A 61,557-nucleotide genomic window follows, 5' to 3' on the forward strand; every position below is an offset into this window, starting at 1 on the left:
CGTGCTTCCTTAATGTCTGATGACATATGGTCATATTATGATTTATTACAGTAAATATATTACACATTGGTCTTTTAAAGGGACTGCTTGTAAGAATCAGAAATGCTTGTTAACAGCGACACCTGTGGCCGTTAAGTCAACTAAAGTCAGCGTCGGGCTCATGCTTGTGCTCGCTCTAAATAGACATGAACGAGCATCGCTCAAAACAGTGAGGCGACATTCGTCAGCTAAAAGCACAATATCACTCTATATTTCAGCTGCTTGGCAGTAATGTTAGCTGACCAGACGAAGGTCTCTCCATGAATCAATGCTGATCCTAGTGTTGGCTTTTCCTGCTTCAGCCTCCCGACCGCGGCCGGAGGGAACAGGGGAGACACCGGAGTTTTGGTCGGAGACGATAACGTTTCTCGCTGCGGAGCCCCGTCACTTCACAAGACACGGGAAACCTCTGTTGGTCTGGAGGAGCTGCAGCATTTATTTCTGCACAAACGTCCACTAGATATTCTCAGAGCTAAACTAACTCTTCTGCAGTGTGTAGTGTGCCGCGCATACACGTGTGGAGCAAAATAGTGAGAACGAGCGCGGTGTGTGAGTGAAGGCAAGCAGGCAGGCAGAGGAGCAGAGTACAGCAGAGTACAGCAGAGACTCCGGCCATGGAGATCAAAGCTGCGGTCTACGACCGCGTCCTCCGACCGCGGCCAACACTGTTTTGCAAGACGGGCTTCACTAGATATAACTTTGCGGTTTTGGTGCTTCAGTGTAGTTTGTATTGGAGTCTTGTCTGAACAGCGTAGCCACACGCGAGCGCGCATTGGACACCAACCCGGATTGATTTATAAGTGTAAGAAGTTGGAAAAAGTCCCTTTAATGTAAATAATTGTAAAGTTTTACTGAAGTTTTAGTGACTATTCAAAGATTTCTTAGTTTGAGTTGCGCTGGCAGCAGACTTTGACCCCAGTCTTTCTAGAATCCTGGCTACATCCCTCTACCTACCTGGTTAAATTTCGTGACTATTTCACAAACTGTTGTGCGAGTGGGCTGGACCTTCAGACCCCTCTGTTGTGCTTCAGCGCCAACATCAACCCTGCCCCTGGAGTTGGTAATCCAGCTTTGCACAATTATCAAATCACTTTTAACAGACTTTATTGATCCAGAGGGAAATTTAGGCAAATAATTAGATGTACTCTATCCTGCTCAAAGTATCTCCAACGGGCTGATCAATGTGCTATGATGACATTTCTAGGCTTCCTTTGTAATTTCTCTCCTTCTTTCTCCTGCCTTTAATCATCCATCTCTTCCAAACCTTTCCGTGCTTTTAACATTTCTTCTTTCTCCAGACAACTATTCATATAAACAGAAACACAACATAATGAAACAGGTACAAACCGACACAGACAGGTTTGATATCAAACTTTTATTTTGTTACAGAGACACCACTGGAAAACAGAAACTTAAGGATGTCTGTCATTATCCGTACACTGTCACTGTTGTACATGTTCACAGAGTCATTTTAAATGTAACAGTTCAGTCATCCACACTGCAGTTAGCCCCCCTACAAGGTCCAGCTATAGCCCAAATATGACGGCACACTAAACTAATCCTAGTCCCAATGCAAGGCAATACTTCAGTGGGTTTTTGAAAGCATGCCTCAGTCCAACAGTTCACATCTGTCCAGAGAAGGGAAAAAAAAAAAGAAGCGGACTGTTGGTTGATGTGAAGCGTAGTGTTACAGTCACAGAATGTATGAGACGACTTTATTTCAGTAGCTATCTTTACATGTACACATTTATTTAGATACAGACTTGCATCCGAGTTCAGGTCTGGACTTGGTGTCCTGTTAAAGAACAGAGTGCAACCTTTGACATTAACTTACATGGTAATTAAAATTAGCTGTCTAATATGAAATATAACTAAGGAGATATCATGTAAAACAACACTGAAATTAAAGGACCAGTGTGTAGCATTTCAGGGGATCTATTAGCAGAAATGGTATATAATAGTCATAACTAGTATAATCACCTGAAACTGAGAATTGTTGTGTTTTTGTTAGTTTAGAATGAGCCCTTCATATCTACATATGGAGCTGGTTCTCTTCACGGAGTCCGCCCTGTTGCACCACCATGTTTCTACACAAATCCTACACACTGTACCTTTAAGAATGCCAAAAATAATTTTAGGGATTTTTTTGACTAGCCAGCTCATGCATGCTATGAAACCCTTTCTCCTACAAAATTACTTTCACAACTAAACTGCATTCTCAATTATGTTTCGAGTGACACGTATTTTCTCCATTAAAGAGATAGTTTGGGTGTTTTGGTGGGGGGGTGTATGAGGTACTTATCAATAGTAGGTGTATTACCTACAGTAGATGACGGTCAGCGTGCCCCCAGCTAGGAGAAACAAACAGGTGCACCGACACAGGAGCAAAGCAATACAGTGCTGTGGACGGGAACGGCAGAATAATGTATTTTAGCCACCTAAAAGGAAGGCTCACCTATATTTAGAAAATGTTCACTGCTTTATCTCGCCAACAGACAGTCCTTTCCTTGTCCTTTGCGACGAAGAATTGAACTGAAAGTGAAACTTATCTACGCTCTCTCCAAAGCCAACAGGCTCAGATGCCAAAAACTGATACGTATAAATACGTTTTCACTTTCGGAAAATATTCTAAATATAGCGTACACTTAAACGGATAATGTTTTTTTTTAGGTGAGCCTTTCTTTTTAGGTGGCACGTCCCCGTCCACAGCACTGTACTACTTTGCTCTGGCGTCGGTGCTCCTGTCTGTTTCTCCAAACTGGGGGCATGCCGACCATCATCTACTGTAAGTAATATACCTTTAAGTACCTCATACAACCCCACTTCAAATAACCCGAACTATCACTTTAAGGTCGCAGTTTAAACACGTGGTTAACTTTGTAAATTGAAACAAAACAAAAATGCAACAAAACTACTTGGTTAGGTTTAGTCAAATTTAAAATAAGTATGTTTGTTACGTTATTTAAGTTATGGACATAAATAAAAAATAAGTCAACATTGACTTTTAGTTTCACGCGGGACAAGAACGGCGGTCTGGGTGAAAGTCTTGTGTTTGTTTGACCCATCCACCACCCTGACCTCCTCCCTGCGCGGACTTCTGTAGACTTTGATTAAAAACGTATCTGTGATACGTCAAAAACAAATGCAATCCGAAAGAAAATATGTTTCCCTCGAAACATAATTGACAATGCAGTTTTGTTGTATGGGAACGCCATTTTTAGGAGACTAGGCCGAACTGTGAAGACAAATCCCTGGTTTTAGTTGGTTGGCAATTTTGACTGTATAAACACTCCCCATTTAGATTTAGTTTGTGGCATGATGCCACCTTTGTCGGAGTTACTCTAATAGGATATGTTGTATATGAGCCAGCCATCAATGCAATGCATGTACTGTACAACGGAATTAAATATACAGAATAGTGTGATACACGTAAACATAGCCACTGAGAGTGACCATGCAGATATTGAATTCCATTAATACTCACTGAATACCAAGTTGGGACATCATCTCTGTCTCCATCAAATGACTGATCCTCTCTGCTTTTTTGCCCTTAAGGTTTTGGGAATTCTGATGTTTACAAGTATCTCTCATTTACCGGTCATGCTGATAGCTGCAGAGAACACTATCATTCACACAACTGGTGATTATCATTGACTCATTTCTGGTTCTTACTGCAAGCAAAGCAGATCAAAGCTATAACTGCAGTTGGTGCAGATGTCAGTGTTTCATACAGCTATCAGCATAATGTGTGCGTGTGTGCAAAATTACACCTAAAACTGCAGTTCCAAGGTATTCATATGACAGCAGCTTTATTACAACCATTTTCTATTAACATGTTAGAAGTCTTGTAGTGTACCAAACAGATGCGAGGCCTGGGTTCAACCCATTGAAACCTAGAAATGGGGTTTAAAATGTAATAATTACAGTAACATTTCTGTCTTCTAGCCAACTAGACATTACATACAAATCAGAGGGCTATCGACGGAACACAACAGGTGTGTGTTCAGGCTGTGGTGGATTGGCTCCAGGCCTGGCTGAAAATGTCTTTTAGTCTATGCTAAACATTAGCATTTCACTCCGAGCTAACAACCCAACCATCAGGCCGGGTCACACACAGGATATACTGATGAGTATAAAGATACAAATGTCTATGTACAGCAATAGAAACAGCAAACCGTTACTCTGGTTGATCATTAGAAACAGCTAGTGAGCTCATGTCAACTGATTATAAATCTGAAAATCTGAAAAAAGAAAACAACAACAACAAACCTAAACCTACACCAAGAATCAGTTCTGTATAATATTCCATAACAACTCATTTTGGAACATATTGGATTTACATGACATAATATGTAACAGCATCGTCTTACATTCCGTAACATGGTAACAGTCCTGCTGGACAGTTTTCTAGGACAGTCAACTGTCGTGACCATATTAAAGAAATAGTGCAACATTGTGGGAAATACGCTAATCTCTGTTCTTTCCGAGAGAACGGTTCAAGTGTGTAACTCTGTGTACACTTGTCCCCAAAGTCCAATTCGTTTGATTAGTGTGAAATCTCCGTTCGTCGATCCGTACCCGAGTCCGCTTGAAAAGGTGGTCTCGGACAAGGATCATGCGTACTCGGGCAGGGTTTGCATCAGGTGTAAAAGCCGACCGTACCGAAACACGGAAGTGGACTGCTGGTTATCTCGAGCAACATTAGCTGTCAGCGAATAGTTCGGCACCGATCTCCTCCGAAATCTGTATACATAAAACAGTTTGGTATCTATGTCTGTTTGTGCGTGCAGCATGCGCCGATCTCATCCTCTGAACTGCACGGCCGTGGGTGTTAAAGCAGGAAGGCAGGCGAGAGGTTCCTTAAAATATAAACGATAGTAGGCGATGAGATTGGGCGATGTTTGCTATTTTATTTAGCTAATTTAATGGTCTGCCTCCAAAGAACGAGAGCCGCTCAGCTGTTTCTCAGTGAGAGAGAGACAGCGGGGAAACAGCGTGTAGAGTCGGCATATTTTCACAGCAAACTCTGTGAAATAAGAGTTTATTTAGACCGAACCAGAGTTGGTGATTTTTGGTGATTTTTATTTTTTTTCTGTCGAGTTTGAATTAAGTGTTTTACAATACTCCGCTGCTAGAACAGCTGATCTCAACATAAACAAATACACGTGGATGATGACGCAAGTGTACTCGGGCACAGTACGGATCAATTGTACCTAATGTGAAAACGCCCTAAGTGTATTTCCCCAAATGCGGAACTATCCCAATAAACATCTTTTTTTATTAATATACTGTGTCATTAACTACCATTGAGCAAGCAATCAGTCTGCTAACAACCACTTCGTAGTACCGCAGTCCTTTTTGTCTGATGAGAACAACCAAAGTGCTTTCTGTTGTATCAGTGGGTTGTAAGAGCATGCTGATCTGACCTGTCTGCTGTGAGGCAACAGCGGTGAGTCACAGGAAGTCATAGAACATGAAACTGAATTCCAGCAGCTGGTTTTACTGAAATGCAAAAGAGTCAGTTATATTTCACTGCTTTCAGGATCCTCAAGCGACAGTTGCAGAACAAAATACAGATTTCCAACATCGGTGATCGTATATAAGAGTTCCTTCTTGGCTGGCTACAGGACTAACTGTAAGGTATACGGACCATGCACTCGTGTGAGTGCAGATGGTTGCCATGGCAATTAGCAACAAATCTGACGAGCAGATATAAAAAAATCTCTTTCACATACACTAATCAAAAATATCTGTATATATATATATATATATATCATGTCAATAGAGAGTCAATGAAAGAAAAAGACAAAAAATAACTGATTATTATAAATATGACATAATTATTAAGTAGTTGTCTGTGGATAATTCACATTCATTTTTTTTTTTATAACAAACTTTCTCCAGCTGGTTGAATCTATGAACATATGTGTTGTAACCAGGAGGCCATTCATTGTGTAACAATAGGTAGTATGAAGGCTAGCTATGTAGCTGCTAGAATAACAAACAACATCCAAACCCTTCGTATGCAAGTGTGCTAACAAACTGCTACTCACATTTTAACTAGTAGTCTATTACCAGCAGCCTACCGTCCCCAAACTAAAGGCTCACTTCAACATCAGCTAGTTGAACCTGTTAATCATATGATCATTTCATATAATAGTATCAAGGGATATACATAGAAATTTGATTGTTGAGGCTGCTAAACAAGTTTTGCTGGAGGTGTTCCAGGGTTTAAAAAGATGAAGTTAATAATGCAGGTAGCTAACCACATTGTGAGATGTCTAAAAAAAAAAATCATCAATATTTCATAGAATATTTACTTACGTAATAGCAAATCATACACTACAACTAGAATTACTTGCAAATTAAAAAAAACAGCCCATTACTACAGTCAAAAGCCAAAGTAATGGGACGGTGCACAGAGAGTGGTTTCCGGTTCGGCCCTATACTTTTGTGGCAGTAATGATTAGGCCCGGTGACAATCTTCCAGTAAAATGTTAATTCTTGGGCTCACCGTGACAATGTAATCACTGTACTTGAAACTTGGCACAATTTCCATTTTGGTGTCCACAAATCTGCGTGGACACTCAGATTACAATGTACCACCTCCTCCTACTCTAACCACGTTTTAGCACAGCAGCAGGCCTTCTGGGGTTGGGACTTCAATTCGGTTCTCAAAACAAGTTTTGCTTCACATTATCTTCATTCAAATCACATGTTAGAAAAATTATTTAAAATGTACAAATGAAGAAGCTGCAACTAAGTAACAATGTCACTTCTTATTGGAAAAAAAGACATCAGAATACTATAATTATACTGCGAGATTATTCAGCCAAAACTATTGATTGTACGCCTTCCTTAATAAACTATAATCCAAACACACATCAGTATTCCAAAATCTATTTCTCATTTCCACTACACCTTATATCTTACGAGGCTCAGCACATGTCCCTCTCAAATGTGTCTTTCCCATCTAAACATATCTCTTAGTTGCTCTTGCTAAAATCACATAAAACTTTACTCAAATGTACAATTTTGAAACTAAAATATTCACTTTCAAATATTTGTACTGAGTACGGGTAGCATATCTAACTGAAATTATAATCCACTGACATGCCTTTTACATCAAATTAAGATAATCTTGCATTTTGATTACAAACCATGTTCCACAACACCTATCATATCAAAATATACTTCTCTGTCGTCCAAGACCAATACAAAGGGAGAACACATCTACGTCAGTGATTATATCTTTTTTACAGGGACTGTTTCACTGTATCACAGTATCCATATTCAACAGTCTCACTGGAAGTCATGAAATGATTATGCTGGAAACGAATAGGCCTCATTCACGAAATTTGTATGCAAAAATAATGAACTTTAATGGGAGTATTCTATTCATTACATTCCTCTGGATTGTGTTGCAATAATAGCACAACTGTATCCTGCCATGTTTGTCATGAGAAAATATTTGCAAAAGGTTTAGGCAGGTAAAGCGGCTTTGGTTGCTAAGGGGTGGACAATTAAAACTGTTAAATAAAGACTTTCTGTATGTGAAACTTGACTGAAAATATCTTGGCGAGTGAAGCCAGGTTCTTGGGGCTGAAAGCAAATACACCTGCCTCCTGTCCATGGCAGTTTTAACCTTCGTATTCCTGTGATAAACTAGTTGTGCTTCCTTTAAACATCTGCTGCAGTTAGGGCTAAAACAATTTGAGGAAAATATTTAATGGCAATCTGATCAAAATTGCAATTTAAATTGCTGGCATGATCATGAATTTATCTTGTTCCTGCATGGACCAGATATGATGCAGGAGTGTTCCCAGGGTACTTCAACTTCTCAGTAACACCCAGTTTTCTAGAAAAATTTACCAATTTAGCTCATAATTAGTTAGATATGACATTGTCCACTTATGGTACTGACAAAGATATGATGACTCTTAATGATACTGCTGAGAGCTGTGAACTTAATCTGCTTGCGCTAACGTTAATGTTAGCTTTACAGACTAACAGGACAAGCTACAAATCTGGGGGGTCCCAACTCAGAGCTTTTAAGGTGACAACTTAGAGAGAGCCTAAGTCCCGCCCCTTCTGGTGGACCACCATGGGACCATTTCGGAAAAAAATATAAACGCTAGTTAACGGAGAGAGACAAATATTTCTTTGATCCCATTTGAATTGCGCCATAAATCACACATAATGATAATTTTCATTAATTATAATGATAATGTCAATTTAAAACATAATTTTGCAAGTCAAGAAAGTCTCAGTTTGTTGTAAAACTGTTGAAGTATCAGACTGTGAAAATACGTAATTAGAAAGACGACACACCCAAAAGTCGTGGTAGTGACGTCTCTCTCTCTGAAGCTGCGATGTCTGTGTGTTTCCTACTGGGATGAACTCACACCAGCAATGGGTCTGATCCTTCTTTCTCTTCCCGGCTGATAAAAAGACCATGAGTCGCTGGATAAAACCAAGCCTACAGGAAGCGCACGGGTCGTCAATCCCAACTTTTTGAGTGGCCAAACGGCGGTACTGCAACTTCCTTGTCCGTCACGTGATGCCATTGGGCCCAAAAAGACTTTTTCCCATAGACTTATATTGGGAAAGAGACGTCTGTAACTCAGTGGATAATTTATTTTGAGGTGAATCAACTTCCCAGTACGAACACCTAAATAGCCCTTATTAAAAAAATTAAGTTTTTAAAGTTGTAAAACAAACTAATAGCTGAATCCAGAGTTATTTCCCTTCCTCCGTTCATGTGAATGAGACCCAGACCGAGGCTGGAGCGCAAGCCGTGACGACGGCGTGACGTTGGGACCCCGTGACCGAGTCATGTGCGCATGTTCCATGTGCCTAAGATCCGGGTACTTTTCCAGGCGGAAGTTGAGCCATTTAGGCTTCATGCGCCGCTGAGCAACTTTCATAGGAATGAACAGGGCCCCGCCTCCAACGCTGGATCCAGTTCTCTTAATACATCCATGGATAAAACACATCAGGTCAGATAATGTTTCACCTGTGCGTGGAACATAGCTAAGTTAGCTGGCTAGCTAATGTTGGTGACGTAGTATATTGTATGAGACGAGAGATGTAGTTCACTGAGCGGTTTCACACAAAACTAAATGATACTACGACAAACTGAGACTTTCATGACTTGCAAAATTAAGTTTTAAATTGACAAACGATTTCTCTCTTTCCGTTGACTAGTGTACATATTTTTTCCGAAATAAGGTCCCATGGTGGTCCACCGGAAGGGGCTTCACCTCTCTGTAGTAGTGTAAGTTATAAGATGTGCTTAAAAGTTTAACAGGAAGAGTCCTACTGAACTACCGTTCAATATCCACCATTTAAACTTGACCACTAACAAGCTCGCTGCTAGCTCCCTGTCTGAAAATGCAATATGCAGCAACAGTCACACTGCAGTCGGTCTTTCCAACATCGAAATGATACAGAACGGTGTTTCTTTCGCTTTCTCCGAGCGTAAACATTGCAGACACTGGCCTGCAGAGAGCACATTAGCCAGAAAACACCCTTGAATTTCATTTTGTACTTGTTACTACTGCAGGAAGTATTAGTATATTTCATTTAATAGAACTTGTTGAATTGTTGAAAATCTTTCCTATAGACTAATAAATCTCAGCTCCCGCTGCAATCTTGGATAAAATTTGTGGCCCTGCCCTTTGCCACATACTGTACATACATAAACCTACACATAAAAAACACAGCTGGAGGTCCTTGAATAAGTGATTGTGCTATGATTTTGACAAGTATCTATTACTATGTGACAAAAAAATATGAAAGTAAAGCCTACATTTTAATTACTTGAAAATATCCACTTCCATCTATATTTAAAAATATTGTCTCCAGTACTCAATACATATCTGTTTACAGCCTTCTTTACAAACAATGTCAGGTCCAGATTCACTAAGACTGTATAAAAGGCCATTTCCACACCACTTTGCTTCCTAAGAGTGGACAGTTACTGTGCCCAAACTCTTTATTAAGCTCCTTCAACTGTAAGAAGAATCCACAATCGATCACCTCTGTTGTTAAACCTATTAAAAAATTGTACCTTCTTTTTTCAAAGATTATATATTTATTTTATTTTAAATTTGGCAAAACTAAGCAACATCTGTATTTCATGAAATCCTAATCATGCTGCTTTGTGAAATCAGCAAATAAGGAATTCATTCCAGTGTTTACAGGTAATATAATGATGTGTCTCGTACCCTCTACGACTTTATCAGCCCGGCCGCCAGGAAAAAAACGTTGGCATTGTACATCTCTGCAAACCATAGATACGCCGAATGTTGCTGTTTTTCCATCCAGTCAGAGCGAGTGACGTAGTGCGAGCTAAGCGCAGAGCAAGTCATGTAATATATCGAGCGACCGTTATTGGAAGTTGCGTTGTATAATAATGTTATTGAACTTTGCCTTTAAGCTTGTTACGTAACGTTGTACGTAAGAAAGTCCGCTAGTCTGGGCGGTTGTTATTTATCTACGCTAGTTACGTTGTTACGATTGTTACGTTGTGCGTTTCTGCAAGCGTGATACGAGGCTGGTACGAAAAATATTTCTGGAACGTATTTTTGGTTCAGAAACGTTGACATTCAACGTATCCCATGGTTTGCGGAAATGTACAATTTAGAATTTTCTGGCGACTGGGTTGCTTTTATACCACTCCAAATGTTCACACCAGCTACTGCCTGTTCTCTTCAAACTTCCAGCTAAAATGAATAACGACAGCAACAAAACCAAAAAACATCAAACTAGATCACAGATTACCATGAGAATGGACATGGACACTTTCTTGAATCCTTTTCATCAAACATAATCAGTTTCTCTTGTTGACCAATCAGGGCACTTGGCTTGCAAACTCTGCATATTATTTAACTGTGTCCATTCTTTATTGTTAGCTAGAAAAAGAAACATTTAAAGGAGCTGAAGAGTCACATTCAACCATATACACTTGATATATCAGCTTGTTTAACTAAAATACTTCCGATAATAAATGTTTAAATATTAGAATATAAGTCCTCTCCACTCAGCTATTCGATTAAAAACATATTAGCAGCAACATCGTCATCTCCAGCTCACATCATCGCCTAAATCTTCGTCATGGCCCCCGTACCTACAAATGCAATAATCAAAGAGACATCTGACCAGAAGTGGGAGCTTAGAGAAATATATAAATATGTACACAGCTATAAATATCCACTGTGTTCTGTCATCTGTTTGACAATGTATCAAGCTGCAGTAATTGTGCTTTCTTAAATTCTACATGATCCAAACTTGTGGATCTTTATGGTCCCAGGCAGATTTCCATCAAAACACTGACTGCTGAGAGTCATTCCAGTCCTGTACTAGCACAGCCTATCTATGTGACTAGCCCACAGCCACATGACTTTTCTTTTGATGGCACTTGGGCACTAAGTTGAACAAAGAATGTAAATACTGGGCTAAGAAAATGATGAGTAATGTCCAATGTCCAAATGGTGTGTTGTTTCTGGTCATCAATAAACAGTAAATCAAAACAAAAAATTGTTTTTCTCCAACATTTGTGAAGTAGAAATGTCAGAATATTTTCTTCTTCATGAATTCAACCACACATGCAAAATACCAAAGAAAAATTATGTGAAATATCATGACTGAGAAATAGGGCCACCGTTAAGGGGGGGAAAAGTGAGAGAATTATTATATTGTTATTTCAGCAAAAAGTTTCAACAGTTGAAGAAAGTTGTAGTTTTACAATAAAAGAAGTCACAATATTATGAAAATAAAGTTGTAATTTTTCTGATAAAAAATGTAATGTTTCCAGAATAAAATTGTAAAATTCTTTTAATATCTTTATATTAATATTCTTCACCAAGGGTTGTTGAGGATAACTTTCAAAAGTCTGCACCGTTTTATCAGAGATCTGAGGCATCTTAGGTGTCAAATCCTCTGCTTGGAAAAAATAGCAACTATATTGATAGCCAGGCAATGCTAAAACAAGAAAACACACAAATATATATATATATACATATATGTATGTATATATATATATATATTTGTATATATATATATACATATATATGACATTTTGTTGTTCTCCAAATATGACAACATTTATAGTATTTCTTGAAATACAGACTTTTTTCAACAATATTACTCATTTCTTGTGATGTTATGACATTTTCTCATACAATTAACACTATTCTTGTATTATTATGACTTTTATTTTTAAATTCAGATTTATAAGTATAACTGGAATTCTTTCTTTTAAAATTGCACTTAATTCTAGTAAATTAGAATATGTTTCTTAAAATTACCATTTTTGTAAGATTTTACTGTATCATAAATTCTGGTAAAATTACACTTTATTCATGTACCATTATGACCTTTTTTGTAACTGTAATGCCTTTTTTATTTCTGCTTTTATCCTTGTAATATTGTACTTTCTAGTAAAATTACACTATATTATTTAATTATTGCTTTGTTTTCTCAAAAATACAAACATTTGTTGTATGATGATGACTGTATTCATGTGGTATTGTACTTTCTTTATAAATTCAATTTTTTGTTAAAACATTTTAGTATCGTAATATTTTGCCATTTCTTTTGTAAAATCATCAGATAATATTACCTTTTTCACATATAACTACAACTTTATCTTTTAACATTGCAACTTTTTTTTTTTCAAAAATATTTTGATTTTATGCTAGATATATTAGATTTATTTTTTCCCAATAGTTGCCCTAAACATGATGAGCTCATAAAATGAACCAAAGAAAAAAATGCTTAACTTCCCTCAGTCTTTGGACTTGTGTGCGGTCGAAGTTTGTTCAGATGACTCACATGCTGCATGTGCTAGTGTACAGTACAGCTACTACACAGTCAATAATTCAGATACTGCACATCATTAAAACACAGCATGTAAAAAATAGAGCGCTCGTTTAACTATATTTAAACACAAGGTATGTCCCATGATATTGTTCTTATCCAACACAAACACAATACCACCATGAACTAAGAGATACTGTTATTGCCCAAAAGGGACTCCTTGTAGCCCAGACACAATTAAGACTGTGGGTTTAATTTCCACTGTGGCCACCCACATTCATATGTACAAACACAGCACAGTTATGGGCTTTGAATGCAAATTTCCATCTAATGGCATGTGGTTACATTGTAAAGTTTATATATCGATATTGTTACCTGTGTTCGATAAAACGATGAGAGCTGAGAATATATACTGTATGTATAAATGTTGATGATAAGAATGTTATCCCACTGACAGCTGACCTAGCAGTCAGAGGAAAGGGGGTCAGAGTCATTAGGCTGAATCCATCCTCGCTTGCAGGGAGCTGTGGGACGGACCGAGGAGGCTGGAGTCTCTCCTTCTGACTGAGTCAAAGGGTCTGCAGTTTATTTAGCCCATTATTCTTGTGCCTTTGAAGCCAGTGCACCCAATTTATTACATTTACAAAAACGGACTGGTGTATCCAGATGAAAAAAAAACACACAAGGAAAAATGTTGAATCAAACTCGCCCCTCTTATTTTGGGCCCTGACTATAGTCCTTTCTTATTGGCCAGTTGGAGATCGTGGGCAGGGCTAATTGTGTAGGAGTCTCTATGGCTTTAGACCCCGAGAGGATTGTGAACCTCTTGCTAATAGGTTTTAATAAGCTTACAGTACGTCTCCTAGTAAGACATAACATTTATTCAGTTGGGTTCTAAACCAACTGGGGTGCTGGTGGGACACAATTGGCCATTTATTGTGCCTTAATTGGCCAGGGGAGAGGTGGGTGGGACTAACACGTTTTTGGCCACCCCCTTTTGGCTGAACCTGGGTGGTGGACAGATTTAACCAAATTTCCTTTCATTTTTGGCTCAATCTAAAGTTCTGAATGGCCCATGCAGCATCTCCATTGAAATGTTGTACTGGTCAATTGGGACACATTTAATCACAGGTATAGATGGATGAATCTACCTCTGAACGTCTCATTCTTTATAGGCCAACCCCAGAGTAGGAGGCGGGGTGTGAGTCAGGAGGGGGCGGGGTAAGGTAGGGGGAGGGGTTGGGCTGGGACGGCTAAACATCCCCTGCAACTGCCTGTTGGGGTGGTTAGGGTGGATAGGGTTCTCTTGAAAACTTCGAAGGTTTTCGTGGAAACGGCTGCTGCTTTCGTTGTCGATGCGGTTACCGTCATCACAAAGGCGGTGGTTATTGTGGAGGTCTGGGGTGGGCCCTCGATCGGGCATGTGGGCTGTGTTGGAGCCACTCTTCCTCCTCAGGGTGGACTCACGGCTGGACGAGGCAGCCGACTGGGAGTCTGAACCACCGTCGCTGCTGGCAGCCGTTACCTCCACTGGGGTGACCCGGATGGTGGTGATGGCCTGAGGGTGGGGGTGGAAGGGAGGAGCAAAGGTGGCAGCGGGGGGGAATGGCATGTTGGAGTTGGTGGAGTTGGGGTTGAAGTTGGCAGAGTTGGGGATGAAGTTGGTAGAGTTGGGGTTAAAGTTGGCGGAGTTGGGGTTGAAGTTGGTAGAGTTGGGGTTGAAGTTGATAGTGTTGGGGTTAAAGTTGACAGAGTTGGGGTTGAAGTTGGCAGAGTTGGGGTTGAAGTTGGCAGAGTTGGGGTTGAAGTTGGCAGAGTTGGGGTTAAAGTTAGCAGAGTTGGGGTTAAAGTTGGCAGAGTTGGGGTTGAAGTTAAAGTGGGCGTTATTAAAGTTGGGATTGTTGGGGTTAAAATTAGGGTGCTGGAAGTTGTTGGGGTTATTGGGGTGTAAGGGATGTAAAGGGTGTACAACATGTGGATGGTTTGTGTACACACCTCCTCCTCCTGGTCCTCCTCCCACTACATCTCCTCCCCCCTCGCTCTCCGATTCGGTTCCTGTTACGCTCCTCCGCCCATCCACCGACCCTCCATCCCTCAGCGAATCACAGCTGTCTGTGTGTCTGTTCAGGTCGTTAAGGGGGAAAGGCGACTGTCGGAGAGAAGCTCGTGGATCCGGTGGTTTCCATCGCCAGGAGCCACTTCCGTCGGTGCTCGGAGGTTTCACCACAGGTTTGTTTGATCTGGACTCTGGGTGGGCTTCAACACGGACTATACTGCCACTTCTTTCCAAACCTCCTCCTAACAGAACAAGACAAATGATCAATAATTATCTTCTACTGCTAACAATAATCCTCTTGAATGTTTAAATCCATTAATCTAAAGGCACAGCGCTCATACTGATGTGACTGCCACTACGCAGCAGAGTCCAATGATCCTTGGAGTCCTTAACTCCGCCCACAGAAAGCTTTCCTTTGTTCTGTCTCTTTTCTCCTCCTCTCACCTTCAGAATAGGACCTGCAGAAGCAACTTCTGAGCTCTAACTTATGACTTGCTCAACAGCTATAGCCTACAAGAACTTCTTCTAAGGCAGAAGACGCAAGTGCCTACCTTTTTAAGATTCCTGATTAGCTCAGTTTGCACCACTAACTCAGAGTAAAGTTTAGCGCCAGGGACTACAATGAAGTCTGCCAGCTAACTTAATAGGCAACAGGAACAAAGCAAGTTAGCGACAAGCTGCTAACTCTGCAGAAACAAAGGACCGGAGGGACCAGTTTCCCTCCAATCTGCACAATTGGATTTGAACACAGCAAGGACTGCATCTTTTTTTATACTCTATTAGCAGTACAGACCTCCTCCTCCCACTGCTCCAGTGGTGGAGGCCGGTGGTGATGGGTCCTGGTCCGTCAGGGCTCGGTACCGAATGCTGCCACCATCCTCCGACCGTGGAGAGTGAAGCAGACCTTGCTGTTTGGATAAGGCTATCACCTGGAATAAGAGGATGACAGTGAAATGTGAGCTATTCAAAGTTTGACTGGCTGCTGGGATAGTATACTCATCACCAACTAACCTGCTCTTCTTGTAGGTGGAGTGCTACTGCTACAACTGGGAACATTTTAACAAAAGGGATATGACTGCAGCTGTCCGCAAAACATACAGCCTGCATCATGTGAATTAAATGTTCGCTTTGTCAGAATTTATTCGGCAAAGGCGTTTCCATATCCCATTTAGTGCATCAACTCTTTTTCGACAACGGCAAAAACTACTGTGTTGGAAAAATACAAACATGTGCACATTCCTAAGGTCATGACAGGTGACACTCATTGCCCTTAAGGCCTATTTCTGTTTCGGTGTCGGTCACCTAGTCAACGAACTTGTAGAGCCTATTTGAGGACAAGTAACCCTAAAAAGGACAGAAGTGTCAGTCAGATAGACAATGTGAGATATACGACTATGAGCCTGCACGCAAGGGTATAAATGTCACGAAATGGAACAGCCTTGAACATTATGTTGATGGTTGTTTGCCCACTTGCAAGTGTTTATTAAACCTTTAAAAGACTTTCTCTTGATTTTCGAGTCCTTCTTTACAGAAATACTACCTCAAGCGAGAGTAAAAACTTTTTTTGTGCAATTGATTAGGTTTTATCTAATTTTTGCCGTTTCCATACAGCTTTTCTGATGGAATACTTCAAAATGCGCATAAAAATATTTGAATGGAAATATGGCTATTGACTCTATGAGGTCAAGGATATAGGTGACATCTTGAGATACTTCAACTCTCTTTGTTTCTTGCACCACTGCATTTGGCAATAAGAAAAAACAGCCACTCTTGTTGACAGAAAATAATGAGTATTACAATCTAAGGTCAGAGCATTAACATCACTACATCACCAGTCCATCTTTTCATTTATTTAGCCATGTAATCCAAAATGGATTCTTGCGCATAAATGAAGAATGGAATTTTCTTGTTCTTACCAGAGATTGAAATTATATTTAAACCAACTAAAGTTGCCAATTCAATGAAATTCCATCTGCTGAAGACTGTGAGTTGTGATTAAAAGCTCAGCAAAAAGCCAATGCACCTTTAGTAATGATTAGTTTGCCGAACAACTATTTTCTTTAGCTACCTTAATTTGTACTAATTTAACTAATTTGTGAATCAAGTGAAGGAGTTCAAGTACCTCGGGGTCTTGTTCGCGAGTGAGCAGAGCGGGGGTGGTATTGCATTCGCTTTACCTCACCGTTGTGACCAAAAGAGAGCTGAGCCGGAAGGCAAAGCTCTCGATGTACCGGTCAATCTTCGTTCCTACTCTCACCTATGGTCATGAGGGCTGGGTGATGACCGAAAGAACTAGATCGCCGGTACAAGCGGCAGAAATGGGTTTTCTCAGGAGGGTGGCTGGCGTCTCGGAGTAGAGCCGCTACTCCTTTGCGTTGAAAGGAGCCAGCTGAGGTGGTTCGGGCATCTAGTGAGGATGCCCCTGGACGCCTCCCTATAGAGGTGTTCCAGGCACGACCAGCTGGGAGGAGGCCACGGGGAAGACCCAGGACTAGGTGGAGAGATTATATCTCCACACTGGCCTAGGAACGCCTCGGGATCCCCCAGTCAGAGCTGGTTAATGTGGCCCGGGAAAGGGAAGTTGATGTGTTACGTTGAAATTAAACTTCCGAAACACCAGCTCATCCAGTCATGCAAAACTAGATGGAACTCGGTGTGCAACATGTTCGGAAGACATATTGAACAACGGTGGGCAGTTACAGCTGTTGTGTCCGACCGATCGGTAACAAAGCTGCAAGAAGCCAGAACCCTCGAGATCCTGGATGAATGCCGGCAGATAATGGAGGAGATTGCGCCTTTGTTGAAGACTTTAAAATGTGCGACCATCGCCGTTTCCGCAGAAAATGACGTGTCAGTTTCCAACATTTAGCCCATCGCCTTCAGCCTCCTAAACAAACACCTGATGAGAGCTGAGGATGACAGCCGAAGACTGACAGAGTTGAAGGTGGAGGTTCGGCAGTAGAGCGACCGCATGGGGGAAGATTATTTAATTTTAGTTAATTAATATAAGCGTAAGTGTATTTTTTAAATAGCCTTGTCTACTATAGGAAGGAACTCCTAAAATATTCAAAAATATAATATAATATATTAATGTTTGAATGCTGCGCAGCTTTTTATTTTCTTTTTTTGCATGCCTATTCATTGTGTTTAAACCCGGTATTTCTGCACAGTTGCAGACAAAGATTAGGCTACACTAATAGTAGTAGTATTATACTAATTGTAGAATTACATTCCAGTAGTGGAGCGTAGGATTGTTTCAGACTTACGTGATCTAAACATTATTTTATCTAACGATAGCCTATATTCTGCTTCACTGACTTGTTAAATTCATTAAAGAATGATGATTTAGTAGAAAAAGATTAACTCGTAACATCACTTTATTCACTTCATAGAAGTTTCCAATGTACAAAAATAACAACAATCGTTAAGAGGGAAATTAATTAAGATATATTTTTTTCATCCCAGATTGACACGGATGAGTTGGTTACCAAACCAGCGCTGATCACCAAACCCTCACCATAAACACTTTCATTTTTTGGCACCGAGGGAGAGAGAGGCTGTAAAAGATAAACTTTAGGAAATCTGTACTACTTTGGCAGTGGACACTGATGGTGATGAAGAGGAGGCTGGCACTGGCGGTACTGGGGGAGATGATGAGACAGCAGTGGTACCTGCAATGCCTGCTGCCCACGCCGTCAGGGCAATGCCATGATGTCGCTCCTTGAAAATGACTACAGCACCCCTCAACAAGCTAATGACCCAGAAGCAGAGGTGGACACCTCCACCCCCCCTCATTGGATACTAATCCTCTTGACTGGTGGAAAGGAAATCAGACGCGCTTCCCGAGGCTGGCGACGTTAGCGAGGCGCTATCTCTGCGTTCCCGGAACATCAGTACCATCTGAGCCACATGTTGCTCTTTCTAAATAAAAACCCGTAGAAGAGCTCTGCTGAGGACTGAGGTAGGCCTGGCCTGTTTGTTTTATTTTAGGCCTATTTTGAGGTCTGTAAAAGTTTTTTTTGTAAAAAACCTGTTGGCTTATTATCATTTTGGCTATTTATTACTTGGCCTACTGATTTGGTTCTTATATTTATTATTACTACTAGGCCTATTTGATGAAGGGTTCAAAAACACTGCAATCCTGGCTCCAAACGGAAACTATTATTATGGTTTTATGCCAGCTCTAGCGCTACCCCTTTGTACAGCATGGCTGTGGCTGACAAAAGTCAACATTTAGTAATATTACTATTAGGAATAAATTTGCCTCCTGCGTGAACTCTGCATTGCTGAATAGGGTAGGCCTACGCTACTGTATTTTAACATCGCTCATAATGGTGCTACTTGGAGAGACAAATATTTTCTGAGGTGGTACGTGATGTAAAAAGTTTGAAAACCACTGGCCTAAAGCTTAACCTGGACAAGCCTGTGTTCCTTCAGGGGAAAGGATGCCCTCGCCGAGACCTGTCTATGTTCACCTCGACACCCTCATGCTAGCACTTTCTTAGAATAAAAAAGAAAACAAGTTTTTGACCTCTAGTTGCCCACTAACATATTTTTGGTTATTTGATTGGGAGGGATAGACTTCAAATCAAACGCTTATACCTATCTAGTTTGAATGCACTTAATGTGTGTCGCTTTGGACAAAACGCTCTTCTAAATGAATGTGATATAATGTCATCAAACAAGCACTTGACTTGCTTTAGATTCACAACAGACAGATAGATTAAAAATAGGTAAAATTGGTAAAGAAAAAGAAGGATTAACCTGCATGAGACGAGGCTGTCCTCCAGCACTGAGCGGCCTGCAGGGGATGCTGGTCTTCTCAGCCACTCTCAGCCACTTTTCCCTCACTGACCCACCCCCATCCATCATGCTGTCCTCTGATTCACTCTCCTGATCCTTGCAGGTGAGGTTTTCCTCCTCAGGAATGTGAACCAGTTGGGAGGATCCAGGCCGGGATTGGATAGACACTCTGGCCCCGCCGGCCAATCCGGTGCTCCCATTATGGGTCATGTGATTATGATTGGTCATAGGAACAGAGCTCGCTGCGAGTTTCATGTACTGAGCTGGGATGTGGGCCCCAGCACGCAGCTCTGTTTCCTGACAAGTGATGAGTGAAGGCAGGTGCATCCCACCTCGGAGCTCTGCCTCCAGGCCCATGGCAGAAGGTTCAGAGGAGCAGCGCAGTTCCATGTTCCTCTGAGGAGATGAAGAGGACGCCGGTCTTATTCCATCCATCACCTGCAGGGATAGCTTCCTGTTGTCGTTTTTGTTCTTCCATTGGCTGAGCAGCTGTTTGGATCGGGTCGAGTCCATTGATGCGTGGATGGAGGCGTGGCGGCGTGGAATGCGACCCTCCTCCAATGAGGAGCCTCCGTGGGACCTGGAGGAAGGGGCAAAGAAACTTTATGAGCAACAAAATCGAAGACAATCACGGCAACAGTGCATCTGCATTTCATTGAAGTGATGTCATACTCGCAATTGTACACGGCTGACCAGTGAGGCAAGTTACCAGTATGCTAACCGCAACAATGTGAATGAACAATAATCACAATAGAATATTAGTAGGGAGCCCAGTGGGTATCATGGAGAAAATTACTAATTCATGCTCTTGAATGAATAAAATGTTCTCTCAGCTTAATAAATTTGTTAATTTGTGCACTCAAATTACCAATTTATGGACTTGCATTTATATAGCTCCTTTCTAGTCTTCTGACCACTCAGAGCGCTTCACACTACATGTCAGCATTCACCCATACACACACACATTCATACACTAATGGCAGAGGCTGCTATGGATCTAATCTAAATACTCATTCACACACGCTCTTGAATAAATGTCAGACAACGCTCTGTTATCTTTGATCCTTTAACATATGCAACTAAAATTACCGCCTCATGGTTCAATGCCTCCGCCAGCCAGTGAAGATACAGTTTACATCCATGTCTGTCCAAAATGTCATCACTTCATCATCATATCCTGTTAGACAGTTGTGCGAAATTGTCATAATAAGCATGAATGAATTCTTGAGTTATGGCCAAAACGTGTTTTGTGAGGTCACAGTGAACCTTGACCGTTGACAACTAAATTCTAATCTCTTCATCCTTGAGTCCACGTGGACGTTTGGACCAAATTTGAAGAAATTCCCTACAGGCGCTCTTGAGATGTCGCGTTCACGAGAACGGTACGGACGGACGTATGGATGTATGGACGGACAACCCGTAAACATAACGCCTCCGGCCATGACTGTCGCAGAAGCCAAAAAATTAGGGCTGTCAATCAATTAAGATTTTTAATTGTCCATTGTCCAGTTAATCCCGATTAATTGCACATTTTTTTATCTGTTCAAAATGTACCCTAAAGGGAGATTTGTCAAGTATTTAATACTCTTACCAGCATGAGAGTAGGCAAATATGCTGCTTTATGCAAATATATTTATATATTTATTATTAGAAATGAATTACAACACACAACAGTGACAAATATTGTCCAGAAACCCTCACAGGTACTGCATTTAGCATAAAACAATATGCTGAAATCATAACATGGCAAACTGCAGCCCAACAGGCAACAACAGCTGTCAGTGTGTCAGTGTGCTGACTTGACTATGACTTACCCCAAACTGCATGTGATTATCATAAAGTGGGCATGTCTGTAAAGGGGAGACTTGTGGGTACCCATAGAACCCATTTCCATTCACATATCTGGAGGTCAGAGGTCAAGGGACCCCTTTGAAAATGGCCATGTCAGTTTTTCCTCACCAAAATTTAGTGTAAGTTTGGAGCGTTATTTAACCTCCTTCACGACAAGCTAGTATGACATGGTTGGTACCGATGGATTCCAGAGGTTTTTTAGTTTCATATGATGCCAGTATCTTCACATTAAAGAACGTCCGACGTTAAAACTAATTTGTGTTAACGTGTTATTATTGCATTAACTTTGACAGCTCTAATAAAAATTTTAATAATATGTTTTAATGTTATTTTATAGGTAATTCCTGCATATGATTAATTCATTTGAGAGCACAAATTAAGTAATTTCTGGGCGTTAAATTTTTTCCCCATGACACACTACTGGACTCTGTAGAGCCAGATTCTCTGTGAGAAGAAACAACACACTGTAGTCACGTCCAGTTACATATCCGTATTGTAGCCTGTTACTGTCTGTGCAGAGCTAGTAGCTAGCATTCGGCTGAATTTGAACTGACTTTTGGACATTTTGAGGCCAATGGCAAAGATAACACAGTTGGAAACAAAGTGGGTTTTGGAATGTGTCAGAACGCCAGTCGTGACGAATCAAACCCCCTCTGCCCTCTCTTTCAAAATGTAGCACAGCACTTCAACATTTCGTGAAAGAGAAAATGACCCTGTATGAAAGCAATTTCCACTGATTCTTTCTGTCTTTCAAATCCATTTAATACAAAAATAATTAGATGAAAAGCCAAACAGAACCAAAGGGGACAGTCTGTCTACATGAGGCATGGCGTCCACACGCCAATCACCACTGACAATGTCTGGCAGGAGCTGAGGATGAAGCCACCTCAACAACTCTCATCTTGTGTGTCACGACACATACAATCACTGACGCCCCTCTGTGTCCCTCTCTTTTTGAATTTGGTCAGGTCTATGGTGAGCTACTGTCTCTGTGCTCCAAGAGAACGCCAGAAACCTCCCCAGAGCCCTGCGGGTTTCTATCAGTGCTGCTTTAGTGTCTTTTGTATTTCATTAGTTGTCTTCTCAATTACACCCATGCAGACCTTTATGCTTCCTTCTGAGATAAACAGTCAATTCTATCACATCTCAAATCACTTTTCCTGTGTGTTCAATGTTTCCACCACGGACAAAGATCACAGGGGAACAGACAGATTACTCATCGTAATAGAAGAGCTGGAAAAAAAAAACTAGGGAAATTAAACAATTTCTTTTTATTTTCCAATAAAAGTCAATTGTGCTAAATAACAAATGATTAATATGATTATTTTCTGCATATGTTGACTTGATTATTATGTAAACAGTGAATTAGCTACTCTGATGAATTGTCTGGTCGTGTAGATTAATTCCGTGTTTCTCAAAGTGGGGTCATTGTCACTCTGTCAGGGGGTCCGCGGTATAATTTGCTATAAATTACTAAATTGTGCTGTATCTTTAAAAGCTGCATATCTTCAGACGGGGAACATTTGAGCCAATAAAACAAGCATATTGTGTCCATTACGCCCACCCACGCTAGCTTTGGACTAATAGAAACTCTTATATGATTGTGACACATCACGTCAATCTGTCATGAATCAATCAATCAATCAATCAATCAATCAATCAATCAATCTATCAATCAATCAATCAATCAATCAATCAATCAATCAATCAATCAATCAATCAATCAATCAATCAAACTTTATTTATATAGCACCTTTCAAACAAGTCAAATGCAATTCAAAGTGCTGGACAGACAACTGACAAAAATAGTGTTCAAAATGGATTTAGAGACTAATGCACACCAAAACAACCAATATAAAAGTTCATTGAATATAAAAGCACTAAGAGATGGGTATTTAAGATAATAAAAGATAAATAAAATACAAGGAAATAAAAATAACAATAAAAATAAATAAATACAAATTATAAAACTACACAAAATAAGCAGATTGTATTGAAATAATACATTTTTAATAAAATAAAATAGAATAAAAGAGATAATAATGATCAGCAAAGAAATGATGATTAAATAAAATAGAGTAAAATAAACACTATAATGATGATGATAAATAAAATAGGTATTCAAAATAAAAACCATAAAATTATAAAAAATTACATAAAAGCCAGACTAAATAGATGGGTTTTTAGTTTACGTTAAAAAATCTCTGGAAGGTTGTTTCAGCGGCTGGGAGTGTAAAGGCTGAAAGCAGCATCACCAAATGTTTTTGTTCTGCTTTGTTGGAACAACTGAAAGAGAAGAAGCGGAGGATCTGAGGGGCCTTCCTGGTTCATTAACCAAAAGCATTCACTTCACTCAGGACACAATGAACTGGTCCTGCTGCTGCTTAGCTAGCTAGCTTATTAGCCAGCTAGCTTTATTTTTGAGTCAGTTCAGTTGGAAGTTTTAGAATACCAATAGTAGTACAAAGGGTAGTGACCATATGCTTTATCGGTGATACAATTATGAGGGGGTCCTTGAATTTTCTCCCTGTAAGGGCTCCCTGGCCCCAAAAAGTTTGAGAACCCCTGGATTAATAAACTTAAACTTTATTATAATCATTATATACATACAGGTACATACAGGCAATTTGACCTCTGTATTTAGGAGCACTGGGCTGCTGTGAAGCGCTCAAAGAAACTACAACATGCAGTAAGTAGGAACTGCGATTCAAACAGCCAACCCTGTCATCCTCCATGACCTGACCACAGAGGACTGACAGCTGTGACAAGACGAGCTGCTCAGTCTCAACTTGTAGCTATGTTATAGCCAATGTACGGTGATTTAGTCACTGTGATGGATATTGCTGCTGAATGAAGAGGTTGGCTGAAAGGACTCGGCATCATCCGTTAGCTTTTCACCCACCCAAACCCTGAAGTACGAGACATAATGGTTTGTTCTGATGTATTGTGGGTAAGCAAAGTTCTAGCCCCTTACCTTGGCAGTGTGCTGCTGCTGAAGGTCATCATGTTGTCCTGGTTGCCCAGGGGACTGGATGGGGTTATCACCTCCACCTCAGCACTGGCTCTCTTCAGATTGGACAGAGACGGCTCTCGGTAGGAGGCGCTGCGCGTCAGCATGGGCTCTGATTGGTTGGGGGACAAAGTGTGGGAAGAGGTCCTCGTGATGATGGGCTCTGGTTGGCTGGGAGCCAGGGTGTGGTGACCTTGAAGTGGATAACGGTAATCTTAAGGTTAAAAAGGGGATGATTTGAAGTTAGCGCACTCATTGGAAGTCATCATTCAAAAATGAAAAAAGAACAACTGTCCACAATGTGTAAAAGTGTCTGTGGCTTCACCACAATCAACATGAATTACAAATACAGTTCAGTAGGCCTGTTACTAATGTACAATGTGCAAATTCCGCAAAACATGAGACAAATGTGCACGTTCAGCGAAGGGTGGGGTGACCCTGTAGGCTACGATTATCAATAATTTAGCTGCGCTTGGGACAAATGATTTCTTGTAGACATTTTAAGTGGCTCATGGCAGTCTAAAGCGCCTTCCTGAGGGAAGTAGGTCGAATTGTGGGTACAATGGATGGGACGGGTCACTTTTTATGTAAGAAACTTTCATCTTGGTGTTCAGTACATGCCTGCTGCTTAGTAGAATCTGTGGTTTCCCTATAATTTTACTGGCTGTGTTAACCACTCTTGACAGTTTCCCTTTACATTTGACATTCAAGTGTCCGTAGCATACCAAGTGACCATGTTAAAAGACAAGATGCTTTCCACCAGATTCTTGGACACCAATTCAAGAATATTCTGGCTCACCCAAAGTCAAAAAGCTTCCTGAGTAGGTGAAACCTCTCCATAGCTTTTTAAAAAACACAATCTGTGTTATCTATCAAATTAAAGTGGCTGTACAGTGGTGTGTATATAAGTTCTTAAGTATTTAAAACAGCTTTTCATGAATCAAAATATAAATTTGAAATGAGATTTCATCAACATTGCTGACTTGAGGAATTCCACCAATCTTTAACCCATAATTTCCAATATAGAATACAGGCAGCCTGTTGTACTGAAAAGAAGTATGGCCATTTAGCATAATTCAAAACAAGGGGTTCAACACTTTAATTGAAGTAAATGAGCCAAGATAAAAACTCCATGGATGAATTTTTACTTCTACCAGCTGCAGACTATGCATAAAGCAACACGTTCTCACTCCCAACTCGTCAAATACCGACGCCTTGTCAATAGCCCTCGTTATCTGAAACCGACACACGGAGGCACCCTTTAGCATCTGCATGAGACACATCAGGCTTTCAACTAACTCCAATGTCTTCCTGCGAAGACGGAAGTTTATTTTGAACTGACAAGCTATCCGTGTAATGAGCGTAAACTGACACGCTGTCCTTGACACGTCCACAACTGACCTGTACCTAAAGCGTCATAGTTAGACGCGGACAGGCACTGACTGAGTGTCGGTATTAGACAAGTTGGGAGAGAGAATGTGTTGCATAAAGAGACAACGGCTATAGTACTGCAAAGTGTGTCATAATTTGCTAGCCCACACATGCCATGAGTGATTTTTAAGTTTAGTCAGAACGAATGATTAAAACATTTTAGGTTGGATTAGTATAAACAACAGTCCAGCACTGTTGTAAACAAATTCAAATTGTATGATCAGCAAAGACCTACAAGTTTATGTAATGGCAGGGCAAACATTTCACATGAGGCATTTCCCCTCATTGCATTGTTGGTACACAGTGCATTAGCATGCCCAAATTCAGCTTAACCACAAGGTCCTCTGTTCATATCATAATAAGAGTTATGTGTAACATTTTTTATGGAAATGTATTCTAGTAGTTGACATGTCAGGGTGACACCTGGCAGGCATGGTTTTACCTTGGTGGCTGTTGCTAATTGCTGATTGGCTAACATTGGGTAGGGAGGAGAGGGTGGGCTCTCTCAGGGTGGGGGTAGATGCTCGACTTCTGGACCGATCCTCACTGGGCTGGAAATTCCCCACTGCATACACACCCTGCATACAAACACACACACATATACAGTGAGACACAGAGGAGCATGCAGCAAAGACATTAGCATAAAAAAAGAGAGTTTGGCAAATCCAGTTTCAGGTGGCAGCCATGTCAGCTCCTCAGTCCCACACCAAAGCCTTTACTAAAGTCACAGTGAAATGGAAGTTACAGCGTCTTTATCATCAGCGATGTGATGCGTTTGCAAATGACACCTAATGTATAGGCGGGGTTTAGTTACTTGAGGGATTGAAATCAAATCCCTTTAGGTGATTGTATCACTCTAAAGCGACATTCCAAATATGGAAATGCAATATGGACCAGCGTTACTAAGTTGACTGTTTACCAACAATATACAAAAAAGCATCTGACGTGGTTAGATCTACATAGTTGCAAACATGCTGTCCAAACAGTGTAACTGGAATAAAAAAAAAACAGTGCAGTACTGATGCACTGCAGCACAGAAACAAGTGGAGGCTGACAATCAGCCTCGATTTATCTACTTTTCTTTTCATTTCTACTCTGATGATAGATGAGGTCTTTGAACTCAATGGCTGCCCGTATTTATTGGAGCCAGAGTATACGGATATTCAAATTTCACAACTCTTCTCCTTGAGCAGGACATGGACACAATAACAAACAGACCGGATCAAGTGAAAGGTAAAAAAAAGGTTTTGTTTCTCTGTAGGGTCCTTTCCATAATGTTGTCAGACACTTCTAAAATCAATCTGAGCCTGTCAGTGGCAAAAACAAGCACTTTTAGTTGACATAACGTTACTTTGACGCTGCTCACTTGCCCTCACAGCTCGTTACAGCGTTCTCCCTCAATACTGCATCAATTTCAGAAATTGTTGTCCCCATTAGACACAAAAACATAGGAAAATAGGGTCCAGGTGCAAAAATACCAAAGGTACCCTTTGAATTATTCACAGATTATTTTTCCTGGTCAATAATTCTCTATTTGCATTAAAAAAAAGGGACCTCCACTGGTGAGATGTACTTATTTTAAACCGTGTTAAGTGACTGATTGTGCATCATCTGATGTAGACTTGATGTTCCGGAGCACAACCTCTCATATCTGTAGCCAACGTTTCTTCCTGCAGGAGAAGGCAGAACAACAAAGATGTAGGCAGCTGAACAGGGCTGTGTTGGTGTGTGTGTGTGTGTGTGTGTGTGTGTGTGTGTGTGTGTGTGTGTGTGTATGTGTATGTGCGTCTGCTCACAAGTGTAACTGCTTCAGTACCGCTCATGTCTGTTTGAGTGTATGCTGGACATGTTTATCCGTGTGTGGGCTAGAGGGTGATGGTGTGTGGGAGGTATCAAATATACTGTGCGAATATCTACCAGTTTCTACACAAGAGTTGAACATCCATGTCTACTTTCAGCCCATAAAACTCCACTGAATAATACACCGTACCAGTACGTGTCCTGCAATGCCAATGCATGACCTCTGCATAGCATGTCTCCTAACTGGCACAACATAGATTTGCAGGTAACCGTAGCAACTGTAGCATGTGGTATCACTGGTGAGATTGTGAGTTAAACAATGGTTTATAAAATGGTTAATTATTAAACACTCTGTAGCCTTTCTTTCTTTCTACTATTGGAAAGTGGCAATAATTTAAGATAGATAAGAAGTGTGCCAAAATAGAAAACAACGGAATCAATAGAGGAAATGCCTTGCCCTCATCCATTATTTTCTCATATCATACCTTGTCATGTATCACCCTTGGGTTATTGTTGATCAATGTCATTTCTGATTTATAAAACTCAATTTGCAACCACTGTTTTGGAACGAAATATCGCAACCCACTGGGATTTCAAGACAAAATCGACCAATCCTCAACTTGCCACTTTCCTGTAATTACAGCTGGCATGAGCTTGAACAACCTTGGTCAACTTTTCTGGACTACTTCTAGCCTAAATGCCACCCCAGATTAGTTAAGATAAGATATTCCTTTATTAGTCCCGCAGTGGGGAAATTTGCAATTGCATTTAAAGTGGCAAAAAACGTTTCAACCTGTTGCGTTTCAAAGTGGTATTATTATATTATATATAATATATTATATTGTTGGCGTCACTGTCGCAAGGACAACTGGATCGGATATAACAATATAGTAGACTTAGTTTCACCACTGCTCGTATTAAAAAGAACCCCGCAAGAAAATGTGTTCTTTGTAGATTACCAAATGGACAACGAATCCTAGATTTTTGTTTCTGGCTGCTAGTGTTAGCGCTGGCTGGCGTTGTTTAGGGGATCAAACGGACAACAAATCATAGATGTTGGTTTCTTTTGTTCAAGAAACAAATGTAGATGTTTGTTAGTTAGCAACAAGGCTACTGCTAGCAGCCTGGCTAATGCCAAAGCAAGAAACAACTGTAAAAATCCCAGTTTGAAGTAGAAAGCCAATCTCATGCTATGATAAAGGTAGAGTAAAACTAGTAAAACATCAAGCCTTCATATCCGGTGGCAGACAGAATTGCATAGTGAAGGCTTAGGCTATAGGGAACCAATCTAAATGGGGTTAAGATCTAAGATGGTTCCGACTGCTATCCTTTGATTTTCCGCAACAAACCAACTTGGACAGGAACAGACAGGTTGTTGCCAGATACATGTTGCTAGTAATGAACATAAGATGCTTCTCTGTTTTATTTGATCTCAGTTTACCCAACAGGCTTTACCTGAGCTGCAAGAGAGGCAGATATTATCTGAACGTTGGCACAGAATGTTCACACACCATCGCAGCACTACAAGTTTTCACAGGCACACATCAATGTGGCATTAATGTCTAGTTAGTAAGTAACTTAGTAGCATTACCCACTGGTTGAGGAGCAAGGTTAATGTATACTGTGACCATCCTCTGTCTCCTCAGCATGACACAAGTTCTCTCTTTTTTAAGAGCAGAATGGCTTTGCATGATAGTAAGTAAGTAAGTAAGCTACACAAGAAAGTTATATCAAAATGCTTGTGTCTGGCTAACTGTTACCAGATAAACAGCGATGGCAGCTCCCAGTAACCAGCCACAGTAGACGTCGACGGGATGGTTTCTGAACTGGATGATCCTGGTCAGCCCGGCCAGGATGGCCAGCATGACGAAGGAGAACACCAGGAGAGGCTTCAGAAGCTTGGCAGAGTCGGTCAGCACCGTGTTGAAGTACATCTGAAACACACATTTCACATGAGCCAATCCTGATCTTTTAATGTTGATATAAAAACAGACAATTCAATTCACACATGTGGTTAAATTACATTTGTTCAGATATCTAAACATTTTTTGAATTACCTACAACTGAAACTGGCAAAAACTGTCTACAAATTCTACATTTTTGTGGCAAGATTTTAGGTGACATGGTCAGCCACAAGTCTCAGTCTACATAAGAGGGTGTATATTAACCACTTACTGAGATGTAGACAGCAGCAAAGGCAGCTAGAGTTGCATGCTGGGAGGGGAAAGACTTCCTAAATGAAAAAAAAGAAAGACAAGAGTGTTGATAATTATTATGTTCAGACAGCTAAGGACAACGCTGAATATTCATCTGCAACGGGAAGTGACTTTCAAAGAAACTTGGACGTGTGTGTGTGTGTGTGTGTTTGTGTATGTGTGCGAGTGCGTGTGCGTGTGCGTGTGTGTGTGGTGGTAGCTGCCCTAGCAGGTGTTTAAAAAATGCAGTTCATGAAGGACACAAGGAGGGCAACAACTCTAGACCTCTGATGTGTGTTTTAGCCCAAAGCACAAATATTACAAAAGTTATTACCCTGGTAATAAACTAAAGTTTTATACATCATGCTGATACTGCAGTGTGTTATTAATTGTGTCTGATTATTAGGGCTATCAATCGATTAAAATATTCAATCGTGATTAATCGCATGATTGTCCATAGTTAATCGTGATGAATCGCAAATTAATCAAATTTTTTTATCCGTTCAAAATGTACCTTAAAAGAGAGATTTGTCAAGTATTTAATACTCTTATCAACATGAGAGTGGGCAATTATGCTGCTTTATGCAAATATATGTATATATTTATTATTGAGAATCAATTAATAAAACAAAATAATGACGTATATTGTCCAGAAACCCTCACAGGTACTGCATTTAGCATAAAAGAATATGCTCAATCATAACATGGCAAACTGCAGCCCAACAGGCAACAACAGCTGTCAGTGTGTCAGTGTGCTGACTTGACTATGACTTGCCCCAAACTGCATGTGATTATCATAAAGTGGGCATGTCTGTAAAGGGGAGACTCGTGGGTACCCATAAAACCCATTTTCATTCACATATCTGGAGGTCAGAGGTCAAGGGATCCCTTTGAAAATGGCCATGTCAGTTTTTCCTTAGGTTAGATTTTCTAGTTTCACATGATGTCAGTATCTCCGCTCTAGCTTTAAAACTGAGCCCTCTACAACTTAAAAATTGCAAGTTGCGTTAATGCATTTAAGAAATGATTTAATGAAGCATTAATTGATGGTTTTACATTGAAACTGTTGGTAGTCTTGAGTTTTGTTTTTACACGAGAAGTCTTCTAGGAAGAGGTGACTGAAAATCTCAATTCTGGTTTCCAGAATCCATAATCACATTGGAGAAACTGTTCTCTATAACTCTTCTCTTGGAGATATAGAGTGTCAGAGTCAAAGATCCCCACCCATTGGTTTGTGGACTGCCATTTTGAAGCCTTGAGTTTGACATTTTGCCCATTGCCATCTTGTTTTTTTTAAACCAGAAGTGACACGAGAGGGTGGAGCTAAGAGAGATTTTAAGGTCACCAAAAAGGTTATAATTAACCTTGATGAACTGAAAAACACACTGTGAAAGGGTTAAAGTTCTAAGATGAAAAGACGGACAACGTCGTGGTAGCGACACTGTCAATCACAAGGTAGCCCCGCCCTAAAGCTTACCCTGCTTTATGGTCTATTTGACTCTAAATGGGACCATAATTTACAATTAATTAATCATTTTCAAAATAAGGCGTTAACAAAGGGAACTTTATGTACAAAATATATATGGAAATAAGATTGATTGGATTATATTCACCAGAAGTATAAAACATTACATGTCCCTTATAAATTAAAAAGAAAATACCACTAATTTGTGAGGGAAATGTCTTTATTCTTTGGTTTTTGGGTTGCTAGAAAACATTTAATAAATAATGACAATGACTGATATGATATATATGACTTCAGGACATCTGTGACTACATACATGCTGAATATCAAACATTTTTGCTGTATTAAGTTAGATATTTTCCAAAGTAAAAGTCCCTAAAAGTGTATGATTCAACGTTTTCCCAATGGTCTAGTGTTAAAAAAAAGTTAACAAAAATCACAATAAATTGTAATATCGAATCACAATACTTGTAGAATTGCAATATATATTAAAGTATTGTGATAGTCTTGAATCGAGAGATAGGTGAATCGTCCCAGCCCTAACAGAAAGAATGCAAGTTTAAGGCACTTTTCAGAGCCGAAGGTTGCCGCCTGGTCAAATCACAAATACTCACCCCCCAATTATGTTACCAAATACAAAGACTGGGATATATCTTCAGTCAAGCTACACCTACAATAACAATAAAATGTTTTTCAGTCTTTCCTTGACACCCATTGTTTTGTTCTCTAAAATGATTGAACAGGCTGACATATTATTCAGGAAGTCATATCTAATTACATGTGCACAATAATTTCACAACTACAAACTGCAAATATTGAGAGACAGGCAACCGTTTGTAATAATACAGAGTTATAGAATACATAGTTACATAGAATGCATAGTTTACAGAAAAAAATATATTTTTTAATTATGCAGCAGACGTGGTGTTTTGAGATTTAATTTTTAAATAAATATCCTGAGATTTTTGAAGGAGCTCAGGATGCGTCCTGAGAACGCCTGTTAAGCTGAAGATAATTTCACCACACAAACTAAGAATCTGTGTGGAACAGCTCACCAGTCTGGTGTTTAGAGAGGAGCACAGAACGTTCTGTATCATTTTCTGCTACAGCCTGCTGCTGTGTCAGACGGTTTACTGGAGGCAAAAGTGTGCAGGATTTTGGGAAAATGTTACATTTATGGGATTTTAGAGAAGACCGTGTGCCTCTGCCATCTAACGCTATGAAGACTGCTCTGTGCACTTTATGATAACAGATGACTTAGTAGGTGGAAGGCAATGTATCGATATTATATTGTTATTATGATATGAGACCAGATATGGGCTTAGATTTTGGATATAGTAATTTCGTAATATGGCTGTCTTTTCCTGTTTTAAAGGCTACATTAGAGTAAAGTGATGTAATTTTACCAGACTGTTCTAGCTGTTCTATTATTTGTCTTTTACACTTCAGTCATTATATCCACATTACTGATGATTATTTATCAAAAATCTTATAGTGTAAATATTTTTCATCAGCACCAATGGTCAAATATTGACATCGTTGTATTTGGTCAAATATATTGTCATATTTGATTTTCTCCATACCCCCCAGCAGTAGTAGGTGGTAACACAAGCAACAATGGGTGACGAAACTGCACTGTGCTACTTGATGCATAAACTCAACTGTAGCGCTCAATCCACTGTATTGCAATTAGGTCATCTGAAGCCACGAAATCAGCCAACATGCACAAGTGCAAATACAAAGAAAGTCTTGCCACACGGTTGTCAGTTATACATAAATTAACTTTGGATTGTGAAATCTTTTGAAAACTATAAAAACGTGGCTACAATTTGCAAGTCTAACATTCAGCAAATGTCAGTAGATAAACTAGATACTCTGTCACAATGTTCTGTCACAAGAACTGACTATGCCAGTGTTCCCCAAACCTTTTTGATGATGTGACAAATGACAAACTATCGCAACCCTATTCCCAACCGGCCTTATATATAAATCGTGAGAAGAGCGAATTGTGCGTAAATGAACGCATCACCTTATATTATCTTGTACAGGTAAAACGGCCATTTCAGCGGTGTCACCTCACCTGTGTGGGTTTCCTCTATATGCTCAGATTTTTTTCCCACAGTCCAAAGACATGCAGGTTAGGTGAATGGGTGACTTTGTTGCCTCGAGGTGTGAATGTGAGTGTGGATAGTTGTCTGTCAGTATGTGTCAGCCCTGTGATAGACAATCTGCTCAGTGTGTACCCCACTGTAGCCCAAGTGAGCAGGTAGAGGAAACTGTGCCAGGGAAAAGTGGGGATGGATAAGGGAGGATCTGGGGGAAAGCACAAACACCTGTCTGACTTCAATAACCTGCATTAATTAACATTAAACACAATAAGCATACTTGATCTGCCAAATTGCAATCAGTTGAGTAGCGAGCACGATGCTCAGTGAATGACAGTGATGCAGGTTGCATGCAGCATAGCTTTATTATTCAAACAAACAATAAGCGCTGCTGAAGTGAAGCACAGGAGACAAGCTTCCTGCATTCTTAGTGCGTGCATGTGGTGAGGGGGGGAATAGAAGCTGCCACTGAAGCTGACGATGGAGTGGGCAGGAAAACTGTGGTCTTCACAGTTAATGTGGCATTTACAGTATAGTGAGAGTTGCATAATGAGAGTACTTTAACCGACAATGTAACTGACAGCAACAGTGGGATGCATGGAGCAAACACAATTATCCCTTAAAGCTACAGTTGTTAATCTTCTTCAAAAACATTCTCATTACATCCCGACAGCAATCAATAAATCAAATTAGAAACAAAAATCTGGTCCTCTCTCAAGGTTCATTGGTGGAGAGGAGGTCGTGTTGCTCTGGCTCTATCTATTTGGCGTGGAGAGGAGGTCGTGTTGCTCTGGCTCTATCTATTTGGCGTGGAGAGGAGGTCGTGTTGCTCTGGCTCTATCTATCTGGCATGGAGAGGAGGTTGTGTTGCTCTGGCTCTATCTGTTTGGCGTGGAGAGGAGGTTGTGTTGCTCTGGCTCTATCTGGTTGGCGTGGAGAGGAGGTCGTGTTGCTCTGGCTCTACCTGTTTGGTGAGGAGAGGAAGTCGTATTGCTCTTTTTTTGTAAGGCACTTTGTAGGTGGACGTTTTCGTATTAAGTATTCGCTATCTGTCCAAAATGGCAGAGGCGTAGCTCTGCTGCTGGGCGCTGATGTTGCAATGGAACGAACAATTGACTTTCACTTCTTGGCAATATACGTTCTTTGGTACAGTGGCCTATAGTGGCACTGTGTCCTACTATTTAGCTCATGTTTTCTACATTTCAATACTTGTCCCGAGAGAAGGTTTGCAACCAATACAACAGAGAAAACTAGTCCAGGACTGCAAGCTACAAGAAGATCGTAGCCTGTGCATGTATGAGTGTGCTAAAACTAAACATTAAAAATGACTCCGTAAACTCACCCACTCACCCACACACATCCTCTGACACACTCACTAGTTCACTCACACACACTCTCCCACACACAGTCACTCGCTCGGTAAAAAAAAAGCCTTTACCTCCCAGCATTGATGAGCCCGCTGTCTTGTCCAGAGCAGATATCCTCCAGAATAAAAGCTTCATCACAAGTGGACATATTAATGTGGGTCAAGTTGGGTTTACACACATCCAACCAGTAGGGGGTGTGTTGACCAGTGGACAGCTGGAGAATATCGGTTATCAGTGCTGTCACACACAGGCCAAAGATATGGACACCTGTGGAAAATCCATTTTACAACACTGGATTAGTAGAACATGTAACCTTGTACAACTTTGTATTTTATTGCCTTTTTTAATTCTGTATCCACTCATATTCTGACGTTTTTATGTTACTCTTACAGCTGTTGCCATTTGTTTATTTCTGTTTCTGTGGTTCAGTTACTGAAAACATGCATATAATCAGTTGTGTGTGTATAACACGTATGTCCTCCCACCTATGAAGCGTACAGCCCTGCGGATGTAGGAGTTGAAATTACAGCCTGCAGCGTTGATGTTAGCCTCCGTCTGAGTGGCTGATGACCTCCTGGATAGATAGCAGTACAGAATGGCCTCTCCTATGAGAATCTATTCACAAAAGACAAACAAAAGACTGTTGGCAATGCAGATTTTCACTCTTCCATCACCAGATAGATTTGTGTGATCTACCAAATACATTAAATATTACTGGACCATTGATTTTTGCTAATATCCCACTGTCATGGCTGGGGGGGGGCGGCTGTGGCTCAGAGGCAGAGCTCGCCCCCTCTCGCTATATAAATGCAAGTTCATTTACCATTTACCGTAACTGAATTTGACAGACTTTATGGTTCAGTTTGTTTATTTACACAACAAATAGAAGATAAAATGCAAAAAAAGAGCAAAACTGCAAAATGCTCTGGAAAAAGACAGTAGTAATATTTTTTTTTTGTCAACCTACTGCTTCAAAGGTCAAAAATTTACTTTATTTAATCTCAAAATGTGAAAACTTGCAGCACAATTAAGTTAAAACCCAAGCAGAGAAGGTAAACCAGATGAGCTGGCTCTCTGATATAAATAGTGTGTTTAGATGAACTTATGTTACACTGGGCTTTCTTGAGTAATCGGATTTCTGGAAACAGGAAACTCAGTTTTTGTAATTTTCAGAGAAACAGGCCTGCCACAGCTAGATTCCTCCTAGACCAGTGGTTCTCAACCTTTTTACACCATGTACCACCTCAGAAAATATTTGACTCTCCAAGTACCACCATTATGACCAGGGGTGGGACATTATTTTTCCTGGGGGGCCACATGAGAAACCCAGATTGTTGCCGGGGGCCAAACAAATTCTGTCAGATGTAATCTCTATTTTATCACTACATTAATTTATAGAAAACATACTGCACACTTATTTTTCAGCATTTATTATACTGAAAATCACTCCAAACAGCATATTATTAAGAAAATTACATTATATGCAGGAGTTTTTGAACCGTACAGGACTGACTGTTTTGGGTAGTAATGTTTCCATTAAAAAAATTAACAAAACGGAGAATCCCCCAGCATGCCAAAATATAAAAACATGCACTGTAGGTCCAAAAAGGCCTATTTTTCTGGGCAGGGAGGGTAGCCTACTGTACACGGTACTGTACTGTACTTTGTTATTGTCATCTATAGTGGTTATTTGCATAAAAACACACAATTCAAATGAATATGATTATTTAAATATTTGCTTTGATTAAAATAATCTTGGCAAGCTGCTTAGAGCTAGTGTTAGGAAGTTAAACAGGTCATAATTCTCTCTCTATTATCTATTTTATATTGATGTGAAAACATCTCCTAACAACTGGATTTATTCTAGTTTCTCACCAAAACTACATTTTACAAGATTACATTTGAACACATCATGATAACGTTGTAATTTACCTTCGCCCAATAGTAATTTTTCCGGAGCCGACTTTGAACGCCTCATAATAATAACTCAATGGCACCTCCGTTAACATTCGTATCTCCGGTATTTAGCCAGTCAGGACTGTGCTGCCCACCGGCTGCTGACAGCTAACGTTAGTAACTCTCCTCCTGCTGATTTCAACGCAAATTTGTTGTTCACAGAGTCGCTTTATCAGGGAATAATAGGGTGCACCTCTCAGGTTTAGTAGCGCCATGCTGTTGAGTGCTTTTTTTTTCTCTTCACCGTGGCTGCTGTCCAAAACAAATTGAAATAGTAAGAGGAATCGATAGTCAGAGATTCCTCCGCGTACCACCAGTGGTACGTGTACCATAGTTTGAGAACCACTGCTCTATTGCATTGAACTCTGACCATCTCCAGTGAATTCTTTGAACCTGTTTGAGACTCCAGTTGATATTCAATCGTGCTCAAGACAAGTGTTGGCAAAGACGTCCAATCTCATACTCTGGCCCTGACCTGGACATCTGACCTCCAACATTAAATTAGATTCTACGACCTCTGTGAAGTCATAGACATTCTTAACTGGGAATTTGAGGTATTTCATGGTTGTGTTCTCATATTACCACAACAGCACCTTTAAATTGAATTGAAAATAGAAAGAAAGTCATTACTGAGAGCTGCACTGGGCAATTTCACTCAACAAATGGCAGTTAGTTGAAAAGGCTTCTGGTCAGCATGGTTAAAATGGCTGGCTTGTTCCCATCAAACGGTAGTGTTGCATGGAAACAGCTTTGTGCTTTCACTTGTACTCGTCTCAGTATGGTTAGACAGACTCCCACAGCATTATGGGCACATTTTAAATCTGCAACATGTAGGAGACCACTTCTGGCTGTGGGAAGATGGCTTTCCCATTGAAACATCCTCCACTACATGTATTTGTCTACATTAGGATGTAATTAACCCAGAAGAGGAATATTCACGTGGTTTATTCAAAGAGTAACGGAGAAACACTAGTTCATAGAAACAGCTTTAATAAGGCCTTTGCCTTTGTGTGGACACCAGCTGGGTCACTCCCTACATGTATAATCACACATGTAGATGTTACTGTGAGGTCCAGTGTGGTGGTTTACTTACAGTGGCGGTGGGAGCGGCAAAGGCCAGGCTGAAGAGCAGGGGCAGTGGGCAGACTTCCTGTCTGGGCAGGATGTAGGGCAGAGACAGACTGCGGTCACTACAGCTGTACCCAGAATGCACCGGCTGGAAAATATCCGTCAGCTCCAGGAAATAAAGACTGACAACAGAGGAGGCCAGGATAGGGAGCTGCAGGAAAGAAACAACAGCAAAAAAGAATTTAGAAAATAGTTTAAACAAGGCAAAAGTGAGCATGGCACCTACTAAAGTAGGGCCAAAGATTTTGCCCTTTTGGAACTAATGGAATAACTCTATTGAGTACAATGTAGGTCGTTATTAGCTCACCCTGGACTTCTAACCCCCAAAAGGCACAATTAGACCACACTTTCAACCATCATACCAAATTTGAAGTTCCTAAGTTAAAAAGGTTCCGAATTCTGCTCCTGAAACGAAATTTAAGTAAAAAAAAATCACAGTTTTTGGCCAAAATTTCTACGATTTTGGGCACCCCGGACTTCTAACCCCCAAAAGGCACAACTAAACCCACTCTCAAACATCATACCAAATTTGAAGTTCCTAAGTTAAATAGTTTCCGAGTTCTGTTCCAGACAAAAAAGTGTAACTAATGGACGCACGGACACGCAGAGCGCTATATACCCCCGACTACGTTGTTGCGGGGGTTTAAAATATAGTCAAGTCAATTTTATCTATATCAATCGTCAAATCATAAGAGAAGTTATCTCAAGACACTTTCACATAGAGTTGATTGAGGCTGTACTCTATAATTTACAGAGACCCAACATGAGCGACAGTGGCAAGAAAAAACTCCCCTTTAACTGGTAGAAACCTTGAGCAGAACCAGGATCTGGGTGGGCGGCTGTCTGCCTCGACGGGTTCTTCAACCATGTTCATCAAAAGGAAAACACTAGGACTGGGTATTAAAGGTCCCATAATGTAAAAAGTGAGATTTTCATGTCTTTTTTTATTATAAAGGTTTAAGTGCTGTATAAAGACTGTTAACATATTGAGACGCTCAATCCGTGGAGAAATAGACAACAGCCCATATTCAGAAACGGATTTCTGTATCTTTGTGAGTTCACAAATCTACTATACAGTATATATTGTATATTTGTGATGTCACAAATATACAATAGATATAGTTTTATACGTGAGCGTTCTAAATGTGTCCCAGTTTATTCCCGGTTGCAGTGTATTTGAATGACATCAGCTGATAGGAAGAAACATGGACCCATGGACCCAAGCTGTTGCCTAGCAACGCAATTCCGTTGCAATAGAGGGCTCCAGGAATGACATATTTTTGTAGGCCAACCAGGAAGTTAGCACCACCCTGGTTCCCTTGACAGTTCACTTCAAGTTTTCCTGGACATTGAGAAAGAAGCATCTAGTGGCCATTAGAGCACGTCCATACTGGCTTCAATATTAAACCATGATGGTTGTTTGATTTAAATCGCCACTATCACATTGGATCCAATCACGTCTGAAATGTCTTCCCATACGGCAGCTGAACTACACCAGTATATCATGTCAGGGGCTGGACAACACTGACTATATGATGCCGGAGTTCTTTCATGAAAGGAAAGTACGACCTCAGTTAACCCCAGTTATGGCTGTACACGCAAAGATACAGATACAGACATGCAGTAATAGGTGGAGGAAAATGGTGTGTTGCTCTCAGAGCCTAGTAGTGTGTGACTGTCAGACTGTCAAGAGGAATGACACACCTCTCTCTGCTTCTGTTAACCTTACACTTGTCAAGTAAGTAGCACATACACACAGACACAAAGACACACAGCTGCAGTGCAGATAGAGGATCATAAAAAAACAAATTGAACGGAACAACTCTCCGCACAAGGCCAAATACCCACAGAGCAAATATTCACACTGCAAACCGCGATGAGCAGAAATCATTTTACTTACTGCACTTCAATCTGTGTTTCAGTACATATTCAAGATAATGCCAAGCCTGGTGTAAAGCATTAGCATCAAATAGATGTGGGCCAATGCTGGCATAGGGAGGAGACTACTCCCACTCCTTTCAAAGAAATCTTGATCAAGCCACAACATTTGCACAGGATGTGAGTTTAAAAAGATATTTTTGTAAAACTAGGCTCCAAGAAAAGGTGCTTTATAATAAATAGTGCTGGTAGAAAGGGATTCAGCTATTCTACCCACCCTGTTAGCTTTGTTGGAGTTGGAGGTAGAGATGTTCCAATACCAATTTACTTTTTCCTTACCAATACCGATTCCGATACCTGAACTTGCAGTATCGGCTGATACCGAGTACCAGTCTGATACCAGCGTGATAAAAGAAATATATAGTAATCTTTATTATAATTTAACAGCTGTTTGCTATTTACCATGTATGGATATTGTTTTGGAGTGGCAAATAATTGATTTCCGGTTAAGCTGATTTTCTTCTGGGTTAATAAATGATGGTGTCGGATCAGTGCATAGACTGGCATACTCGCCGATACCCAATACCGAATTTTGGGCAGTATCGGATGCATTTCCAATACTGGTATCGGTATCGGAATAACTCTAGTTGGAGGACAAACATTACGATACATAATAGATATTCTGTTGGGTATACCAGGACAGGCACAGAAAAAAATACTTGGCAGGTGATTGGATGAACCATCTGTCAATCAAACTCCGGCCGAAGCCAGTCGGGAGAAGAGCGGAACCATTGTTTCCAATGGAGAAAAGCCTTCAGTTTATCTATTTTAGTTTTTTAGGATCCCCATTAGCTGTCGCCATGACGCCAGCTAGTCTTTCCGGGGTCCGACAAGTGTTCAAGTTCTTTGATCTTCTTTCAATGAAGAAATACTCTTCAGTTCTGATAGAACGGATGCTATTGTAGCATCTACGCTAACCTCATTGTTGTCAACACTCAGCTCTATGTGTTGCCTCACACACACTTAAGCCACGCCGTAGCTGCCAGTAACTCCTCACAGGACGCTGATTGGTCTGAATCACTGTGGTTCAGACACAAACAGATTACTTGAAGCTTGACAAGATGGATTTTCGCGTGACTCCGCGGTTCTTTTAAGTGATCTTACGAGAATCCAGCTGGCGTGCAAGATAAACATTTTTTTATTACTATTTTTTGACATTTCATAGAGTAAACAATTAAAATTGTATACAAACATTGCTACGTTGATCATTAGAGAAAACTATTGTTAGGTGAAGCCCTAACTAGTGGCATTGAAAGCAGAATGATTGCTTGATTATTACCAAACTCTTCCCTTGACCTCTACACGGATGCATCATGGCAGTCCTGAATAATGTGTCATGTTCACTTTATTGCTCCGCGCTAGCGAGATGACAAATTGCAAACTGATGGATATTGCCTTAATGTGAGTTAGAGGCTGCATCGTGCCTTGCTTCCCTGCTGTTCAAATGATCAACTACGTGATCTGCCTTTCCGCCGGAGGCGCACACATTTCTGACTGCATACATAGAGTTATGTAAAGACCTGTCATTGACTGTGAAATGCTCTCTGTTTCCACAGCCTGCAAACCAGGATTACCCACCAGGGTAGTTTGTGATCCCTAGAATTACACATTTACCAATTATTTCCTTTTGACAGCATGACAAGACCATATATTTAAAAGTCAGTATGGCTGAGAGACTAACAAAATCACAAAGTAAAGATGCAAATTTGACAAAGTGTCTACAGCCATGCTAGCGAGGCATAGAGGTGCTTTGAGCTAAATGCAAACGTCAGCTTTGCAAAAAGCTCACAATGTCAATGTTAACATGCTGGTGTTTAGCAGGTATAATGTTTGCAATGTTCACCATCTTAGTTTAGTTGGTATGGTAACATTAGCTAATCAGCACGAAACACAAGGCACAGCTGAGGCTGATGGGAATGTTGGTTTTGCAGGTATTGGTCATAAACATAGACTGAATATAAGAAGTGAACGTTGTCACCGTGATGTCACCCATTGGTTTGTGGACTGTCGTTTTGAAGCCTCGAGTTCAGCATTTTGGCCGTCGCCATCTTGGTTTTTTGCAACCAGAAGTGACCTGAGAGAGGGTCAGATCTGGAGGTTGCCGCCTGGTCATAAACTAAAGAATTGGACAAATTAAAATGCTGACTGATGATGGTGCTAGATAACAAATTAGGAGTAGGGGTGTAAGAAAATATAGAAAAAATCGAATATTGCAATATTTTGTTTTGTGATACTACATTTGCAAAGAGATGTGTCCTCTCAGTGTATGTGCCCTCTCACAGTAGAGCTATAATGTTGGTTGTTACAGGGACTGTGATAAATGCAAATGCAGATCCCACTGTTCTGATTGCATAAAAAAGTTTTGTTTTGTTTTTTTTACTCAGATTTTATGCATATGGTGCTGTGTTCTTTACCATGACAGTTTTCCCAAAATTAGATTAAAAAATCACAATATATCGCCTTATTTACAGTATCTTAATATATTGAACCGTAACCCCTGTATCATGATACGTATCGTATCGCCAGAATCTTGCCAATACACAGCCCTAATTAGGAGATCATTCAAATTATCACAAATGATCCTGTGGGGAACATGTCCGTAACATTTGTCCTGGCAATCCATCCAATAATTGTCAGACATTTCACTCCGAACCATAAATGTCAACCTCATGTGGTGCTAGAGGAAAAGTCAGGGGATCACCAAAGTTGTTCTGATTAAACCTCTGGGGACCATGAATGTCTAAAAAAATAAATAAAAATTGCATGGCAATCCATCCAATAGTTGAGCTATTTTCGTCTGGACCAATATGATGGACCCAGCAACTGATCAAGAGACATGGCAATCCATGGAACCATGTGCGTGATGACTTTCTACTATGTAAGTTACATTAAAGGTCCTATATTGTAAAAAGTGAGATTCTCATGTCTTTTATATTATAAGGCAGGTTTAAGTGCTTTATAAATACTGTTAAACTATCAAAACGCACAATATACGGAGGAATACACACAGCCCGTATTCAGAAATTGTGCCTTTGAAACAAGCCATTAGGATTTCTGTCCATTTGTGATGTCACAAATATACAATTATATAGATCATTACACGGTTTTAAACATAAACATTCTAAATGTGTCCCAGTTTATTTCCTGTTGCAGTGTATAATAATAACATATAATAATAACATCAGCTGACAGGAAGTAAACATAGACCCAAGCTGTTGCCTAGCAACGCAATTCCATTGCAATTCCGTTGAAATGCACTAAAACGGAGTGTTTCAGACAGAGGGTGAATACAGGTTTATTCAGGCAGATAGCAAGGAAACATGTTCTAGTAGAAACACAAAATACAAGTAAGATCCTAAAAATAGGAACGATATGGGACCTTTAAATTTAAAGCATTCAATATTAAAATCACATGGAGGCATAAAATGCTCCTGCATGTCTGCCGCCATCTTTAACCCACGACATGTATGATATCATGACAGCCATCATGATAGTCAGTAGATCAGGTAGTGCAATAAACGTTTCACTTTTCTCAACTTCCTAGCATTTAATTTATAGGGTTAGAATAATATGCAGGTACTGTAACTCCCACTTGAACACATTATTTTGATGATTCCCTGCATGCAAGTGTAGGAGGGTTTACAAAAACTATTTCATGGGTGTCAGTCAATAGTACCTGCTTCCTGCCCTAAGGAGCTGCTCACCCACCTACGAGATGCCAATACTCTGGATGTGAAAAGTCTGGGGAAGCACTTCATACTCTTCAAGGAAATAGGACATTTAAAAAAAATAAATCTATATTTACGTAGCATATCACATTATTAGCATGTGAAACTAACTTTTTAGAAAGAGAAGGGAAAGAAAATAAAAACCCTTTCTGAAAAAATTAATTGAAAACTGAAAGCTAGAGTGGGAAACTACACCCTGGAAGTGGGGCAGCAGATGCGTGCACCAACAAGCTAACAGAAGAGCATTCATTAATACAGCAGACTTCCCTGGTGTTATCAGGTTGCTCTATTGATTTTTGTCTTGGATTTTTTTTTTTTTGCGTCAAAACAACAACATTGATTTCTCAAACTAAACTAAGAATACTGAATCATCAGTGTCACTGTCTAAATCAATCCTCACAGGTGACATGGTCAGTATGTTACATAGCCTACTGTTCAAAATAAGAGCCCAATAGTAACCTGCCAAAATCAAAAATAAATAAATAAATGACTCGATAAATTAATAAATATATCATTAAATGTAGCAAAAATAATATTAAAAAAATTTATCCATTAATTGATTGATAAAATGTGACATAGATTGTTATTTCTATTTTAGTTAGCTTCTTTATTTATAAATGTATTTATTTATCTATCTATCTTTGTATTAATTCCCTTATGTATTTACTCTTTATTTATTTATGCACAATTTTCCCTTTGCATTTCACCCCTTATTTATTTCCCCAAACTTATTTATTTCTGTATACTTTTCTTTAAAGATTTCTTTATGCATTTCTGCCTCATTATGCAAATGAGGGGGCTGTCACCCAACGTGTGTCATCATGGGGTCAGAGTGCATAAATGGACTATATGCTAGCCAGCTAGCTGTGCTCCAATCTTCATTCTCGGCTCCGTACAGCGGGTCATTGTCCTGCTGCTGCTCCGGTACTGGTGTGCAGATCAACCGTCTAGTCGCATAAAGAGAATACGCAATTTTGGTTTCTCATTGTCTGAGTGAAGGACACTAAAAGCCCTATCACTGACAACGGTTCATTTCTCCAATATCAATTTAGCAAAAGGGACAAGGCAGAGACGTTCGCTGTCAGCTTGTTCCATTATCTAAGTTGTACAATGAAAATTTAAAAAAACGAAGTCGAGACCCGGAAACAGAGACAGCTGCCTTCAAAGTAAAAGTTGGCTAAAGGCAGCAGCGGCCAATTTAAAGAGGTATTTCACTACTGGAAAGATGATATTGTCATAAAACTAGGCTGTCTAAGTCGTGGAAAGGCGAAAATATTTTTGAAATTGGTGCTACATGACCATGGAAAACAGAGAAAAAGGGCTGTGGTATTGTCTTTCGCTCAGAAGGTAGAAAACCTACAACACCCAAAATGCACTGGGCTCGCTGCCACCAGCACCTCTCCCAGGGTCGCTTGCCTGGGCTACTCCACTGGGCCGCTCCTACAGAGTGCTCCAGGGATGGCGTATTTTTGTAAGCCAACCAGGAAGTTAGCATCGCCCTGCTTCCCTCGACATAAAGCCAATGGGATCTTTCCATTGGGTTTTGGATTATTGTAGAAAATAAGCTCTCTGGCAAACACACGTTTATGATACTTACATGTCTTGTCAGCTTGTGTTAACCACAGACCTTATTTCAGGCATCTAACTAAAAACCCATTGACTTCCAGACGATGGAACCGGAGGTGCTAAAATGCATAATGCTGTAGTACTCTATTGGATAGGCTTGACCAGAGCCTCCAGTGTGTCTATAAATATTGCCGGCAAAGCAGCGCTACAGAATGCATCTAAAATATCAACACTAGTCATCAGTTTATGGAAACAACTTTTCAAAGGGTTATATAGTGGAGTTATACTGTATGATGATGTGCTGATGCAAGAAGAGCAATAATCATTTCCTGTCCACTTTTTAAACTGTCAATTTCCTTCAATGTTATTGCAATAGATGAATAGATACAACAAAGCTTACAATATGAAGTACTTTTGGGATGATAACTCCTGCATTAGGATTACTATTAAAATTTTATTTTTTAAATTGGTGTATTAATTATAATGGCATAAACATTTGATGTCTTGGTTGATGTGAAATCAGTAGCTCAGCATATTTAGGGTTTGTCATCAACCTGTTCCACAGTAAAACTGGTATTTCTTAGTTGAATTCAAAAAGCAGATGGGCAGCATGTGTATACATTCAGTATACCTTCAGTAGCTAGCATAGCATAGAAGTGCTAACGCTAGCTGATGATGTGCTAGTACTCTGTTAATTTTAGCTCTACAGGTCTTTACGTAGAATCGTAATGTTTTAGAAATGTATATCTCCTTCTAACCTCTCCCGGTAACAACTATCCCCATCACACAACAGTTAACCAACAAAACCAGCTTGAAAATGAAGAAAATCTAAAAGGATTGCATGAGAGTCTGTGGAGCAGAGCTGTATAGAGTAGGGATGTGCATTCCATGCATAGTATAGAGTGCTACAAGAATGAGTAAAACACAGAAAAGAGTTAGCATTTTAGCACTTCCTGTTCCCTCACCTGGAAGTCAATGGGTTCTTTGAATGAGTTTTTACTTAAATGCCTGTAATAAGGTCTGTGGTTAACACAAGCTGAAGAGATTTTAATGTTTTGCTCTACGATATAAAATACAACAATAAATCCCACAATCATGAATTATGAAGCCTTTATGTGTCTTAAAAAGTGGCTAAATGAGACTACTAAATGTCATCACGCCCCCTCCTTTATATCGATGTGTATAATCGCGCTCATGTGACCGTGGTGTAGTTTGATTATAGCCTAACGTTAGCTTTTTACATCTGCCGATAGCATTCACACTTCAGAAATCATAGAAGTGGTGTTCATTTGTGGAGATTATCTTGCTGAACAAGACATGTAAGTATCAAAAACGGTTGCTGGCCACAGAGTTTATTTTCTGCAATATTTAAAAGCCAATGGAACAATCCCATTGGCTTTTTGTGGAGGGAACCAGGGCGATGCTAACTTCCTGGTTGGCCTACAAAAATACGTCATCCCAGGAATTCTGGTTGGAGCTGGCCGATGCTACTCTATGATTGGCCAGTTCCAGGGGTGGGACTTAATATCATGATAACAGATGTGGTACAATGTAAGACTGAACTGAAGACCCACAGGAGCAAGACAATAATGTCACAGCTATAAGAACAGTTGATGATGTGCTCACTGATGTACATTTGACTGGAGTTGCAATTACTAACATAAAGAAAATTAAAGCTGCAAGCAGCGATGAACGGGCCCTCGCCCCTACTTGCGCGTCGGGGATGCTGGCGGGACGCCGACCGACGCGGCCGGGCACCGTGAAGCCGAAACTCTGACGAGCGCCACGACGCCTGCTGCAAGGCTCTACGACAAGCGGTTCACGAGTTAGAAGGGGGGCGTGGCTAATGTTTAGGGGGCGGGCATAACCTTCACCAATGAAACAGGCACTCTCTGCTGAGTGATATGACACCTCCCACAAGACTGTACTACAAACGGATCATGAGTTATGAAAGGGGGCGTGGCTAATGTGTATGGGGCGGGCATAACTTTCACCAATGAAACAGGCACTCTCTGCTGAGTGATATGACACCTCCCGCAAGACTCTACGACAAACGGTTCATGAGTTATGAAAGGGGGCGGGGCTAACGTCTTGGGGCGGGGCTATGAGTATAATTTTTCATATACATGTCATCAGTACTGGACCACCATCATACCTGAGAGATTTGGGGCAGATCGGACTATGTACAGTTGAGTTACAATAACTGCCTGTTTCATGGCGAATGGCTCAAAATGGCCGCCACGCTACGGTCCGGTCGTTAAGTGAACACTCATCATTTTAATAACTTTTCATCTTCAAGGTCTTAAGATGGTCCTGACCAAATTTCAAGTCGATCAGATCAAATCTGTAGGAGGAGTTCGTTAAAGTACGCGGCCTATAAAACGCTAAAAATGACATGAAATCCAATATGGCCGACTTCTGGGTGGGCGGAGCTAATGAAATCCAATGAGGAATATGTTTCAAATGATGAGTGGGATATGCATACCAAATTTCATGAATATCGGATCAACTTTAGATTTCGACGCGTTAGGGGGCGCTATAGAGCCCGCTGGCGACGCCCGTTCCCAATCACTACAGAACATTGCAATTTTCGCCACTCCCGACGCATGTTCCAATTTTGGTGAGTTTTGGGGATGGCTAAGGTCGTCAAAAACGCGTTCTTGCAGCAGAAAAATAATAATACCGACAAATACAATAGGTTCCTTGCACTTCGTGCCAGGACACCGTTGGGTCCTGGCACTTTCGTGCTCGGGCCCTAATGAATGAAAAACTACAATGTGGTGTAAATCCTCCGGGGTGTACTACATCAGGCATATCTGATGAAGTGAATATGTGATGATCATCATTTTAAAGATGTATCAACCAAAGCCTCAGTAGCCACTGTGCACACAGAAGAAACCAGGCTGCAGTAGGGATGTTTTTCTCCTCTTAACGTCTCTAGCCCTGAACACACAGATGTAAAAATACACCCCATTCAGAGGGCCATGTTGCCTAGCAGCCAGTTGGTGGGTAGGATGGTGTGACAGTGTGTGAGATAGAAAATGTAGGAGACACAGAGCAGCTCTGTCAGGGAGAGAAAGGAGAAACACACAATCATTATGATAGATTCAGAATGTTTTTTAACCCAAAGCCAAAGAAATTCAGCCCTATCACCCAAGACTAATAAATACTGACGTGCAATTTTGTTGATTCTGGAAAAAGAGGCCAAGCTGAAATTATCCTTTGAGCTAGGGTTAGTAATGTTGGAAAACTAGCACATCGAGTACACTAGATTTTAAAAATGATCCAACCAAAAAACCCAGCCCAGCGTTGCCAACTCTTTTCCAATGAAAGTAGCTAGCAGCACTAGCTCTAACACCTCTTCCTAACTGGACGCGATGCGAAAGAGCGAACGAGTGAACATCGGATTGTTTCAGTTTTTCCGAATGAAGATGTCCTCCGTACATCAGCGAACAGGCGACACGACATGTTGCCTGTTTGAAGGAAACGCTCGCACCTGGCTCTATTTATGCAAAGTTTTGTGCACCTCCAACCTATTTTCATTGGTCAAAAATCAACGCTGACAGTAACTGACAGTTAATCAATATCACTCTCTCTATGCAATAGAGAGTGATGTCGGGACAAGTTTTTACGCTCTACTCGCCAGAGCAACACTGACAGTTTGTCCCTTCAGGCCTCCCTCCAAAGCCACTCCAAATTATCTTCATGCATGATAATTTTGATTGAATAAACAATGAAAACGGCTACTGTTAGCTGTTAGTACCAAGCGTCCAGGAAGTGCGCCGGTCGACGATCCCAACTTTCATAGTGGCCAAACGGCGGTACTGCAACTTCTGTGTCCGTTACGTCATGCCATTGAGCCCAAAAAGACCATTTCCCATAGACTTACATTGGGAAAGAGACGTCTGTAACTCAACGGATAATTTTTTTTGTGGTGAATCAACTCAATACAAACACTCTATCAGCCTTTATTTTATTTTTAAGTTTTTAAAGTTGTAAAACGAACTAATAACTGAATCCAGAGTTATTTCCCTCCCTCCGTTCATGTGAATGAGACCCAGACCGAGGCTGGAAGGCAAGCCGTGACGACGGCGTGACGTTGGGACCCCGTGACCGAGTTGTGTGACCGAGCAGACGCTACTGAGCATGTTCCATGTGCCCAAGATCCGGGTACTTTTCCAAACGGAAGTCGAGCCTTTTAGGCTTCATGCGCCACTGAGAAACTTTCATAGGAATGAACGGGGCCCCGCCTCCAACGCTGTATCCAGTTCTCTTAATACATCCATGGTTAGAACTCACAGCTGTCAAGCTAGCAGCTGGTGGAAGACTCTGGTGACGCGCCATGAGTGCACGGGCAAAATGCACGCAGGCAGACAGCTAGGTAGACAGGCCATCCAATCATTTCATTCAAGCCTAATGAAATGATTGGACAGGTTTATTACAGTCCTGCGGCAGCCACAGATAGCAGATTTTTTTTTTTTTTGTCAGAGCATTTAATTTCTTGATTGCTGTCAAGATATAATGACAATTTCAACAATATAACAAAAACATGTTTTTAAAGAACACCAACAACCTTAGCTTTAATCATGCGCTCTATTTACAGTTAACACGGCAGCATTTCAAGAAAAGCATAAAATCAGCAAAAACTATGTGCCGACAGGCTTTTTCCTCATTAGTCATTCATCCATTATTCAGTGTGCCGAACACATAATATACAGCACTGCCTATAGCTTGGTGGAATCATGGCTGGATCATATTCTCCATTTGAAGATTGGATTGGAAACTTGCATGCAATGGGCAGGGAGGGCAGGGAAACAAACCCATCACCTGATTCTGTAAAGATATTGCAGTACAATATATAGTGATACAAAAACATGGAGATATGTACCGCGCAGCTGAGAAAAATCAACTAAATATCAACTGGTTTGCACACTAGGTACACTGGGTATTTTTTACAAAGATGCTGGTGTACGATTTATTATTTTAATAATAAATAACAATTCAGTAAGTTGGATTTTCTGTCACTTCCACACTGTAACACATACAGCGTATTAATTCACAGACTCCGCGCCCATCCAGACCACCACTCTCCTGGGCGAGTGTTTGACGTATGCGGCCGGCGTGTTTTTGTATTTGGAGGGATGCAGCGGAGAGAGAAGGAGCCCGGAGCCCGGAGAAAGCTGAAGACGAGAACACGACCAAAGCAACCAGAACCAGCCAAGAAGCAAATGGCTTCCTCGCTTTCCAAAGCAATCCCATATGACAAAAAAAGTGCAAAATGCAAAGAAATCACGGTCGCTGTAAACACCTACATCGCAACGCCGGTTAGCGTAGTTGAAAAGCCGGGATTCAAAAGTCTCATTAAGACATTTGATCCAAAATATGAACTGCATGGTCGCAATTTTTTTGCGGAGAAAGCTCTACGGTAGTTCTACATTTCAGTGAGAGAAAAGTTGGGCCAACCAGGTAACAGTGGTAACATAACCAAAGCTGTAAGCCTGAATAAGTGGACAAGACTGTAGTTTTGGCCACAGGCTGCACCTTGCGATTGGTGAGTCTTTCTACACTGCTGGGAAAATAATAATTTGTATTATCAGCAATGTCATAACAGCTTACTGGTAAAGATAACAATAAGTTATATTACACTTATTACATGCCATTAAAAACGGTGTGTGTGTGTGTGTGTGTTATGTATTTATCAATATATAAAGCATGTATTGCCAGATAACTATTTGGTTAAAGTGAATACTGTTGGATACTGTTTTGTTAAATTTAACTTTTGATTTCCCCCTTTTTGCATGCCAGATTAAAATAGTTCCAATAAAAACCACCAATGAATATAAACAAGAAGGTTTTAATGCAGACATATACTGCATGGACTACAAGAATCATCATATTGGTGTGATTGTATGCATCAAAGGGTTAAATCAAGCATTTATGAAGTGCTTAGAGGATATTTGAAAATATCGCGATATATGTCGTGTATCGCGATATTACCTAAAAATATTGTGATATTATTTTTAGGCAATATCGCCCAGCCCTAATTCTAATAAATATTTTGAAGGCGATCTGCTGTCTTCAACCTTTATTGGAAGTGTGTTTCGCTCAATGCATAGCTGTGAACGTACACACACACAGTGAAGGCAGAAGAACCATACTCCATCTACCTACTCTAATCTCATCACGTATCTACATAGTAGCTTCAAATAGAGGAAAGTGTTATATGAATAATATGAAAAGATTAATACAGCAAGTTTAGCTAGCTGATATCATACACATTGTTTACTGGTAAAAGGTGGATATACAATACAGCAAAATCAGCTTTTGTGTTTCTTGTGGTTTCTGGTGGCAAACCAAAGAAAGGTGACCCATCATCAACTCAAGACAGCAGCGGCAAATAGGCACGCATGTTCATGAGAACGCCAGCGGTGGCAACTGCTTGCTTAACAGTGCTTTAAGGCCCTGACACTCCAAGCCGACGGTCAGACAGTTTGGGGCCATCGGTTAGCGTCCGTTGGTCTAGTTTTTGCGGTATGTCTCTAGTCTGCCCGTGGAGTTTTTTTGGCTGATTCAGCATATTGAATCACACGTATCCTACATCTCACGCAACGGGGAGATTAATCACTCTGATTGGCTGTTCAGCTTAAACCAATCAGTGCACGAGAAGAGAAAGGGAAGTGAGGAAGCCAACGAGTAAAGTCAAGAGGACACACACGGAGGGCTCTACTCATCTTTCATCTTCATCTCATCTGATCATTCCAACACACAGATATTTTCACAACGACATGGCCATCTGGAATGAAGCTAAGTGGCAAACGCTGCTTTGTTTCATGTACGTATCATAACATCGGTCTTCCTGTTTCCCTTTTTTGAATGATGAATACAGACTACTGCCGCCTACTGGTAGGGAGAGTTATTTCCTCTCACGCAGGCGCAGAATGTACGCGCTCACTGGCCGCCGGCTGTAGTCTTTGCGGTGTGTTCAAGTGCAACTTTTTGGCCAAAACAAAGACGACGTGAGGCGACGCAACTGTTGGCCTTCGTCGCCGCTAATTCTTTCATGTCTGGTTGGTGTGTCTGGGCCTTTCGAGCTATCATCCCCCTAGTAATAGAGCATGTGTTAAATGGCTTTGTAATTTCATTTACAGGAAAATTAATACATATCTACATAACCCCTCCATTTTACTGTTGTTTTCTAATAGCTTGCAGACTAATGGCTTGTACAGACCGCTCGCGTGATCAGCGTCTGACGGTTGCCTCGCTGAACGGCTGCGTGATTCACGCGTTGTGTGTTCACACCAGCTGCGTCTCTGCTGCTGCTGTCAGCCCTTTATTTCTACATAGAGTTTGCCTTTCATAATGGCCATTTCATTTCATAATAAATGTCATTTATATCTATTTTAGACAGAAAAAAGTTAAGAATTGTGTGCTCATTTGTAAATAATAATAATAATCCACCATTAAAACCCCGTGCTTAAATCATTCATGGAGCCCTGCAAGTCACTGCATGTTCTACAACACTGTCCTGTAACTATTTCAGAATAAAAGCCTTGTGTTAACAAATGAAGGAATTCTGTCCACAGAAAAAAAATGCTTGAGTGCTTTTATTTTTAAATGAAAACAGGAAGTATTGATTTAAAAATAATTCTTTACTTTTTTCATGTCCGTGACATATTCTACAGATACAGACATTGAAACTGTAGTAATGTTGCTGGTATGATGTCAATATACAGTCAAACGATCATTTTACTGTCTGCTGTTGCTGTGAACCATGCTTGCGTTATAAATAGGCGAGACCTCGAATCTCTAGAAGAGACGCAGCTGACACGCAGCCGAGCCGCGTCTCACGCGGGCTGTTTGGCTGCTCTAACCTGTTAACATGGACGGCGAGATAAAAAACAACAGGTAACGCAGCCGCCACGCACTCCTGACGTTCCTGGTGTGGACAAGCCATAATAGGTTTGGGCTTGGAGACCAATTTATAACACAAAGTCTGCACTGCACACCAAGGACGAGGAGTTTGAAAGATGTGGTCGTTAACTAGGCATTAAGATAGAGTTGGATGAGAGAGACCCCCCAGAGACTTTTCCATATCTTTAACACAGAGATAGCTTTCCCTGGTCAGGCCACTGTGGGCAATGTTGCAAATGAATGAGTAGAACTGCTTTATAGCAATATTCAATATACTGGATTGTAGTATCGAGGTTTGTCAGATATTTAATTCACTGGATTAGGCAAAAGCAGACATTGCCATCTGGTTGTTTCTCTGTAAATGGTATCTCTATTGAGTTTTCACTAAATGTACTATATCCCAAACTATATACATATCCACATCATGATGTACAGTTACACAGACCAGGAAGGTGCTCTACATACCGTATGTTCCACCCGTATCTGGAGGGTCTAATAAAAGGTGCTATTGAGTTGCATTATGGGAAGTTAGAGATCAGTGGTGTTGGAGCTTGACCTATATTGAGGACTAAAGCTGCCTTCACATGATAATACATTTGCTTTTCACTCACCGCGAGGTAGGGGACAGAGCCTTGCAGAGGCAGCAGGTAAAATATGTCACCAAAAAGAGGAACGCCATTCACTGTTTCTAGCCCAGGCAACAACGGCAGTTGCAGCTGTTCTCATTGGTTGTGGTCAGGTCACAGGTCAGCGGAACCGAGGTTAGATTGAAATAATTGGAACTTTGAGCACAGCGCTCGGTAGCGATTTTAAGAGTTGCACCTGGGTATCATTCATTTTTTTCGTCACTGAACGTTATGGATATGCACTACTTAATGGCTTGAGCACTCTTTTTACGTGACTATCACACAAGTTATCAGGGAAAATATGGTCACTGTGATCCATATAAATGTCTTCATTTATACAGATTACGGGTTGGTAGGTTGCATGGTAATTCAGTTATTTGTCAGTACGTAAAGCTGTGTGTGTTTGTTACAGTGTGACCTGCTGGTACATTTTAAAGTACACTCTGCTGGTCGTAGCAGGAGTCTTTTAACCCACTTCAACCCCAAATTCAACATGATGATGCAAGTAGGGGCTGAAAAGCAGCAAGCAAGACTCAATACAGTCCCAAGACCTTTGATCATTCATACCATTTAAATCTGAAACCAGGAATACAGGAGTTAGATTCTGGCAAAACATGGTTGTCTTGGTGCTGCTCAGCCAAGCTGCTGGTTGCCTGCATCATCGGATGGATAATTCAAGTAAGAACAGAGCATGGCTGCCACAGAGTTCTGTTCTGTAGTACACTGTATATGCATTCAGCCTGACAGATTTAACACTTTAAAGTTTCATTAAATATCTATTTATATGTTACTTTTCCAAATATCTATCAGTCACTTTTTGAAATCCACATGAACCCCTCTTCATGTCAGCATATATGAGATCCACAGCACTTATTTATAAAGGAAAATATGTCACTTTTACAGCCTGTTACTCCTGTAAATAATTAATAGGAGATGAGTTTATCATTAAAACAACATTATGACTGGTGTGTTAACTGCATGCCAAATTAATCAGAGCACACAAGGCCATACTGCCTCCTAAATAACCATATGACTGGTTGCTGACAAGTAATGTAGCATTTAAAAGGCTACTTGGCACAGTGCTCGCTCCACATAAAACACACCCGAGCCACGTTACATCACTTCCAGAAAACTTCACAGAGAACAATGGAGGCAAACCAGCATCACCCATCTGTTAGAAACAAATATTCTCAGGTCTAGCTCAGCTAAAAACACAAAAAGGCAGAATCTGTCAGCACGTTAACCTGTCGTTCACCACCGAGCCTGTTTTTAACCGGTACCGACAACGTTATATTCATTTCACTGTTCAACTGACTTTAGCAGTTCTGATTAGGGTTTGGCCAGTGTAAAAATGTTCAAACCGTTTTGAAATTAAAGCTGAAGTTGGCGAGATTGGAGCAAATATGATTAAAAAAAAAATTATTTTTATAAAACGGTCGCTATATCGTGACAGTAGTACATGAAACAGATAATCTGAAAAAAATCATGTGCTCCTAATGGCATCTGCAAGATTTCACAGACCCGAGGAAAACAAGCAGTAAGAGCTGATCTGAGGTCTGCTGTCCAGCTGCCGTCTCTGAGCAGCTGTCAATCACTCGCGAACTCCGATCAAACGGTCAAACTAGGCAGCGCTGATCAATATAAATTAATATTTTGTTACTGTAATGTCTATTTCTCTCCTCAAATGTTTTCAGAAACATCTTGTAGTTTACTGTTTAGCTGTAAAATGAGAAAATTTGTGACCCAGACGCCATGTTGAGATCAGGCATAGATGGCTTGAAGGAATGCCAAGTACCGGTCACATGACTTTTTTAGAGTCTGAAAACAGAGCCATGATTAGGTTATTATGGAATTTTTACCCAATGATACCAAAAATATACTGCCTACTCCCCCTTTAAGCCACATCACCGGACCAGTATACCGAATTTTGTGTCGCACTTGACTCCGCAGCCGCTTGTCACAAAATGAGAAAAGCTGGTCCACCTTAACAGCCCACCTTAAGTGAGCCTGGGTCATTGTTGTCGTTAGCTTCGGGGCTAACCCGCTTCACTTAAATCAGCAGGTAGTCAGCAAGACACGGGAACTTGGTTTGGGTCTTGAGGAGTTGTAGCACCAACAGTCTAAACTGTACACACACTGCACTGATACATTCAAAGCTATAACCTTAGTGTTATCTTCATTCACCGTCACACGCTCGCTCTCTCTCTTGACTGCACAATCACTAACGTTACGGGCCGCCGGGCTTGCAATACACTGACGGAAACCCGTCTTGTCTCGTCACCCCAAAAAATAACTTTCTAATAAACAAACACAGCGTGTGGCAAGCACCCCCTCCCTTCTCTACTGAAATTTGATCTCATTCATGTTGCCGGTGTAATGTCAAAGTCACCCGCCTCGGCTCGGCAGATGTGCACAGCCTGTCGAACACTAGTGGCTCCGTTAGTCCGTTTGTAAACAAACATAATGTTAATCACATATTGCTTATTACTAATGCAATAAAAGCTGGATTTAACGCCGTGACCTCGTCGGCACCTGTTGCTGATGTCGGCTACTTTTTAATTTGCCAGAACATGTCATAATGACAAATGCAGGTTCAACAGGTTGGCCATAAAATCAAACCGGTGTAAGCTTGTACACTGGGAAAAAAAAACAGAAATTGACCAAATCTAGTTGTTATAACAGACACTTGACTGTCCTGCTGTTATTACAGGCATGTGAAGTAACCACAGACACGTGGACGCACAGCGGTGCGCCGCTGCAGAATGAATAGAGGGGAAACAATGGAGTGGATATTTGTGGCATTAAAAAAAAGATTTGTACAATTATGAGGGAAACACTGTATACATTATTGAAATGGTCTTTTACTTTAAGTAACACAGAGTAAGAATAATAGTAACTTTGACTTTCTTTGACTAGAAAAATACTGCAAAATCACAACAAGCAAGTGGCGTGGGGCCCTCGCACACCAGGGCTGCCCTGTCAGAGACTATGCAGTGATCTTCTGTGTTCATATCTCAATATGTTACTATCATAGTAGGCCTACCGGAAATGTAAGTTATGTCCAAACAAAGGTGATCCTAACAGACCACTATTACCACCACCACTATTACCACCACTACTATTACTAATAGTAATAATGCCAATAGTAATTTTAAATGTTAACAGAAGTGCACATTGTGGAGCCTACAGGAAGGCTGATCCACAGTCTGGAGGCGTATGAACTAAATGCAGCATCACTGTAGGCTTCAGTCCTGGGGCGAGGAACAATGACTGTGAGAGAGTCAGTGCAACACAGCAGTCTGACAGGGACATTATCTAATACTGATGATCAAATGGATATTGTGTGTAAAAATGTGTTAGTTAGATAGTGTGGCATGAAACTGTTCATATTTGGATGGTTGTTGTCATTCATAGTCGTCTATAAACACTGTGGTTTGACTGATGATACACGAATGATGAGGCACATATATGAATGTATAAATCTTTACATCCGGCCCCGCATAAATTGCTGTATATACACAACAATGAATCATAATATGCTGTGGAGACTGCAGTGTCACTGGCTGCAAAAAAAAGAGCAGGGTAAACAGGGATGAGGTGAATACAGATTCAGTATCACTGCTATATCAAGCTGCACGGGGGTCTTGATGATACCAGGATCACCAGCCTGTCTAGCTCATTGATATGTGGCATCTCAATAGCCTACAGTATCACAATGATAACTTCATATTAATAATTAGCAGCGTTAGTTTCACCTGATTGTGGCATTCAGTGCTGACCAGTCAGAGAACCAATATATCAGTCAACCATATCAGACAGACAGCAGCCTGCCAACCAGTCACATAGACATATAGATAGATATAGAGATAGAGAGATAGATAGGTAGATAGATAGATAGATAGATAGATAGATAGATAGATAAATAGGTAGACAAATAGATAGATAGATAGATAGATAGATAGATAGATAGAAATACAAATGATAGATAGACAGATAGACAGATATATATATATATATATAGATAGATAGATAGATAGAAAGACAAATAGATAGATAGACAGATAGACAGATATATAGACAGATATATAGATAGATATATAGATAGATAGATAGATAGATAGATAGATTGATTGATTGATAGATTTCACCTCTACAAAATAAAAGCACGGCAGCAGAGTGACGCTGTCCTTGGTCTCATTCCCGCCTTTCAGCCGCTCCTTTGCACGAGACATCACGAGCGGCCGGTGGTCTCTCCCGTTACCGGGAGACAGGGAGCTGTACTTGATTCCCGTCGTAATTTTGGCGAAATTCCGACAGAGTCCGGTTCCCCCCCAAAAATCCCCTTTAACGGTGGACCAGCATCATCCGAGCTGAGCTGGAAGAGTCGATGTCTGTCAGTGAGATGTGTCCCCTGAAATGCGTTGGGGTTTTTTTTTTTTTTGGGGGGGGGGGGGGGGGGGGGGGGGGGGGGGGGAGGTTCAGGACAGACACCGTGTCCCCCGGTACTGTCCTCTCTGTGTGCTGACACTCATCTTCATCCTGACGTGTAGAGACGGTGTAGAGAGGAGATGCTCATCCACTCTGCTCTCCTCCAGCTCTCCTCCAGCTCTGCTCTGCTGCAGCAGGTGACCGCCGGTAAACTCAGCCTCAATTAACCGACAACATTTCCTGTCCAACATTTTCAAAATGAAACCCATTTGGACTATTTCTCAGCAATGTTTCCTGTTCGGTCAATAATTCCACTGGGGCGTTTTTATAAACAACATTTTGTGCAAAGCTTAGTAGGCTAATGTTTGTAAATATTAATTTGCTTTTATTTTGATGGTAGAATTATAGCTTACTACAAAAAACAACCACATCTGGTTCTATTAGGGCTAATTGTCGCTAACTTGACGCATCTATCAGGTGGCAGACGGTGGAGGAGATAATTGAGAAGAGGTAATGACGTCTCACTTTGCACCAAATTAAAGGTCCCATATTATACTAATTTTCAGGATCATACTTGTATTTTGTGTTTCTACTATAGAAACATTACATGCTATAATGTTAAAAAAAAAAAACGTTATTTTCCTCATGCTGTCGGCCTGAATATGCCTGTATTTACCCTCTGTCTTAAGGGGACTGTTTGTAACTTCTTACACGTATAAATCACCCGGGTCTGTTTCCCATGCGCACTCACATATGCGGGCTCACGTGTGGCTACGCTGTTCAGACTCAGACTCCAACATAAACTACACGGAAGCAACAAAACCGGAAAGTTCTATCTAGGGAAGCCTGTCTGTTAAACAGTGTTGGCCGCGGTCGCAGGAGGCGGGGGAGTCCGTAGCTTTGGTCTCCAGGGCCGGAGTCTCTGCTGTACTCTGCTGCACTGATCCTCTGCCTGCCTGCTTGCCTTAACTCAGCTCGCTCCACACTCCACACTGCCAGAAGACTTCGTAGCTCTGAGAATATCTAGTGAATGTACAGTGAACGTTTGTGCAGAAATAACTGCTGCAGCTCCTCCAGACCAACAGAGGTTTTCTGTGTCTTGTGAAGTGACGGGGCTCTGCAGAGAGAAACGTTATCGTCTCCAACCGGTTGCCGGTGTCTCCCTCTGGCCGCGGTCGGGAGGCTGAGGCAGGAAAAGCCAACACTAGGATCAGCATTGATTCATGGAGAGACCTTCGTCTGGTCAGCTAACATTACTGCCCAGCAGGTGAAATATAGAGTGATATTGTGGTTTAGCTGACGTGTGTCGCCTCACTGTTTTGAGCGATGCCCGTTCATGTCTATAGAGCGATCACAAGCGCGAACCCGACGCTGACTTTCGTTGACTTAACGGCCACAGGTGTCGCTGTTAATAAGCATTTCGGAATCTTACAAACAGTCCCTTTTAAACGCTCTGTTTTAGCACATTTTGACAGAATTGCGACAAAATTGCAACAAAATTGCGTTGCTAGGCAACAGCTTGGGTCCATGTGTACTTCCTGTCAGCTGATGACATTCACATACACTGCAACCAGGAATAAACTGGGACACATTTAGAATGTTTACGTTTAAATCTGTGTAAAGGGTCTAAATATTGTATATTTGTGACATCACAAATGGACAGAAATCCTGACAGCTTGTTTTAAATGCAGAGTTTCTGAATACAGGCTGTGTGTATTTCCCTGTGGATTGAGTGACGGGTTGCTGCACGCGCTGCACGGCATGGAGGGTGTTCCCACTGTAACCTATAGGGTGCTAGCATCACCTCTCGTTGGACTGACTGGCTTCTAGTGAGACTGACGCACACGCGAGGTTCATCCCCATGCAGAGGCCGCAGTGATTGTTTATTACGAATCTTATACATCGTTTTACTGGATAAGAAAGTAGAGATAAGTCCAACCCCAGCTGACTCCAGTATATGTTTGTCACTACATCCCCATAAAAATAATAGAGCCATACCTGCCCTGTTTCAAAGACATGTTGATATGTCATCACAGCATATTGGAATTGATTTGTAAATTATATATAGGCTGTGGAAGAAGGTCTGGATTCTTCCTCATAAATATCTAATAGAGAATGAGGTTAAGGAAGTGTCCGTCAAAATTATTCATAAATATTACCCTGTCAATCACAACATGCAGAAATTAAAAAAGACATAAAGACCTTTGTAAATGTGTCATTGATCATATTTAAAGACATTATTATGGGAAAATGTGGTGTTTGTTTTTTGTTTTATTCAAAAAAGACATTATTCTTTTAATCTTTTATTCGTAAATATAAATTTACAATAAAAACCTTATTGTGTTGTTTTCTTGAAGGATGTTGAGCAATGTGTAAAACCACTTTCTAATTTGACTAAGAAAAAGGCTATTAAGACACTCAATATATGTAGGGTTTTAATATATTTCTTCAATGTGATATACTCTTGGCTCTTTTTTTTTATTGTTATACTGACTTTGATTTATGTTCTTTTGTTTAATAAAGAAAGAAAGTAGAGATAAGTAGCCAACTAGTGTAAAATATCATGATGCAGTGGGTTGTTTTTTCCTCCTGTCCGCCCCACATTTTTGAGTCACCAGCCGCTACTGCCTTACATCCCACCCATTGAGAACCACTAATATAGATTCTCCATTAGCCTCTATTGTATAAAAAGAACCCCTAACTCTCTGCATAGCTAGATATCACAAGCAGTTTTATGTTTTATTTGTACTGGGTTAACTGTTCCCTTAGCACCGGCCTTTTCAACTCAGCAGTTAGGGCCTTGATCACACCGACAGAGTGATTCATCTTCTCAATCTACAAACTTTGGAGGAAAACCAAAACCGATCGATGGCCGTGACGTCAAGTGTGCTAAAAACCTATTTTCTGCACTGCATGAGAGTGTGAACGCCCCCTTCTAGCACAAACAGAGCCGTACTCATGATAATATGTGGGGCACACAGCCTTCAGGACACGCACGGCCATACAAACACTGTGCCATCTTACGGCCTGAGGCCACTGCCTGCAATATGTTGTCAGTGTGTTGATAGACTGCTACGGTACATGTGATCAGTCACCCTCACCTTTACACTGTCATGATGAAGGCAGTGGTGGGTCATAGTCATTGGGCACAAATCCCATAATAACCTTTCAGCATATTGTAATTCAAGTGTTCTGAGAGAAAACTAGACTTCTGCACCTCCTCATGGCTCTGTTTTCAGGCTTTAAAAAATCTAGCCCGTGACGGGAGACTTTGAACAATCACAGGTCATTTCAGATGTTTACGTCAGGTTGTGGGAGCTGCCATGCTGGCA

At 40.7% G+C, this 61,557-nt stretch overlaps 1 protein-coding gene across 2 annotated transcripts; it reads right to left on the reverse strand.

Moving 5' to 3' along the window:
• Positions 1-11,859: 11,859 nt before the first annotated feature.
• LOC119499134 (2-lysophosphatidate phosphatase PLPPR4-like) lies at positions 11,860-58,426 on the reverse strand. 2 transcript variants are annotated; one of them, XM_037788369.1, is made up of 11 exons: positions 57,946-58,426; positions 37,994-38,179; positions 35,430-35,559; positions 35,016-35,211; positions 29,988-30,045; positions 29,573-29,746; positions 26,455-26,590; positions 24,546-24,774; positions 19,682-20,300; positions 15,711-15,846; positions 11,860-15,159 (listed from the first exon to the last, which is right to left on the reverse strand). In XM_037788369.1, exons 1-11 carry the CDS (start codon positions 58,027-58,029, stop codon positions 14,024-14,026), a joined length of 3,084 nt encoding a protein of 1,027 aa, XP_037644297.1. In that variant the 5' UTR covers positions 58,030-58,426; the 3' UTR covers positions 11,860-14,023. The 2 variants fall into 2 exon arrangements, with proteins under 2 accessions (XP_037644297.1, XP_037644296.1); XM_037788368.1 differs by having other exon boundaries at positions 24,546-24,795.
• Between the last annotated feature and the right edge of the window lie 3,131 nt (positions 58,427-61,557).

Source organism: Sebastes umbrosus, chromosome 12 (assembly GCF_015220745.1).
Source record: "Sebastes umbrosus isolate fSebUmb1 chromosome 12, fSebUmb1.pri, whole genome shotgun sequence".
Lineage (NCBI taxonomy): Eukaryota > Metazoa > Chordata > Actinopteri > Perciformes > Sebastidae > Sebastes > Sebastes umbrosus.

Coding starts and splice junctions, on each gene's coding strand:
- LOC119499134 (XM_037788368.1), bottom strand. CDS start 58,029: ATGTCTCGTGCAAAGGAGCGGCTGAAAGGCGGGAATGAGACCAAGGAC. Junction 35,560..37,993: donor TTGCCGCTCCCACCGCCACT/GTAAGTAAACCA, acceptor TTTTGTGAATAG/ATTCTCATAGGAGAGGCCAT. Junction 30,046..35,015: donor GGGCTCATCAATGCTGGGAG/GTAAAGGCTTTT, acceptor TTTTTCATTTAG/GAAGTCTTTCCCCTCCCAGC.